The sequence below is a fragment of the Nycticebus coucang genome, chromosome 20, assembly GCF_027406575.1.
Source record: "Nycticebus coucang isolate mNycCou1 chromosome 20, mNycCou1.pri, whole genome shotgun sequence".
NCBI lineage: Eukaryota > Metazoa > Chordata > Mammalia > Primates > Lorisidae > Nycticebus > Nycticebus coucang.
In genome coordinates, this window is record NC_069799.1 from 60,490,840 (window position 1) to 60,562,189 (window position 71,350).

At 46.3% G+C, this 71,350-nt stretch overlaps 1 protein-coding gene and 1 long non-coding RNA gene across 2 annotated transcripts; both read right to left on the reverse strand.

Moving 5' to 3' along the window:
* Positions 1–731: 731 nt before the first annotated feature.
* Positions 732–27,655, reverse strand: PROSER2 (proline and serine rich 2). Its single transcript, XM_053573176.1, has 4 exons — positions 27,531–27,655; positions 17,841–18,058; positions 5,337–5,604; positions 732–3,857 (listed from the first exon to the last, which is right to left on the reverse strand). The coding sequence occupies exons 2-4, from the start codon at positions 17,976–17,978 to the stop codon at positions 2,848–2,850; spliced, it is 1,416 nt and encodes a 471-aa protein (XP_053429151.1). The 5' UTR covers positions 17,979–18,058; positions 27,531–27,655; the 3' UTR covers positions 732–2,847.
* A 484-nt stretch (positions 27,656–28,139) lies between these two features.
* LOC128573043 (uncharacterized) lies at positions 28,140–38,098 on the reverse strand. Its single transcript, XR_008376303.1, has 4 exons — positions 37,886–38,098; positions 31,809–31,899; positions 30,521–30,702; positions 28,140–28,331 (listed from the first exon to the last, which is right to left on the reverse strand). It is a non-coding gene; the product is annotated as an uncharacterized LOC128573043 (long non-coding RNA).
* Positions 38,099–71,350: the final 33,252 nt, after the last annotated feature.

Consider the following 71,350-nt stretch of genomic DNA (forward strand, 5'->3'; position numbering starts at 1 on the left):
AGACTGAGGCTCGGCACCTGTGGCTCAAGCGGCTAAGGCGCCACCCATATACACCTGAGCTGGGGGATTCGAATCCAGCCCGGGCCCACCAAACAATGATGGCTGCAACCAAAAAATAGCCGGGTGTTGTGGCAGGCGCCTGTAGTCCCAGCTACTTGGGAGGGTGAGGCAGGAGAATCACTTGAGCCCAGGAGTTGGAGGTTGCTGTGAGCTGTGATGCCACGGCACTCTTCCCAGGGCCACAGTTTGAGGCTCTGTCTCAAAAACACAAACAAAAAAAGAGACTCATTTACAAGTATCACTTGGAAGAAAAAAAAAAAAAAAACCTGGGCACTTAAGATATATTTTTTCCTTTTCGTTGCAATTTTGCTTTGAAGCCTGTATGGTCTTTCAAATTACTTTGAACCAGATGGCCTTTAAGAACATCTCACATAGTCTGGTAAGGAAACTCATGCTCTAGGGTCTTTGTTAATGGGATACCTATAAACACAGCTGAGTTCATTAGCAGCTAGAATTTGAACTTCATACAAAACTTATGGCTTTAGGTACTAGGTGCAGCGTGTAGGAAATGACTAGAGTTAACAGTCTAATTATGAATAAATTTGGAAATATAGAAAGGATATAACAATTTTAAAAAATTCTGAATACATAGAAAGGATAGACCAATGTAATGGAGAATATATAGTATGTAACACAAAACCAAAGTTGCTTATACAGAAGAGAAAACTAAATTTATTTTTCATAAATGTGATTATGAGAATTTATTAATAGGCAGTCAAGTTCACCCTGCTCACAATGAAATCACAGGATTAAGATAAAAAGAAACAATCCTTACAGATACAGAATATTTAAAACATTATTCATATCAAGATCTTCATTAAACACTGTCTGGCATTTCTCTTTATAAAAAGGAAAACACAGCCCTCATAAATCCTTTAAACAAGTTTAACATAAACAAGAGTAAAATTGAAAGGAACTACTTTTAAAAGTTGCAAAATGAAAGCACCTATTTAAATTAAGATCATCAAGAATCAACGAGATTCATACTATTTATTATTCACGAGAGCAAGAGCTGGGTGAGACACCAGCACAGTTCTGCGGGAAAAATGATAAGTCATTCATTTTATGTAACTTATAAGGCAAAATCAATACTATGAAAAACGCCCTTCACAGCACATTTCAAAGTCTGAATTTTAGTAATATTCAATGGGAAAGAAACAGACTCTGTTACGGTGCTGGCGGAAGCACAAACACAGGGGTGTGACTGCTCAGAGCTGCCCTTCCTGTCTATTTTTAGAGGTTTAAGACTCCAGCCTTAAATAGTTTTGATAATAATGCTTGTGGGTACAACTCAGCATGTAAGACATAGTCGAGGAGAAACCAGTTTTTTCCCTGCTGGGAAGCCTAACTCTTTGGGTTTTCTCTTTTAAATAAATCCTGAGATCTTATTCATGGGATGTCACCAATTAAGGATCTTTAAGAATCTTTTGTTTTCTGCTGTTTACCGCATACCTGGAACATGCAAAACTAAAATCAGATGATCAATTAAAGGAGATGAATTTGTTAAAATCGTCTTCCCTATAAAAGCAACTATCCTGCTCATTTGGAAGCTGGGAATATTACTTGAATTGGAAACAGGGGTATATGTTGTTGAGGAAAAAGCATTTTTGGTTCACCTAAGCTATGTTGGAGATGTGTCCTTAAGAGGCTTCCGTGCTGGAGAATAATGATTTCTTGTATCGTCATCACGTGGTGGACGGAGTGCTGGTGTTCTGTAGCTACTTAGGAGGGTTTTCAGAAGCTTGTTATTTATCATGAATGCACATGTGCACACACACTACCTGTGTACACGTTAACATACGTGAACTTACACACATTCCTGTGTACATTCAAACACACAACGCAGGCTCGTACATACGTCCCAGTAAAGCTGACCTTGTAGTCCAAAGAGATTCTCAAAATTACCACCCTTCCCAAACTCAGCCCTTCTATTTTACTTCCACAACTCAAAATTATAGAAAATCATACTCTGAAAGTTTCATTCCAATTTGCAGTATAAAAAAACTGAGCAAACAAATTATATCAAGAAACAGAAGTGTATCTAGGGCTAAAGTACCATCTTTGTACCCTTCAAAAAAAAAAGTGTATATTAAGGTATTATATAAATTTTACAAGCACTTCTTTTTTATATTCTTAGGAAAAAGGAAAGATCCTGAGTATAAAGGACCTAAACTTCCTGTGGTGTGTACTCAGGCTAAAAGGCAGATTAGAGAATGACAGAGCAGACCCAATCCCCACCTCCTCCCAAATCCAAAATCACACGGCATTTACAGATCAGGGAAACTGACAGATTGTTCTATTTTATTTTTTGTGAGACAGAGTCTCACTCTGTTGCTCAAGCTGGAGTGCCATGGTGTCATAGCTCACAGCAACCTCCAACTCCAGGGCTCAAGTGATCCTCCTGCCTCAACCTCCAGAGTAGCTAGGACTACAGGTGTGTGCTACTGTTCCTGGCAACGTTTTAAAGATTATTCTTTCTCTGAGTTCTTGGAAAAAGGAAGAAGACAAGACACAGGCCAGATTCTCTTTGGAGCGTTACCCTCTCCCCATCTGCTTGGCCTGACAGCCACTGAACCTGGTGCCTCTTGGCTCTGTCCTTAACGAGGCTCAGCAGAGGGACACAGATAACTAGTTGCCCCTTATGTCCATTTCCGGCCTCGCAGCTCCTGGTGTGCAGGATGAGACCAATCTGAGTTGATGCTCACACTTCTCGTTTCGCCCTCCCACGCCATCCTGCCGCCCGGCTGGCACAGCAGCCCCAGCAGCAGGTGTCCCCGTCACATCATGTCAGGAGTTCTCCTTGAGCAGCCCGAGCTTCCTCAGGGCCTCACGCCTTGCCTCCTCCGAGGAGCCCCGGCCAGAAAACTGCACGGTGATGCCCTGGGGCCGGAAGCCTGTGGCCCTAGGGAGGGAGCCTGACCACCTCTGGGCGTCCTGGCCACAGTGTGGCTGCTGGGGCTCATAGCAGCTCCTGCTGGCACCCTGGCGCACCAGCCTGCTGGGCAGGGCTGGGTCTGGGCGGAAGGTGACCGTCTTCCCGGCTGGCACGAAGGGACTGGGCTCGCTCGTGAGCACATCGTGGATGGTCCGGAAGCCGTTGGCCAGCGCCGGGAACTCAGTCTGCACGCCCCTGGACTGCTGACCCCCAGCCTGCCCCCCTGCCCGGAGGCCTTGTGCTTCCCTGGCCAGGCCCTGCTGGCCCAGGTCACCTGGTGCCTGCTCTGGGGAGGAGCCCCACCTCTGCTCAGGGACATCGCCCTTCAGTGACCGCTCCTCTGTGTCCCCCACCGTGAGGAATGAGATACCATTGATGTTGGCCAACACCTGTGCTTTCCGCTCCTGCACACTGACGGCAGCCTTGGAGATGGTCTTGTTGAACCCCTTCCCCGAGCTATTGGTCAGGCTGATGTTGCTGGGGAAGCGGGGGGCCTTGGGTGTAGGCTGGGCTGCGTGTCTGTGCCACTGGACGTGGTCCCCGTTCTGTGGGGCTGAAGAAGTCGGCGTCCTCCATTCCCCTGGCCTGCTGTCCTTGGAGGGGGACGTGGGCGAAAGGGCATCGTTCCCTCCCAACTTCTGGGCGATGACCAGAGGGGTAGGAACCGAGCGAGGCAGTTTGGGGTGCTCTGCAGGAGGAGGAGAGAGCAGGTCCCTCCCAGGCTGGCCCGGAGCTGGTGTGCCAGGTGGGGCTGGGGACACAGGAAGGGGCTCCAGCGTGGGGTCTGGCACTGCTGCTTCCTCAGCATCTAGGCCCCTGCACTCCAGGCCGGGAATGTCTTCCTTCCTAACAGGTCCGGCCCCTGCAGCAGGAAGGAGAGGTCTCATGAGCTGCCACCTCATGTAAAAACAAACCATGACGTCCCTGTTCCCCGAATTCAAGCCTCAGAGGGACATAAGGACACCAACTTCCACAGTGTCCCCTATACCCTCTATCCCTGTGTCCTGCACCAGGCAAAGAGAAAGCAGATTATTCTCCTGACCACAGGCTGAGAACGAACCCCTGATGGAGGAAGACCTGTAGATTCCATCAGCACCATCAGGCTCCCGTCACCCCAGGGCTCTGAGGCTCCTTCACCCCAGGCCAGTGACAGGAAGAGGCAACTGACTTACCAGGGGATTCTGTAAAGGGGGAATGAGGCTGGAAAGTGTGCGGCATTCACGGACTACTTCAGCAGCCTCAGTGAGGCACACGGAGCCAAGTCACTTTCCCCTGTGACACAGACGTAGACTCTAACAGGCCTGCCTTCAAGCCTCTCCTTTGTCACTAAAGTGACACCAGTCATAGACCACCCAACTCTTGGCTACACTTACACTCCACACCTGTCTCCCAGCCCAAAGCTGTGAGCTGCGTCTTTCCACCTTTGTATCTTCAAACTCCCACACAGGCCTGCGCTTAGCACTGGTAGGAAAAGATCATGGCAGGGAATTGACAGTTGGGGGCTTATTTTCAAAGAGTGTTCCCCTTGGCACCATGATGTAATTGACACTTTAAAAGGATTAGCTGGTTGAAATGACTTTTAGGAACTATACGTCAAAGCAGAAGCATAATAAACGTGGGAAATTCACAGTCATATTAGTTCTGTATTTACCCGGAATCCACAGTTCTGAATAATGAACAGCCCTGCTTAAAACGCATATACACACACACACATATTTTTAGAAGCTCTTAACCAATGGCAGTATTTTGTAGTTACTAGAACAAAAGTACTTTCACTTTTATTTCTTCCTCATCTTTTCCCATCTTATCCCCTTGGCTACATTTGTTTCTAGTATCCTTTCCAATCACAGAAAAAAAATGGGAAGGGATTTCTACCTCCTTCCATTTCCATCACAGGACTCAGGAGACAAAAGCACACCTGTCCTTTCATGCCAGAGTCCAGCAGAATGCACCCAAGTGGGCCTTTTCCTGTTCCCCAGAACGAGCTGACTTTTCAAAGACTCTCACCTTGCAAAGTCATGCTACAGAAATGGGCTTAGAATCTTGCACTAAAATACAAGTGCCTCACATATTTTCTGTGAAGAAAACAACTGTGACCTGGAAGTAACTTCCAGTTTTCCTTCTATACCTGCGTGTGTACACACATACAAACACAGAAAGTCTCCTTATGAGCCCGATTAGTCTCATCCTAATTCTGGTCCTTTGGCATTTCCCCTTCGCTGGACATTGAAACTGCCAAGAGGATGCCCTTCTCCTGTCAGACTAGGGAGCCCTCGGCAGCGTCTACACTGCAAACCCAGGAGAAGGGCCGGAGTGGCTGTGCGGTGGGGCTGCCCCTCACCTTGTACTTCCTCCTCACCAGCTGCGCGCGTCCCATCCGGAAGATGCTCGGCCTCCCCAGCAGCAGGGGCTGGAACCAAATCGATGACATCTTCAGGCTCGGAAGGACTGGACGTGCTCCCTTCCAGAGAGTGGGAGGAATGGTGACGTTCACCACTGTCACACAGGACGAACTCCTCAAAGTCGTCCTCCAGGGAATCAATAGTCTCTTCAAAAAACAGGATGACATCCTTCTCCTCGTGGGTGAGGTGCTTCAGGCTCTCGTCGTCCTGTAAGACAGGTGTGGAGATGCGGAACAGGCAAGATGGAACGGACGGCCATTTCACTGAAGAAAAAGAAAAGCCAGAGCCACCCAAAGTAGGGAGGAGGCCAGAGCCCATGGTGGAGTTCCCTGATTTCTAGAAGTCCCTGCCACTCAGGTCACCTGCCTGACAAATGTGCCGAGCATCCTTACCATTGTACCTGAAGGAAAAGAATTCCACCAAAAACGCGTAGTGAGTAATGGATCCTCAGACCTGTTCTGAGCTCTGCACTTGTAGTTCCTAGTGAGTCAATGGTGAAAAACCAACTGACCTGGGCGGTGCCTGTGGCTCAGCGCTGGCCCCATATACCAAGGGTGGCAGGTTCAAACCCGGCCCCGGCCAAACTGCAACAAAAAATAGCCGGGCGTTGTGGCGGGCGCCTGTAGTCCCAGCTGCTCGGGAGGCTGAGGCAAGAGAATCGCCTAAGCCCAGGAGTTGAAGGTTGCTGTGAGCTGTGCTGAGGGTGATAAAGTGAGACTCTGTCTCAAAAACAAACAAACAAAAAAACCCCAGCTGACCTTGGGGACAACCTCAGGAGAGCTGTATTCAGCCCACTGCTATCAGACACAGTGTTTCCATGATAATAAGAAACCTCTAGTTAAAGACGGTGGATGGAGCGGAAGGTGGATGGAGGTGGATGGAAGTCACGTAGTTATCTCCTCTCCTTCCAGAAACCCCACTGAAACAATAAAGGGATTTTCCCCCCAGAGGCCTAAATCACAAAGACAAAATGACAGGAAAAGAGACAATGGCAAGAAAAGGAGGGCAGTCAGGGGGCAGGACAGGTGCAAACTTTCTGGGAGACCAGGGGAAGCTGCATGCCCAGTCAGCAGCTGGGACAGCCGGCAGCCCACCTGCGGCGCCCTGCTGAGCGGCTCTGGGAGTGTGGGACAGAGACAGGGAAGAGAGTGGCATGCTCGCCCCAGCAGAAAACTGGACACTTATTCTGCAAGAAGGCCCAAGAGGAACTGAAGCAAAGCTGGTGGGAAGAACTGTATCAGAAACGTGGGCGGTGAAGCCACGGTGCCTCCCCCGCCGACAGGAGACTGCACCCGTCTGCCTCTGGAATGGGAAGGTTCCAAGGGCGGAATGAGGCAGCCGCGAGGGCTCCCCAGCCAGATCAGCCCACAGGTCAAGGCCCAGCACAGAACTGTTCAGCAGTTTCTTAATATCCGGCTCTAGAGTGTGCGTCGCTATTTAAGAATCATCAAGCATCTGAGGAAAAATGTTAACATGAAAGATACCATGAAGCAACAAAACGACCAAAAAGCACAGGAAAGCCACCCAGGTGGCCACCTGCAGTCACCATCGTACCTGACTGGGAATTCTCACCCTACTAAGCTATCATTCTCTTCCGCTTTTTCACACGTAAGTACTTAACGGTAAAAAATAATGGCACACGTCTCTGGCACACGCAGAAAGCTACACAGGGCAGCTACCGGGGGCTGAAGAATGTTTTTTCCCTTGGGGACACTGAATAAACTGTGTGCCTGTGTTTTCACCGTGACTTGTCACATAAAGCCAGGTGTGGAATTTTCCACTTGTGGTATCATGTCAATGCTCACAAAGTTTCAGATTCCGGGGCATTTCGGATTTAGGATCCTACATGGACACTCAGCCCGACTTGCCATCTGGAGCTCCTCTTAATAAAGTGTCTGTTTGAGTCTTTCCCCTATTTTTCTGTCAAATTGTCTTAAAAAATATATATAATGTGTAGGAGTTCTGCATATATTCTAGATACAAATGTTTTCCTGGATACAGTTATTGCAAATATCTTGTTTCACTCTTCTCTCTCTTTATGGAGTCTTTTGATGACTAACCCTTAATTTTAACGTAGTACAAACATCTTAGTCTTTTTCTTCCATAGAACTTTTCTTAGGCCCTATTTAGGGAACCACCAACAACTTCATGGTCCATGAAGGTCCTGATAATCACCTAGGTTTTATTCTAGAAGCATTATTGCTTTTGACCTTCTAGATTTAGTGCTACAATTGATCTGGAGTGAATCAGACATAGGAGGTAAGGTCATGATTTCGTGTCCCTAACCACGTACTTGCGTCTGGAGTTCACCACCTCATGAGGGCTGCAGATAGGAAAACTGGCAACAACTTGAGCCTGGGGAAATCTCCTAAGAAGGGGCCCAGGGGAGTTATGGAAACACACAGCCTGGCTCTCCATTCCCACTTTGGGAGAAGGAGATCTTGCAGGAGAAACTTCAGAAATGAAATATTAGCCAAAAACCTGAAAGAAGTGGCTGGGAGTTAAGCAAAAAGGAAGAAGGTATTTTAGAAAGACTGTGTTGGTTACAGTGCAGATAATCCTGCATGTGGAAAACCATTTAGACAGGAATTAAAGGACATCTAAACGAGAGCAGTGGTGATGGGAACAGGAGGGAAATGGATTTGAAAGAAATTTAAAAAGCAGAATCAATTCCTCATGTAAAATTATGTTTTTTACAATTTTTTCACCACTCCCAGACTTTCTTTACACTGAAGGAAAAGAGCTGTGTCTGATACCTCTCTGAACTGCCCACAGAGCTCAGAGGTCCTCTGTGTTCAGCAGTCATCACTGTCACCAGACTGTTGGCTGTCCACTCACCATGTGTGTGGTTTGACTCTCTGGTGACAAGAAAGGGGAACTCTCTTAGGAAGTCCTATGACACTAATCACCGGGTGATGTTTAGAACACTGAACACAGGTGGACAACCTCGCCAGTCCTGATGCATGGCCTAGAACATCCCTGCCTCATCTGTCCCCCTCACGGATCTCTGCTAGATTATCCAGCCCCCTCGCCCTCAGCAGCACAGCTCTCAGGCACCCTAGGACACCTCACATTTTTCTTCTTTCCCTGCAGAGCAGTTTAGCTCAGTGATCCAACATATGATCCTTAGGACCTCGGCATGACAAAGATCCCTCTGGTTAATGGTCATGACGCTGTGGGTGTTGCAGGCTGACAGGACAGTGATCACAGCCCTCAACAAAAGCCTTACCCACCACTATTTGTTGAATGAAAAGTCAAAGGAAATAAATGAATGCTCTTTCTTGATCTGTTTTTTCCTCTACTGTGAGTTTCCTCATTGAGTGCTTCAATCGGGTTATTCACAAGGTTTCCAGAGAATCTACTTTGGTTGGAATAGTCATTTTCCTTTGGTTGTAGAGACAGCAGAATTCATGGGGCACTGGACCCACATAGCCCTTCAGCTGCAGATCCACACCGATTCCCACACTAAGTGAGGGACCAAAGGAAGAATGGACGGGAAAACCCCACATCTAATCCAACCTCAGACACAGCAGGCAGTCCCAAGGGCGGGTCTCCTAGAAGATGAACATCGGAAGGACAGCTCCCACGCATCTGCTGTGTCCCACGTATTGCTGGACAATGCCACATGGCAGACCGATTAGTGCAGCCCGGACATTTGCACAGGTGGAAACTGCGGTCAGAGATACAGAATGACTTCCCAGGGGACAAACAACTACAAGCGCCAAACGATCCTTGCTGGGACGCCTACACAAGCGTCGCAGATCTATCCTGGAGTTCCCCAGCTCCTTTTTAACCCGTGCTCTTTCCTTCATTCTCCTGTGCGTTTATTATGTGCACAAACAAGGCCCAAATCCAGTTCAGCCAACTGGTCAGCGAGCAGATTCCCAGGTCCTGGGAGGAGCGGATTCTTGCATCCTCAACCTGCCCAAGGCCTCTCTCTAGGGCCAAGGGCTGGAGTGGGGCTGGGTGACCAGGCACCTTCTCCGTGGTCCACCTGGCCTTCAGCCCTGACCCAAGGCAGGGCCAACAGCGCTGTGGGCTTGCCCTGTCATCTAACTCCCAGGGTGTGCCGCTGCCTCTGCCGCACTGCAGTAGAAACAGAGGGAAACCTTGGGGCTGAGGGAAGGGAGCAGGGAACTTCAGGGCCTTAAAAGAGGCCCACAGCCCTTATCCTGGGGAGTTCCCATCTCCCCGTCATGCCATCCCAAGGAGACCCCAGACGTGGCCTGTCTTGGGCTAAGATGTCAGAGAGAGACATGCAGGTCCTGGGAAGGGGCAGGGCTCAGACAGGGAGGGACTGCCCATAGACACAGGATGTCTTTTCAGGTGACAAAAATGTTCTAAAGTTGACCTTGGTGATGGTTGCACAACTCTGTAAATATACTAAAACCCACCGATTGGTATACTTTCATGGCGAACCATAGATAGGGTGTGTGAATTGCATCTCAAAAAACTGGTTACATTAGAAAATAAAACAAAAGAATAGGCAGAAGCCTGCTTGCCCCATAGAGGGGCAGGAGGTCGCGGCCCACAGAGGTGGCCCTGTAGGGCTGGTGGTGCTTTCGGAAGTGGTATTTGCTAACTTAGTTCCCGAAGAACTAAGTAGAAAGGAAATGAGGATTAACAGAAATAGTGGCTTTTTCGGAAAAAAAGTGAGTTGGAGAAAACATAAGTTTGTCCCTATTGATTTGAAAGGCAGGAAGGCTGTTAGAAAAAAATCCATTCCTTTAAATTACGTTTTTAATGTAGCAATTTGGATTATGGAATAAACCGCAGCCCTTTAAAAGGCCACAAATTTCCATACACTAAAAGAACAATTGAGAACACCATTATCTCACCCCTTTTAGCCCACCATGCTGACTTCAAGGAATGTCAACAAGTCTGAGGGACAAACACTGTTTTGCTTCAAGAATGACAGAAATCTATTACCACCCTAACAGGATTTTGAAGAAATAATTTCTAAAGCATTCAAACCAGAAAATCTAAAATGTCAAATATACTCAGGTAATCAAAATGCACACTGAACAAGCCCCCCATGAAGAGAGTGAGCCCCTGGCCTCGCCCCTGTCTCCTCACTCCAGCACAAAGATGACAGCAAAATGGGTCTATGTGGCCCCACTCAGGCTCTGACAAGAACATCCAGATAAAAAGTCAATGACAAGCTTGTTAAACAAATGCTAGCAACAGTTATAGGAGGCGCCTGCCTGTAATCCCAGCACTCTGAGAGGCTGAGGCAGGAGGATGCCTTGAGCTCAGGAGTTCGAGACCAGCCTGAGCAAGAGCGAAACCCCATCTCTAAAAAATAGCCAGGCACTGTGCTGGGCCCTGCACTCTCAGTTACTCAGGAGGCTGAGGCAAGAGGATCACTTGAGCCCAAGAGTTTGAGGTTGTTGTGAGCTATGATGCCAGAACACTCTATCCAGGGTGACAAGAGTGAAACTGTGTCTTAAAAAAAAAAATAGTTACAGAAGTCAACAATTGGGTAGTGCCCTGTAGCTCAGTGGGGAGGGCGCCGGCCACATACACCGAGGCTGGTGGGTTCGAACCAGGCCCAGGCCAGCTAAAGCAACAATGACAACTGCAACAAAAAAAATAGCCGGGCGTTGTGGTGGGCACCTGTATTCCCAGCTACTCAGGAGGCTGAGGCAAAAGAATCACTTAAGCCCAAGGGTTTGAAGTTGCCGTGAGCTGTGACACCACAGGACTCTACCAAGGGTGACATAGTAAGACTCTGTCTCAAAAAAAAAACAAAACACAAAAGTCAACAATCTTAGATTTATCTATGTTGGTATAGATTTGGGACAGGAGTTTTGTTTTTAGGGAAAGAATAGAGAAGAAAATGTTTGTTTGACTAAAAAAGCTGAGACGACTTAACATACTCATACTAAAATAACCCCTACCTAAAACATGACTGAGTCTTGCTTTGATAATTAAGTTCTTAGGCTTTTTTCTTCTCTGCTTTTTCTTTTAAACAAAGAAATTTTGTCTTACTGCAGATTACAGATAATTGTGGCAACTCCCTGTGAGGGATTTAAAAAAAAAGAACAGCAGATCTCATCTTTATTCCAGACCCTGAAAGCCATTTAAAAAATTACTTTTCGGCTAAGAAAGTTCCTCTCCCCCCACCAGTCGCCCACGTGGGCAGGTGAGGGCATTCGTTCTGGCAGAGTGAGATTTGATGTTTCTATCTTCTTCTGAGGGACATCAAAATCGTATCCCCGAGACTTGAGCAGTGCCTCACTGGGATTTAATAATCTGAGTTGATGAAAGACACCCTGGGCCCAATGGAAACCGAACTGAACAGGGGCAGAGAGAACAAAACAGCTTTGACTGCCGCGTGTCCTTTTGCAAAGGGTCAGAAAAACCCTCAGAGCACGTGGCGCTTCCCCGCTTTCGGGATAAGGGTTTAATTATGGTTGTTTCTAACTAGACACTATTGTAATTTCACAGCAGGGCTAACTTAAACCTGTACTTCTGGCAGGAAAGAGGCACAAATAAACCAGTGAGGGATGAGAGATGTGTGCAGTTAGCTTAGGGAGGAGGAGGGTTTCAAGACAATTTGCTGAATACTACAGAGCTGTAGGGAAACGGCCCCAAAGGCTTGCACTGGGCCCCACTGCCTCACGCTGGTGACACGATCTGGATTGTGCCTGGGCCTCTCTTACAAAGAGATCTCGACATGATTGCAAGAGGGACTTTAACTAACAATTGCAATCAGTGTAACCTGGCTTATTGTACCCTTAATGAATCCCCAACAATAAAAAAAAAAAGAGATCTTGATTAAGGTGGGAGCACCGTGAGTGTGTGGCCTTGCAGGTGCCCCAAGGTCCTCCTAAGCCATGTCACCTTGTCCTAGTTCTGGGACAGGCTTGCCACTGCATCGTGAGTTTCTAAAAACAATAAAACAAGTTCTAGTCCGTCTTCTACCTGTTTTTGTACACAGCAGGCATATACTACATGTTTCCCGAGTTGGACCTTTGTAAGAGCTGTTTAGCCATGTCTTAAAATAGCTGCTTGGCCAGCTTCACTTCCATCTGGGTGAGACAGTGGAAGAAAGGGATGAGAGGGTTCCTCACTGACAAGTCGGCCTCTCCCTGCTCATCCTTAGTCCTGTTCCCCTCCCTGAGATAACAGAACAAACTGCGAGTCACATCCCTGGGGTCCTCCACCCTTTCTGTCTGACCTACCCACGAGGAAGGCCTCCCGCTGCTGGCTTTACCATCTTAATGGGGGGGGAGGCATCAAATGCTTTGCAGAGGGAGGGGGCAGCTCAGGCCCAGGCTGATCACAGACTCCCTGGGGCCTGGGGGGCCACAGCATTTGTTAGTTTAGGGAGAAGGGACGTTTTAAGAGTTTGTTGAATACTATATCTGCCCAAGTCAGTAAAGACGAACAGAAGTACACTCAGATATCCCCAAACCACCCTTCAGGAAGGAGACACAGTATTAGAGTTAAGGCTGGTTCCATTTTCTAGAGGAAACTCCAGGAGGTCTGAAGGGCAGAAAAGACCTCAGGCTCATGCTCAGAGTGAGGACAGATGGCGGCACCTCCTCCTGGCAATGCACCGGGATGCTCTGTGAGGTGGCGTGAGCACAGGAGATACAGGCTTAAAAAGTCAAGAATGAGGCGGCGCCTGTGGCTCAGTGAGTAGGGCGCCGGCCCCATATACCGAGGGTGGTGGGCTCGAGCCCAGCCCTGGCCAAAAACTGCAAAAAAAAAAAAAAAAAAAAGAATGGCAGTAACCTAACGTCCAAGGCTTCCCTCGGCAGCCTTAAGGAGCCTCACGTATGCACAGCTCTCCGTCCTCCTTGAACCTTTTAGTTTGAGTCTATGTCACCTCTCGGGGTAGTTACCAACTTGGCAAAGAAGGGCTGCCTCGCATTTATATGAAAGCTGCCTCTCTTAAATGAAAGGGGTGCTCTTTAGCCAGTTATTGTAGGATTTGGCCAATTAATTCTAGTTTTATCTGTAACGTCCATTAGAAAATGTGTGGAGGCAGAATTCCTCACCAAGCACACAAACACATATATGTATATATATATCTATCTATCTCAGTTTGTCCCTGGATCTAAAAAAAAAAAAAAAAAACACAAAAGCAAAAACAAACTTATGCAAACACAACTGCCTCTGAGATATAAAGACTTCATGCTCAGTCATGATGGTGAGCACATGTACCAGTATAATAATGCTACTTACGGGGGCGGCGCCCATGGCTCAATGAGTAGAGTGCTGGCTCCATATACCAAGGGTGGCAGGTTCAAGCCCGGCCCCGGCCAAACTGCAACAAAAAAATAGCCGGGCGTTGTGGCGGGCGCCTGTAGTCCCAGCTACTCGGGAGGCTGAGGCAGGAGAATCGCCTAAGCCCAGGAGTTGGAGGTTGCTGTGAGCTGTGTGAAACCACAGCACTCTATGGAGGGTGATAAAGTGAAACTCTGTCTCTATTAAAAAAACAAAAACAAAACAATGCTACTTAAGTAGCTATTTTAATTTTTAACTTGTACTGGCTCAGGAGAAAAGTTTCTAAAGAACAATGATCTGGGGCGGGTCCTGTGGCTCAGTGAGCAGGGCGCCGGCCCCATATACCGAGGGTGGCGGGTTCAAACCCAGCCCCGGCCAAACTGCAGCAAAAAAACAGCTGGGCGTTGTGGCGGGCGCCTGTAGTCCCAGCTACTCGGGAGCCTGAGGCAGGAGAATCGCCTAAGCCCAGGAGTTGGAGGTTGCTGTGAGCTGTGTGACGCCACGGCACTCTACCAAGGGCAATAAACTGAAACTCTGTCTCTACAAAAAAAAAAAAAAAAAAGAACAATGATCTGTTACATCCCAGGTGACACTTCAACAAGTATTTTAAAACTTTAGTATACTCTTGTTTAATATCAAGCATGCATCTTTTATGTTCTTTGAAAAATAACCTTTGCTTGAAAACATACTTCTGACTGGTCACAGTGGCTCAGGCCTGTAATCCCAGCACTCTGGGAGGCCAAGATGGGAGGATGACTTGAAGCCAGGAGTTTGAGACCATCCTGAGCAAGACTAAGACCCCCTTCTCTACAAAAAATAGAAAAATCAGCTGGACATAGTGGTGTGCACCTGTAGTCCCAGCTGCTGGAGAGGCTGAGGCAAGGCAGATGGCTTGAGCCCTGGAGCTGGGGGTTGTTGTGAGCTAGGCTGATGCACCTATACTCCAGTCTGGGTGCCAGCATGAGATTCTGTCTCAAAGACAAAACAAGACAAACCTCATGCTTCTGTAAATCACAACTAGTTTGGTTGTGTATTTAAGAGTCTCTCAGAGGGCATTTACATGCCACACAGTCTGGAGACCCAGACACACTGGGCACTGACTCATCCCTCATGACATCAGGGGTTAAAGGGCAGCAAGTGAAGGAACCACTCTGATTGACTCCCCTTCTAAAGAGAAAAGTCACATTAAAAGAAAAGACCTGAGGCGACGCCTGTGGCTCAAAGGAGTAGGGCGCCGGCCCCATATGCCGGAGGTGGTGGGTTCAAACTCAGCCCCAGCCCCCCCCCAAAAAAAATAATTTAAAAAAACTAAATAAATAAATAAAAAGAAAGAAAAAACCTGATGAGTTAGAATAAAAGAAAAGCAAATCTCCAAACTTAGACTTCCAAGAAGTGGAGTGTGACATTTAAAGATGCTATGATGCTGTGATGGGGACCACCTGCTACAAAGGCTGCCCTATGAAGATCACGTGTCGTTTGATCCTTTAAAACACTTTAGTTGCCATTTAAAGTCGAATGTCAAAGTCCCTCTATTGGCTAGTTCTAAGGACAGTGCACAAGTGTGAAACAGGAATGGACAACAATCACACTCCACTCAGTAATTGTCCACGAAGGAAAAGGCCTGACACACGTTTAACAAGCCTAAAAGAAAGACGATGAGACACATGGGCATATTCCTCCGACATCCCGGGGAAAACAGGCAGTGACGGGGGATGTGCAGAATGGCACGAGTGGGCACCCCCCCCACGCACACGTAACTTCACGCACGCTTCATCAAAGTGGGACATGAAACACTGTTTCCACCATCTTTATTATTACCCACGCCGCTGGGCCCCACGGGCACGCACAGAGAAATCGACCTCGTCACGTTAGTACTGCTGTAAGAGTCTACCAGATAAAAAAGAACTGGGGGGGGGAGGGGGTATGCTCTAAATCCATGGCTGTGCCCCAAAACAGGACCGGCAGAATTAAGAAACTTGTGAGATCCCAGGGAGGAGGGAACATTTTACCACCTCACTTTTAGTGATCCATGAAAAAGAGAAAGACAGAAAGAAATGCAAGGATCCAACCGAGACGCCGGGGGTGGGATAAGCCATTTCTCTTTGTGACTCGACAGGCCTCCTTTACACAAGAGCTCTTACCCCTGAAGATACATTCCTGCGTATGACATCCTAACAAACAGCCAACACGCTGTGTGCTCTCCGAATCTGCCAGATGACAGGGTTGGCTATTCCACGTGCCTGTATCATCTGTGAACAGTTGACTGGGAAACTCCCTGAGTTCATACCACAGACCCACTGCTTCCGGTTAAAGTATCTTGCAGGTGCTCTGAGTACTGAGAGGCTTCTTTTCATTTTCTCCTAAGCCTTCCACAGTTGCTACCCCGAGGCACCACCAGTCGGGAACGGAGGACTCTTCCCCCATCTGGGGTGAGTGTGGCTGAAGACTGCCCTGAGCTGTCGGCGTTTCTCTGGGGATTGTCTTGGCTGAAAGAAACAGATTGTCACAGCCACACTTCTCTCTCTGCCTGATCTTGCTTCCTCCTCCTGGCACTGATACTGATTCTGGGACACTTCCACCAGGGAACCTGTTTCACTCTAACCTCCAACTCAGAATGTGCTGCCTGGGGATATGGATCTGCAACAATGGGTGACACTCAGCACGGCATCCTAGATCCCTGCAAGAGCACTTCAATATTAGAGTGAATATATAAACCACACAGGAGCCGGGCACAGTGGCTCACGCCTATAATCCTAGCAGTTTGGGAGGCCGGGGCAGGTGGACTGCTTGAGCTCAGGAGTTCAAGACCAGCCTGAATGAGCACGAGAGACCCTGTCTCTAAAAATAGCTGGGCATTGTAGCAGGCACCTGTAGTCCCAGCTACTTAGGAGGTTGAGGCACTAGAATCACTTGAGCCCAAGAGTTTGAGACTGCTGTGAGCTATGACGTCATGGCACTCTACCAAGGGTGACAAAATGAGACTCCGTCTTAAAACACACACACACACAAAGACAGAAGGTTAACAGAATAGTCAGTTAACTCTATTCCTCAAAATGGGCAGGTGTGCAGAGGCCAGTAAAGCCCAGTTTATCTCTGCAGAGAATAGCAGGATTTGTTGTGAGAGGCATTAGTTGCTTAAAATGAAGAATGGACCCATTGTAATCAGAATGGTGATATCAAAGCAGTAATTTTTTTTCCTCCAAATTCAAAATGTTTGACAAGCTTGGTATCACAGTCTCTCCCTGGAGAAGAATGGCAGGTATTCTATCAGCTCTCCATCAAAAGAGGCCATGGTACAAAGAGTGTGAAGAGTTGTTCCTCAAGTTCTACAGCAAAATGAACAAGAAAGGCAAAAAATAATTCAAGTATCTCAACGTCTAAATCATTGTACCCATTTGCTTAGATGTTCATCTGATGAACATTCTCAATTTAACACCATCACCTCATGGACAGGGTACCTTTTAGACTATTCCCAAAGTTAGCCACGCCGAGTTTTAGAAATGCCCTTCTAAGGCCAGGTGTTGTGAGAGCACAACAATCTCAGTGCTCTGGGAGGTCCAGGCGGGAGGATTGCTTGAGGCCAGGAGATTGAGACCAGCCTGGGCAACACAGTGAGACTTGGTCTCTTAAAAAAAAAAAAATCAGCCAGGCGTGGTAGCACATGCCTGTAGTCCCAACTACTTGGGAGGCTCACTTAGGCCCAGGAGTCTGAGGCTGCAGTGAGCTGTGATCAGGCCACTGTGCTGCAGCCTGGGTGACAGAGACCCTATCTTTTTTAGAGAAAGAAGAGAGGAGAGGGGAGGGGAGAAAAAAGAAAAGAAAAATGAAAAGAAATACCTTTCTTTAGCAGAGCAAGACTGTGTCCAGACTCCAGGACACTAATGATTGGAATATTAATGTGTATGTCTTTTCTATATATTCTCTTTTCTTTATTGTTTTAATTAAAAAGTTAGTTTCAGACTCTCCATTCTTAAGTATCTGTAGGCTCTCAGATATTCAGAGTGTAATTTGTTATATATTTTTCTTCTGGCAAAGCAATCAAATGATACATGTATGTGGGTCATTATGAAAGTTTTGAGATATGCAAAAAATCAGAAATGTAAAATCTGCATGGAGGAGATTTTGTAGGATATTTCCTAAAGGTCAGAAGGGGCAAAGTCAATCAACTAGGGCTCCCAAAAGTTCCCAAGGAAGCCGCCACTCACCAGTGTGAAACTTCTGGACCGAGACCCGCTGCTCCGACTCTCCAAACTCCCACCTCTGCTCAGGTCCCCGAGCCCGCAGTGGGGGGACATGTTGGAGTCCATCTCCGAGGAGTCTGACTTCTGGTGGCTCACAGGCATCCCCACAGAAACCCGCTACCGGCGTGACCACAGGAAGTGCAGAAGGGGTCAGCGTCCCATTCTGAGGGAGCAGATCACTTCTGCAGAAATCAAACAGAGACACTGGTTGGTGGGCCTGGACGGTAAAATGCTCAATCTCTCAGGAATGAAAGGTTCTGCACAAGTTAAATTTGTCTCAGTTCAGAGGCTCAACCCCGTAAATTCATTTAGTAGGCCTGGTCTGAGTCCCAAAGAGTTTCTGATACATTGCCTGGTTTAAGAATCAGTGTGCAGAATGGAATTTCTCTCTGGAAGGGCTGACGCACGCATCTGTCTTTTTTAGTACCTAGACCAGTGGTTCTCAACCTTCCTAATGCCACGGCCCTGTCGTGACCCACAGGTTGAGAACTGCTGCACTAGCTTTTGTTCAATGTGCAGTAGGAAAAATGGAAGGATATTCTCAGGCTCGATAGGAAGGCTGGGGTAGGTTGAAGCAGGTGTTGACTGATAGGATGAAACCTTGATTCTAAAGCTTGTTGGAGGTAGGTTAGGATAGACTGCTGGTGACCATGACCCCAGCACTCTGGGACGCCAAGGTGGACTCTGAGGTGGGAGGCTCACTTGATGCAGGAGTTGGAGACCAGCCGTGGCAATACAGCAAGAGCACTCTACAAAGAATAAAAAAATTAGCTGGTATGATAGTGTATGCCTATCTGTGGTCTCAGCTACTCAGGAGGCTGAGGCAGGAGGATCCGCTTGAGCCCAGGAGTCTGAGGTTGTAGTGAGCCAGGATGACCCCACGGCACTTTAGGCAAGGCAGCAGAGTAAGACTCCGCTTCCAAAAAAGGAATAAAATGTTGATTGCTTTTAGGAGAGTGGTGATACACAAGTGTGTTTCAAGATTAATCTAGCAGAAGAGTTGGGCAGAAGCACAGAGAGTGAGAGAGGCAGGAGAGCAGCAGGTGGCAGCTTATAAATTTATGGGCCAAGCTCTTTTAAAAAAAAATATAGCCCCAACATTTTAGATAACACTCATTACAAAAGATAATCAAGATTCATTACTTAGGGTGGCACCTGTGGCTCAAAGGTAGGGCACCTGCCCCATATGCTGGAGGTGGCGGGTTCAAACCCAGCCCCGGCCAAAAACTGCAAAAAAAAAACAAAAAACATTCAGGGCGGCACCTGTGGCTCAGTGAGTAGAATGCCAGCCCCATATACCGAGGGTGGCAGGTTCAAACCCGGGCCCTGGCCAAACTGCAACAAAAAATAGCCAGGTGACATGGTGGGTGCCTGTAGTCCCAGCTACTCGGGAGGCTGAGGCAAGGGAATCGCCGAAGCCCAGGAGTTTGAGGTTGCTGTGAGCTGTGATGCTACGGCACTCCACCAAGGGTGACAAAGTGAGACTGTCTCAAAAAAAAAAAAAAAAAAAAAATTACTTAACCAAAATTCCCATTTTAAAACTCTAAAAACATCTTATGTAGGAAAAAGAAATTAGGGTATCCTAAAAATAGAGCTTTGATCTAAAAGAAAAGCTTACATAAATACTTAGGAGCAGTTTCAAACATGTCAATGTTGTTGTAACCATTTCTTTTCCCTTTATCATACTTACAGATCAAATCCTTCAAATTTGAAAGAGATTAATCTCATGCAATGTATGGATTTCAATCAAGGGCAAATGGGGATGGCTACACACAGCTATAGAAGAGAGGCTTAACTCGGCTTCACTAACAGGGATATACCAGAAGGCCAGTACCAGTCAATATGAACACCCTAACCCAGTAACAATTCCCAATATTGGCACGTAATAAATGTCAGTATGCAGTCCAGGACTGATTTAGCTCAGAAACAGGCCTGCACACAAATAAACAGGTTGAAATGAAATAAATATGTAGCTGGGCGCGGTGGCTCATGCCTGTAATCCTAGTACTTCGGGAGGCCACGGCAGGTAGACTGCTTGGGCTCAGGAGTTCGAGACCAGCCTGAACTAGAGTGAGACCCTGTCTCTAAAAGTAGCCATTGTGGTGGGCACCTGTCGTCCCAGCTACTGAGGCAAGAGGATCGCTTGAGCCCAAGAGTTTGAGGTTTCTGTGAGCTATGATGATGACATGGCACTCAACCAAGGGCGACAAACTAAGACTCTGTCTCAAAAAAGAGAGAGAAATAAATATGTAGGAACTACTCTCTAGTTTGGGCTGTTTCTCAATTTCAAGAAAAAAAGCCTTGAAAATAAAAGGATGTTTCCAAAAATATTCACTAAGCAAGCAGGACTATGTCCCAGGGCTGAGATCAAAGAAAAATCCCCCTCAGCTGGAAGCTGGTTTTGTCTGGGAGTGTGGTGAAGAGTTAGTTTTGCTCTGGAGTATTAAAAATGTCCCTGGTGTAGCATCCTTTCCCTATGATTTTGCTCTTCCTCTGCGTTGGGTTTCTCCTTACTTCTGAAATGTCTTATGTAAGAACTGATGACCTTAAACTCTATTTGGCACTCAAGGGTATTGAGTACAAGTAAAAATTGAAAAAGGCCGGTAATTTTACTTCGTGGAAGAACGATCATGCTTTCACTCTTTCAGGTTTTGAAAAGCTCTTTTGAACAATGTAGAAAAACAACTTTAATTTCAAGCTGTCTCTATTGTACATAGTTTCAACTACTAGGAAGAGATAATTTGCTTAGGGCCCAGCAAAGCAGGAAAGTCGCTGATTCGCCCACAGTTAAGCAAACAAGTTCCCCAGGTCGCCTCTACCCAGGCAGGCCCAGTTCAAAGGCCCTGAGGGAAGACATTTCCGACTACCAGATTCCTCACTGAATGAGAGATGAAAACCCGATTTTCCTAAAGTAAAATCTCACCTGAGATTGGTTGTCGGGATGTCTCCTGGGTTTCTGGTTAACAAAGAGAAACAACCCACAAGGAAGCAGAGAATTACCAACAAAAACAAAATCTAGCTGGGAGAACAGTTCTATCTGATGACAAGTTTGCAAAGACAGACGCTGCAAATTCTTACTAACTCATTATCCAAAAATGACAGTCAATATGCCTCTAGCGTTTCTGAATTCTTGAGAAAATGAAAAAACAAGAATCTTTCAGTGCACGCTGTTCTTCTTTTTGTGAAACAAGTTCAGGTGCTTTGTCTTCATTTATTTAGCCGTTATTCTCCTTGTCCAGCCCGATATGTGCTAAGCTGGTGAGACAAAATGCAGTACTTCCTACTTGGAAGTAACAGCCATACCTTCTTATTGTACAGCACCTTTTTTTCCCTTTGAGAAGCTCAAAATTCTTGGCTGCATTTTTCATTCATCCTTACAAGGAAAATCCAGCTGACCGGGAGCCTGGCCATTTTGCAATGGTATTTATAACACCTGGTTAGACGGGCAGGCCAGATCTGATTTACATATCTTATCTCAAGTTGAACAGATTTCAGTCCAAACCAGAGAGGAGCAAAGCTCACACCAGATCTCCTGCTGGGTCAACCTACAGTGTCAAACTTTTTCTTTTTTTAAAGACAGTCTCACTCTGTTGCCACAGGCTAGAGTGCCGTGGCTCACAGCAACCTCAATCTCCTGGCCTCACTCAATCCTCCTGCCTCAGACTCCTGAGTAGGTGGGACTATAGGGGCCCCCAGCCATGCCCTAGCTTTTCTATTTTTGGCAGAGACACAACAGGGTCTCACTCTTGCTCAGGCTGGTCTCAAACTCCTGAGCTCAAGAGATCCTCCTGCCTAAACCTCCCAGAGTGCTAGGATTACTGGTGTGAGGCCACCACACCAGGCCAAACGAGGGGTTTTTAGCACTTTTTCAAGAAATTAGGACAACCAAATATTTGCTGGAAAGAAAAAAACTAGATGACTCCAATTGACAGTTAAGATGTTATTACTTTCAGACTCTCAAGGATTGCCAAGAGTAGAGTTTGACAATGACTACAGGAAGGAATGAAAAGGGTCTGAGACAGTCAGGCTTGTAAGCCTCAGCACCTGGGAAAACACAAACAAAACTCACCTCCAGATGAAAGGAGAATCTGTGAAGAAACACAATATTTAAACATACTGTCATTTTCTGTGTATTTTCAAGTTCACTGACATGAAATGCTTACAATGGTTGAAAAGGGAAGGGCCTACCGACTGAGCTGAGTCCTAGGAAGGTTATCATTTGTGTGGGGCATCGTTGAATATTGGTAATTTCATATGGTAAACCTAATAATATTCTGATGACTGATAATTACCATTGTAAAAAAAAAAAAAAAGCAAAGTGTTTTCTGAAATAAAATTTTAGGTGCCGTTTTATTACACGTGGATACTAAAATGTTTTTCCTCAGAAGGTATCACTGAAATCGAAATAGGAGTCAACAGGGAAAAGAAATTACACAGCGGGGCGGTGCCTGTGGCTCAAAGGAGTAGAGCACTGGCCCCATATGCTGGAGATGGCGGGTTCAAACCCAGCCCCGGACAAAAACTGCAAAAAAAAAAGAAATTACACAGTGTACTCACTTCACCATTGATTTTAAAGACGCCTGATTCAGAAAGTGAATTTGCCTGTACTAGCAGGAGCTCACCCCAGGATACAGAGGACAGTATCTTTAGCATACCAGGAAAGTGAGGTGCAAAGCCTCTGAGTCTAAGTGGTGAGTCCTAGGGGCTTGCTGCTAGCACTCTAGTGTAATCACTTTTTTGGACCAGGAATTCTATTTGCTAGTTGACATTTTCGGGTTTCTCCCATGTTTATACCATCTTTTATCTTTGTGTTTTCATCCTTCCTTTCTCAATCCTGAACATCCTGTTCAAGTTACTCCCTGCGGCTATAAACGTCTATATGCCTATGGCGCAGTGGAGCCCGCAGCTGAGATCTGCAGTCACAATCTTACTCTCACGAACCTACAAAGGTTAATGGCTCCAAATTAGAGGCCAAAGTCTCGGATGATAGGATGATGATGAAATCCACACGTCTACCATGTTAGCCTAATTTTCCACTTGCAGCTCTTGTTGGCCCAGCTCAAATGTTACATTCTCCTGGTGTTCTGACATTTCTGACAGAAAGAATATCTCTGTCCTCTGTCCCCCAAGGATGTGTGGAATTGTTATCAGTTCATATTTGTCATTTATCTTATCTCCTCTACGAGGCCATAAGTTTCTTGAGAGTAAGGACCCTGGCCTTATTCACCTCTCTATTCCCAATTTTTCCAAATATTCTTTTATGTTTGGAATTTCAACGTTCATGAAAACTCCTTAAACTCTATTTTTTTTCGAGACAGTGTCTCACTCTGTCACTAAGGTTCTAGAGTGCAGTGGTATCATCATAGCTCATGGAAGCCCCTAACTCCTGGGCTCAAGAGATCTTCCTGCCTCAGCCTCCTGAGTAGCTAGAACTACAGGTGCACGCCACCACACCCAGCTAATTTGTTTTTATTTTTATTTTTTTGCAGTTTTTGGCCAGGGCCTGGTTTGAACCCGCCACCTCCAGGATATGGGGCTGGTGCCCTACTCTTTTGAGCCACAGGCGCCACCCTTTGTTTTTATTTTTGGTTGTACAGATGGGGTCTTGCTGTGTTGTCTAGACTGTTCTTAAAATCCTGATCTCAAGCAACCTTCCTACCTGGGCCTCCCAAAATGCTGGGATTACAAGTATGAGCCACCATGCCCAGTGTGGTTCTTTTATCAAATACACCATCTGGGGAGGCAGCAATTGTTACCTTCTTAGGGTCTGATATAAAAGAATACAGGTGTTTTTTCCACCCACACAGATCATTCCTTTAATTTGTACAAAATAGAGTATTTTAAATACTGTCAGATTTGGGTTTGTAAAGGAAAACTGTGGTGAATTAGTAATTCAGAATCTCTAGTTTCAGGATCTCAGAAGGGCCTAAGATGTCCTTCGGTCCTACCCCAAATTTTAGAGACCAGAAAATCAAGTTCCAGGAGGGTGAAGTGCAGTACTGTTCTTTTTCCCTAAGTGCCATTAACTTGTCTTTAAAAATAAAACATAAATTGTGTACATCAAAAAGAGGAGTATACGGGGACTGGTGTGTTGGTATGTCCAGTGCCCTGCTTAGGGCTCAGAGAACCGTAGGTCATCGTCAAACAGGCACCAATCACTGCATTGCTGAGTGAGCTGATGAACGCTGCAGCCTTGGGTTCAATAACGAAAACAGGCAGGTATTAAATATTTCACAGCACTTAGTCAGAAAACTGGCTTCTTAGGAGGAGAAGCCCAAAAGAGAAATCCGGGGGAGGGCGGCGCCTGTGGCTCAAGGGGTAGGGCGCTGGTCCCATATGCCGGAGGTGGTGGGTTCGAACCCAGCCCCAGACAAAAACAAACAAACAAACAAAAAAGAAATCAGGGGGAAAAGTATCCACAACAGAAGGAAGGTCTGAGAAGGAATATACAAACCAAGCTCTACAAAACAACTGCCCTTCCATCTACATGCAAGCTCTGGAGATAGGAAAGCTAATACCAGAGAAACAGACATTTCCCTAAAGAAGATTTGTCAGTGGCTAACAAGCACGTGGAGAGATGTTCAACATTACTGGTCACTAGGGAAACAAAACTATTAGAGATAGCACTTCATGTCCATGAGGATGGCCGTAACTTAGAAAAAGAAAATAGTGAGTGTTGGCAAGGATGTGGAGAAACCAGAACCCTCGCACACTGCTGGTGGGAATGCGGAATGTTGCAGTCTGGGAAGACAGTTCAGCAGCCCTCAGCATATGACTCAGGAAGCCCACTCTCAGGTACAGACCCAGAAGAACCGAAAAAGGTGTTCAAACAAAAATTTGCACACGACTGACTATTCACAGTAGTCCGTTCACAGCAGCTCAAAGGTAGAAACAACCGGTGTGCATTCACTGACAAATGGGGAAATAAAATGGGGTAGAGCTACAAAACAGAATATTATTCAACCCTAAAACGTCCTGAAGAACAGACCCAGGCTACACTAGGGAGAGATCTTGGAAACATTAAGCTAAAGGAAAGAAGCCAGATTCAAAAGGCCACAAACTGTAAGATTTCATTTATAGGAAACGTTCAGGATAGGAAAATCCAGAGACAGAAAGAGATTACCCCAGGGGCTGGGGTCGCAGGGGAAAAGGGACTGTCTGTTTAATGGGTACACGTTTCTTTTAGGGGTGATGACAAAGTTCTGGAACGTGATAGGATGATGGTTGCATAACACTGTGAAAGGAATGTACTTAGTGCCACTGATTTGCACACTCAAAAGTGGCAAATTTCATGTTACATGTATTTTACTTCAATAAAAAAATAAAAGGGAATCAAGTCTTCCCAGGGCTGGAGTCTGTGGACATACACAGTCTGAAGATAGTCGTTCACAAACAGCCAAGAAGGCAGAATGTTCTGCCCCACACGTCCCTTCCTTTCTACCAATCCTGACCGTGCAGATTATAAACACAGCACAGGTTTCCTTCAAATACTCTTAAGTTTCCAGATGAATGTGGTGAGTCTGAAAGGGGACAACAGCCTTAGTGAGAGGTGTAGGTCTGCTGTGGCTTTCCACGGAGGCTGTTATCAGAGGCCAACCTCTCAGAGTAGACAGGAGATGGCCCCAAGTCCATCACGAACAGAGCTGCCAAGGACAGCTTAGAGCGCATGGGCAGCTACAAAGCGACCACATTGCCAACAAAAGTGCAATGGAAACTGAAAAGGAATGCCACCCTTCACTGTCAGAAAAAAGAGCTCGTGTAGTGGGATGCTCCTAGGATTCCCCTGGCACCTTCCTGGCCTCTCGGCCGTTTGGCGGCTGACCCACAACAATGTAGGTAAGATGCACTTAGAACTTTTTGTTTCCAGAGGATTCCCTGCTCTCAACTGTGCTCGACCCAGTTGAAGGCTCCAGGCTGCCTCCTGCAGTTATCTGAGATGATCTTTATGATAACCATACTGTGCCAACTATAGGCTCCTTAGGTGTCTGAGAACTTGGCAGCGGGAGCAGGTATCTCTTCAGCTCCTGATGAAGGCTTACTTGATCTGATTTTAATCAGTTTGAACCATATGGCTGCTACCTGGAAATGATTGTATGCCCAACGACCAGTCAGGGCTCAGCACACTGTAGGTGGTCAGTCTACAGATATTGCTGAATGAATTAACCAGTGTGCCAGGCCTGCATTTAACACACGCAATCCCCCCTCTCAACAGAGGAGCCAAACATACTCAAATTTTCTTAAAAGCATCACTCTTCTTTCCAGCTTTCTCTCAATTATCACTCTAATTTTGGATTTCTTATTTCTAGTAATGGAGAAAATGTGTTACTTTTAAATCATCAGCACCCCCAATTTTCAAAGAGAAGCTCATTTGAAGTGCTGTTACCAAGAAATATACCCAGTTAGTTAAAAATGGCTATTACTAGTCTGGGCAAGAAAACACACAAGATTCCATACATACGCTGTCAATTTTGGCAAGAAAGAGTTTAGACAACTTCCATCCTTCCCACCCAATCCCAAGTAAATAGGACATTTGTTTGTATTTCCACATTGGCTTCAGGAATGAAAATACCTCCTCCACCTAGAAAAACAATCAGTAACATTCAGACATGGAACTTTCAGGGCAAACCTCTCCCTAATGCAGGAGCCCTACAGAGTGCTTTTGAAAAAAATCAAGTAGAAAAGTATTTTTAATAAAGTTTTCTCTTGGGAGCATTTCCCTCAAGTTCACTCTTACACCTGGTTTGGTGTTTCTATACCTTTCAGTAATACAGATTAAAAAAAAAAAAAAAGTTCTCCATTAAAATTGGAGCCAGAAGGAATCTTCTACCTTCTCCAGCAACAGACCTGAATGTTTTACTCTGTTGAGGAGGAAAAAGAGACATAAAATCTTTTCTTGTACCCTTGGGTTTTCTGCTCTGCACCAACTAGGTTCTGGGAAAGAGTTAAAAAGTTTTCTGAGGTTAGTTCCTGCGGTTAAGGGGGGGCTAGAATGCTTAAATTTAGACTCTGTAAAACAATACTGGGAAACTTTCAAAGCCTTGAAGAAATACTGGAGTTTATTTTATTGGCTTTTGTGAAATTTCATCACATCAGCCTCATTTTCTTTTCTTTTTTTTAATCCCTCCCACCCGTTCACTGGGCAGATCCGACACGTTCCCGCGTGATTCATTTACCTGCCCGGGGGGCGGGGGGCGCAGGACAGAAACCTACTGACCACTTTGCCAAAGCCCCCAGGTCAGGTCCACAGGTGGCTCCGGCCACCCACCCCTGCCCAAGGTCGGACCCACAGAGGTCCCCGGTGAAAAGTGTGGCTCCGTGTCCCCAGCAGGACTCCGGGCACGGGGCGTCAGGGACAGCGTGGACACTCCAAGTCCAAAGCTAGAAAACCGCCACCCACCGGTGGCCACCCGCCCCTGGAAGACCCAAACTGCGCGCCTCTGCCCAGCTTCCCGAGCCCCGGAGTTCTCAGGAGCGCAGTGACGACCTGGTGGCCTCGCCCTCGGCGACCCTGGTGTCCCAGGTGCAGAGCCGGGAAGGGGCGTGGGGACAGCGCGCAGCCGGGCCGGGGAGAGGGCGCACACCGCCCGCCGCGCCTCGACTCTCTTCCAGACCCGGCGCCGCCGCTCCAGCCCTGCCTGGGGTCAGCGCACTCACCCGGGGCCGGCCCGCGCGGGGACCGCAGCTGCCCACGCCGATCGCCGATCGCCGCCCGCAGCCCTCGCGCCGCCGCCCGCGCGCGCCTCGCCCCGTGTGCGCGCTCCCCGGTCGCCGCGGCCCGGCTCCCCGGACACGCACTGCGCGCGCCCGCGGCACTTAAAGGGACAGGCGCGGTGTCCAGGCGGCCGTCCGGGGGGCGGGGGCGGGTCCTCCGCCCGCGAAGGAAGTCTGGATAAGCGCACGACCAGCGCGCAAATCCCCAGTCCGCATCCCTGCGCTACCCACGCAGAGAAAAGCAGTAGGGATGTGCGTTTGAACTTGAACGAGACACAACTTTATTATGATTTTTCACTATCGCTAGCTTTGAGAGGTTATTTTATATTTGAGGATAATAGCACCAACTGCCATTGATTGAATTCTTATACCCTCGGGCATGGCATTACCCACATTATTACATTTAACCCTTAAAATGATCCTGTGGTTTCTTATCCCCATTTTCTTTTTTTGTGTGTGTGTGGTTTTTGGCCAGGGCTGGGTTTGAACCCGCCACCTCCGGCATATGGGACCGGCGCCCTACTCCTTGAGCCACAGGCACCGCCCCTTATCCCCATTTTACAGAGAGGAAAACTGAGGTTCCGGGAGCTGAAGAGTCCATCCGAGACTTCTAGCCCCATTGCGTGTTGCCGGTTTCTCCTTTATCCCTGTGGAAATATCTACTGAGGTTAACAGCTAGTTGTGGAAGGCCTTTGTAGGTGGGTGGAAGTGAATGTTGCCAGCGTTTCCACGGGTGGAACAACTCTGTAGGGAGAGAGAAAACATCAGTAATGGGGTTTTATTAATTGCAGCGTGTTGTATGCTCAAATGGCAAACATCATAACAACTTGCATTCCAAAAATGTTTGTGTTTATCCTCATTTTACAGAAAATGAAGGAAGGAAGTGGTTGGTTACACGGAATGACTGAATCACCCTGGCTGCCGTAGGGACTGAGCCCCAATTCCTGAGTCCTTACATCATTTCTTTGTCCTCTCCAGGAAGAGGTACTTGATTAAAGGGAAGAAAACTTTTTCTCTAATAACACACTGGCCTCACCTAACTCTCTGCATCTTTAATTAATGTTTACAAAGCACTTTAATCTACCAACATGCTAGGTAATTAGACAAGTATTATCATCTCCCTCTTTCTGAACCAAATCCAGAAGACAATCAATTCTGACAGCCCTTAATCTTTGATGAATAATAAACCTAAGCGTTCTGGTGATGTTCTTGTTTCTTTCTAAACTTCTTAAATTTTTGTCATTTGTGTTAAATGTAAATGCATTTACCATACTGTGACTTAATAAAATAAAATAATAGGTGTTTACTATTAAAAACCTATGGGTGACAGGCAATTTAGGCAACTCCTATCTTTTCGGAACTCAGATCAAGAAGAAATATATTTGGATAAATGCTTGCCAGAATGATTTTTCTTTTTATTGTTGTTCGTTTTGCTTGGTTAAGCTTTCGTTGTGAATCTTTTCTTGTACGTTAAGAAGAAAAAAGAAGGAAGAAATGAAAGGATGATGGCATTAGGAATAAAGAGGGGGGAAAGAATGAGGCTGACAAAGTTCCAGCTCAGAGCCAGTGGGGGAAATAAGGCCAGCCCCGGCTAGCATGTACCAGATCTTTGTGGGAATTATGGTCAGCTGGCCATCCTGTGGGCCAGTGCAGACCTAGCCAGGGATCCGCTTAACTGCTGAGCACAGCCCGGCTCTCTGTCCTCAATGAGCCCCCTCGTCCAGGCACCTTTGTCCAGGTTCTGCCAAACCACACACATAAAGGGACTAAAAGTTAAGAAAGGACACCAAGTGAGGGTTAAAAAAGAAATGGTCTGGGGGAGGGGGGGAGGGCGGGCTTTGTATGTGGTATTGTTTTTGTATTATTGTTTTGTTTTGTTTTTGAGAAGTCTCACTCTGTTGCCCAGGCTAGAGCTCAGTGGCATCAGCCTAGCTCACAGTAACCTCCAACTCCTGGGTTCAAGTGATCCTCCTGTCTCAGCCTCTGGAGTAGCTGGGACTACAGGCACCTGTAGAGTTTAAAAATGTTTATATATTTTGACCCTATAATTTCATATCCAGGGCTTCTGTGGAAATAATCAGAAATAATCATAAAGATTTATGCATAAAGATAAACACTGGTGGCTCAGCGCCTGTAGATCAGTGGCTATGGCACCAGCCACATACACTGGAGCTGGTGGGTTCGAACCCAGCAGGGCCTGCCCAACAACAGTGACAACTACAACCAAAAAGTAGCCGGGTATTGTGGCAGGCGTCTGTAGTCCCAGCTATTCAGGAGGCTGAAGCAAGAGAATCACTTAAACCCAAGAGTTGGAGGTTGCTGTGAGCTGTGATGCCATAGTACTCTAACAAGGGTGACATAGTAAGACTGTGTCTCTAAAAAATAAAAAAATAAACACTGGCTCCTTTTTCATACCATCAGAAAATTAGTAACAACCAAAATTAAGGAGAAGTTTAAATAAACTATTATGCAGTGGCTCAGTGCCTATGGCTCAAGTGGCTAAGGCACCAGCCACATATACCTGAGCTGGCGGTTCGAATTCAGCCCAGGCCTGCCAAACAACAATGATGGCTGTGTTGTGCCCAGATCTCGAAATCCCCCACAAAGACCACCAGGGAGCTGAGTCTGATGCAAAAGCAAAAGGGCCTTTTATTGCAAGTTCGAACTTGGGCTCCTGGGGACTCCGTTTCAACAGATCTGAGCCAGGAGCCCTGAGCTCTGGAGCAGGGGCTTCTTATGGTCCCGCGCAGCTGGTGGGCGTGCACAGCTTGAAACAAAGGGGGCCCTTCTGGATTGGTTAGGTGGGGGTCCCTGATTGGTGGGCGGTTGTCTCATGATTTCAGGGAATTACCTGGGCTTGCCTGGGCTTGTCTGGTAAGTAAAACTTACTGAGTGAAATACGGGGGGTGGGGGTGGGGGGAGCAAAACTTAACTCTTAAGATGACGCTGGTCTGGTTCTTTCAGTGGCAACAAAAAATAGCTGGGCGTTGTGGTGGGCCCCCATAGTCCCAGCTACTTGGGAGGTGGAGGCAGGAGAATCACTTGAGCCAAGGAGTTGGAGGTTGCTGTGAGCTGTGATGCCACAGTACTCTACCCAGGGCGACAGCTTGAGGCTCTGTTTCAAAAAAAAAAGAACTATTATGCAGCTATTAAAAATGAGAAATTGTTATGAGTACAAGAAAATACCAAAATATATTGTTAAGAGGAAAAAAAGAACATTGTAAACTTATATGTAAAGTTCTTATTTTAGCTATGGAAAATGCATGATTTATGGAAAAACTAGAAGGATATATCAAAAAGATAACAGCTTTTTTTTTTTTAATTTTTGAGATAGAGTCTTTGTTGCCCTGGTTAGAGTACCATGGCATCATCATAGCTCACAGCACCCTCAAATTCCTGTGCTCAAGTGATCCTCTTGCTTCAGCCTCCCAAGTAGCTGGGACTACTTGCGCCCACCACAATGCCTGACTGGTTTTTAACATTTTTTAGTAGGATCTTGCTCTTGCTCAGGCTGGTCTCGAACTCCTGAGCGCAAGCAGTCCACCCATCTGTCCTCCCAGAGTGCTAGGATCACAAGCGTGAGCCACCACGCCCAGCCTTATAACCCTTATTTATAGGACTGTATGCGTTCCAAATTGTTTGTTGTGACTATATGATTTTTATAATGAACAAAAACTAATATGTTTTATTTTTTTAGAAGAGACAATAAATACCAATGTGTATAGCACAGAATCTGCTTTATATCTAACATTTAATAAATATTTGGTAGATGGATGAAAGGAAGAGAAGGAGATTGATGGATTTCAAGGGTAACTTGTTTGTGAGGTTTCCTGATTTAAAAAAAAGAGAAAAATAGTTATTTTGTTTCTGAAGAGGAGGAAATTATGACCTGGAGGGTTTGGGTGACAAGTTTAGAGAAAAGCTATACAGGCAAAACGAATGGTTTCACACAGCCAGACGGTGACTGCTGGGCTACCTTGTCCGTTTTCCCAGGTCGTACTTTGAAGGAGAAACTTATGTCTTGTTTTGTTTGATTGTGGAAGAAAACGGTAAGTGATATCTAAGTTTAGTGATAAGAGTTCTAAAAGAGAAGAAAAACTCTAGAAGGTCCCCGGTGAAAAACAAGTGCTGCTCGTGCAAAATTTAGGAACTGCTAAGTGACTGAGGTCCAAACAGGGCAGAGAGTATGGGATGCCCATTCATTCTTCCTTCAAAAATTACCTGTTGTTGGTGATGAGCCAGCTGTTACTGGGGGTAAGGTCTAGAACAGGGTGGGGGAATCCGTTCATGTTGGAAGGCCTCATTAATTTAGCTGTAATCAAATAAAGCCACATTCAAGAAACTGCAATTAGATATACTAAAAAATGTACATTATTTTGTAAAACTTTTTTTTTTTTTGGTAGAGACAGAGTCTCACTGTACCACCCTCAGGTAGAGTGCCGTGGCGTCGCACGGCTCACAGCAACCTCTAACTCTTGGGCTTAGGCGATTCTCTTGCCTCAGCCTCCCGAGCAGCTGGGACTACAGGCGCCCGCCATAACGCCCAGCTTACTTTTTTGTTGCAGTTTGGCCGGGGCTGGGTTTGAACCCGCCACCCTCAGCATATGGGGCTGGCGCCCTACTCACTGAGCCACAGGCGCCGCCCTATTTTGTAAAACTCTTAACTACTACGTAATTTAATAATTTCAAAAATTATGCCTGTAGCCCCAGCTATTAAGGAGGCTGAGGCAAGAGACTTGCCTAAGCTCAAGAGCTGGAGGTTGCTGTGAGCTGTGACATCATGGCACTCTATGGAGGGTGACAAAGTGAGACTCTGTATCTATAAAAAACAAACAAAAAATTTAAAAATTTTGTTAATTTTTATTTTCTATTTTTTTTAATTTTTTATTTATTTATTTTTTAATTTTTATTTTCTAGACAGTCTTGCTTCATTGCTCTTGGTAGAGTGCTGTAGTATCATAGCTCACAGCAACCTCAAACACCTGTGCTCAAGCGACCGTCTTGCCTCAGCCTCCCAAGTAGCTGGAACTACAAGCACCTTCCACAGCTCACTATTTTTATTTTTATTTTTATTTATTTATTATTATTATTATTATTTTTTTTTTTTTTATAGAGACAGATTCTCACTTTATCCCCTTTGGTAGAGTGCCATGGCGTCACACAGCTCACAGCAACCTATAACTCCTAGGCTTAGACGATTCTCTTGCCTCAGCCTCCCGAGTAGCTGGGACTACAGGCGCCCACCACAACGCCCGGCTATTTTTTTGTTGCAGTATGGCTGAGGCTGGGTTTGAACCTGCCACCCTCGGTATATGGGGCCAGTGCCCTGCTCACTGAGCCACAGGCGCTGCTCCACAGCTCACTATTTTTAGAGACAAGATCTCACTCTTGCTGGGGCTGGTCTGAAACTCCTGAGCTTCACTCACCTCAGCCTCCCAGAGTGCTAGGTTTACAAGCATGAGCCAACACAAGCAGCCTAAAACTTTGTTAATTTTAACTTGGTTAATTTTAAAGTTAAATTACTTTGTAATGGCTTTGTCATGTCTGCTTTTTGTCAGAAAGCATTTGAATATTTGGTTGCAGCATGGAGGTCTGAAGTTTCAGTTGATCCTGTGGATGGGTGTCGGTCATATGTGTCCTTAGGGTGTCTTGAGTTGGGTTAGGTAGGAGAATATAGATTTGCAGCATAAGTTGTTGAAAAGCAAGAAAGCTTTTGGGGCATGTTGTGAAAGGTATGGGTATTCTATTGCACTTTTTCATATTTCATTTGGCAATTTCTTTCTTTTTCCTTTTTGAGACAGAGTCTCACTATGTTGCCCTCAGTAATGTGCCATGTCATCACGGCTCATAGCAACCTCCAGCTCTTGGGCCATAAGCGATTCTCTTGCCTCAGCTTCCCAAGTAGCTGGGACTATAGGCACTGGCCACAATGCCCAGCTATTTTTTTGTTGCAGTTATCATTGTTGTTTAGCAGGCCTGGGCTGGATTCAAACCTGCCAGCCTTGGTGCTTGTGGCTGGCACCATAACCACTGTGGCCCAGGTGCTGAGCCCCATCTGTTTTTCTTTAGCTGCCTCAGTGATACCAACTAGGTGAGGCTGAAATGCGAATTTGAGTATGATGTCAGGATTCTCAAAGTCAGAGAATCTTTTTTTTTTTTTTTTGTAGAGACAGAGTCTCACTTTATGGCCCTTGGTAGAGTGCCGTGGCCTCACACAGCTCACAGCAACCTCCAGCTCCTGGGCTTAAGCGATTCTCTTGCCTCAGCCTCCCGAGTAGCTGGGACTACAGGTGCCCGCCACAGCACCCGGCTATTTTTTTGTTGCAGTTTAGCTGGGGCTGGGTTTGAACCTGCCACCCTCGGCATATGGGGCCAGCGCCCTACTCACTGAGCCACAGGCGCCACCCAAAGTCAGAGAATCTTTTATTGTATTCTCCAACTAATAGGTCTATAACAGCTGCGTATTCTTCAAACCATTTACATACACCATCCTGCTCATCAATGACCTCTGCTAACTGGAGAAAATGGTCATGTGAAATTTTCTTTTGAAGAAGTATTTTGAAAAAAAGATAGCTTTTTCCAAAATACTTAGATTTTTTGCCACATTATCATATACATATACAGACTTTACCCCTCAAAGAAATATTCGCGGTGTTTTGATTTGACATTATATCAGACAGAAAGGCTGCATTCCTATAGTGATTGTTTTTCAATAATTTACATTGTTGATTCTGCTCATCATAAAATTTAACTACCTGTTTTTGGACAGATAAAATTTTCCCTAACACCTGTTCCTGGGATAGCCAACACACTTAAGCATGACACACTTAATGTTGGGAAATCCACATGGAATATCTCATTGTTCAATGATGGTGTGTTACAAAACTGATAATGCCAAAGTCGCATTTGGGTGACTATAGTTACTCATACTTACAACTTGTTGCAAAGTGTCACTTGAAATAGTAGCTTTAGCACAGAGATTTTGCTATGCAAGGTGCTATGAAAAGAAAGAACATCTGGATCTTTTAATACTTTTTTTGTCTGTGCAATAAATCCTTCATGATTTCCTATCACAGAAGGTGCATCGTCTGTACATATACTCACTACATTTACCAAATTTGGTTCACATTCGTGACATTTGTCTTGAAATTTGCCTAAGGTATCTATTCCCTGTATTGTTTGCAAGAGTGCCCAAAGTGAGTAATTCTTTGTAGCAAAGTCTTCTGTTATGACCTGAACAAAGTTTAAAACCTGCCCTGAGGTATCAGTTGATTCATTCAAAGCAATTGAATAGCACCCGTTTTCCTTCTGAAGTATTGCATGAAGTCGTTCTGTTAAAGTTGGAGGCTAATTCATGCTGCTGGAGTAGTTATGGTTCTCATGAGAGGCACTTGCTTGTACTTTGCAATGTGATTGATATCTAAGCACCCTACAACTTTGATAACTTACCCTGTTACATTTCTACACCACTAAATGGCTTCCCTATTTTTCCCAAGTCAATAAGCTACTTTGGAAGTTGCCTCAGTGGTGTTATTTCCAGGTCTTATTGCTGCTCGAAAGAATTGTCTTTGCGTTTGCATTCCATCTTTTCATTTCTGCAATACAATGTTCATGCCTTTCCCTCTACTTGAAAATACTTGTGGTCCCGGGTGGCGCCTGTGGCTCAGTGGGTAGGGTGTTGGCCCCATATACTGAGGGTGGTGGGTTTGAACCCGGCCCTGGCCAAACTGCAACAAAAAATAGCCGGGCGTTGTGGCGGATGCCTGTAGTCCCAGCTACTTGGGAGGCTGAGGCAAGAAAATTGCCTAAGCCCAGGAGTTGGAGGTTGCTGTGAGTTGGGATGCTACAGCACTCTACTGAGGACGATAAAGTGAGACTCTGTATCAAAAAAAAAAAAAAAAAAATCCAGGGTGGTTCCTGTGGCTCAGTGAGTAAGGCACTGGCCCCATATACCGAGGGTGGTGGGTTCAATCCCGGCCCCAGCCAAACTGCAACAAAAAGTAGCCGGGCGTTGTGGTGGGCACTTGTAGTCCCTGCTGCTCGGAAGGCTGAGGCAAGCGAATCGCCTAAACCCAGGAGTTGGAAGTTGCTGTGAACAGTGACGCCATAGCACTCTACCAAGGGCGATAGAGTGAGACTCTTATCTCTAAAAAAAAATAATAATAATACTTGTGGTCCCAATGAGTGTTATGCTGATGAGCACTGAGCTTCCTGAAGGTTGATACTGCAGTATCACAAAGCGAGCAAGTCATCTGATCTTTAGCAGAAATAAGATCATGTTGCAATTCCTAATCCTCATTAAAAAAATCTGTTTTCTTCCTTCAGTCTCCGTTTGGCCCTCTTTGACATGACGGGCTGTTAAGCAGACAGAATTATAAAATATTGTCTAGCTGGGTAACTATTCACAAATTCTACTTCAGACAGAAACAAAGTGCATCATAGTCAAAAACTGATGACAGACCATTGGCCCCATAAACTCTCCCCAACCAGCCTTCTGTGGTAGTGACAATATTCAGGCCCTGGGGGAAGTTAGACCTAAATCATGAGCATAGCAGGGTTAGTTTAGCCCTTGTGGTTTCCCAGTGTTCTAAGAGTGCCCCTCAATGGGGAGGATTATTTCATTGAAACTTATTTTATTCTTTGGTATTTTAAGTATGCTCACTATAAAAATAAAATTAAAAGATAAACAAAAGGGTATTGATAAAAATAAAAGGATTTGTTCTGTAAAATTGGATTCAATCAACAGGCCGCACTTAAGGACCTAGAAGGCCAGAGGTTCCCCACCCTGGTCTGGGAGCTACAACCATAGACGGTGGAGATAAGGGTCCTGTCTGGAACTTACAGCTAAGAGGGGATTGCGAGGAAACACAGGCAAGAATCACACGATAAACCTGTTAATCACTGACAATCTATTAATCCACAGGTAGAATATAAGTGATTCTGTAAATGCAGGGACAAGTAGGATGAACTGCATTCCCCAGACATAAGCCTCAGGGGCAATGGGCGGTTACCACTTGGCTTGAGGACAATGCATTTTGCTTCTGCTGATCTGTGTGACTGGCTTTTGGTTTACAGATTGGGGGGAGCCTAATGCAGCCACACACAAACCTTTCCCCTTCTCCTCTCCTCCTAAGACAAGGATACAAAGGATGTGGCTAACCCACCCCCTGAGAAGTTCTAGCCAAAAGTTCCTACACTGACAGGCAAGCCCACCCTCTATAACCCTATATAAAAGGGGGTTCTAACTGTGCCATCTTTGCACTGCCCAGCCAGGTCACCCTCCCCTTTCAATAAACCTGGCCTGAACATCTCTTCTATGGCCTGGTCTCTGGGCACCACCATTTAAACCTTTCACAGATAAAGTATGCAAAGCTTGCACGATTTTGAAAATGGCCTGGGACCCTGTGGTGTCTGGGGAGACTGGGCAGCTGCTCTTAGGAGGCCTAGGCATTTAACCATTTCCAGCTTCTGCCTGCCTTCTGTAAACCCTATTCCCCACCCCCACACCCCATGTGCTTTGGGAGTGAAACTTGTTTCCAGGAGATTTGCATATGGGTTGAAACTTACCAGGTGAGTGCTAGGTAAGAGCAGGGACCCAACGGCTCAGTCCTGTTTGGGATATAGACATACGCAGTGCCTCTTAGGAAAGGGAAGATGAGCTCAGTGAGCCAAGGAAGGGACATCTGTGGTCTGTGCTACTGTTCTGTGAGGTTGAATTGGTGTCAACTCATTTCTGTTAAAACATTTTATTATACCAGATATCCAGGTGTGAAGGCCGATATTTTTTCGTATAACTCAATTCTGACTCAAGACATAATTTCCTCTCTGATCTGACCCTGAACTTAAGTGTGTTCATTTCCTGAATTGTGAGTCAGCTCTTCTCCCCAGACCAGAGTCAGGACCGAAGAATCCTGGCCAGATCGCTGACCATTTAGCATGACAGCGACACCCAGATAAGCCCTTCAGCTTCGCAGACCAGCACCCAGGTCCCTGAAGGGCCTATAGGAGTAACAAGGCTTCTGGGCGCTGGTCGCCATTGTATTTCCAAGTTGCAATATAGGTTGAAGGGGAGGATGGAGGACTCTTATTGACAATTCTTGGAGAATTTTCACATTTTATTTCAATTTCTAAATTGATATATAGAATTTTTAAAAGATGACAACTTTTCCTAGAGAGAGTCCCAATGTGAAAAGAAGGGGGAACTCACCCCCCAGGCTTATGATTCACCATCAGTGATACAATGGTAAGTGGAATGTTTCTTGTCCTAAAAAGCAAACCTAAGAGCCCAAGGTACTTACCATGGTGTACATTTCACATTCAAGAAGTCACCGGGCACCAACCACATCTTCTCAGGCCTTCCTGACAGCCAGCAAGTCTGAACTGGCCCTTCCCCAACTATACCCCCAACCCCACTCCCTTTTCCATTGGAGGGTCAACGTAGTCAGCATTCACCTTCAAAGTCCAGTAGGGGAAGGGAGGAGGATGTATTCCTTGCCTGGCCACCAGGACAAGCTCCCTTCTGATTGTTTCAAAGTCACCTGGTTAGGACTTCAATCTGCATTTTTCCTTTTGATATTTCATGACCTGTATTCACAGGTTCCGCCCACTCTCAAGGAAGAGGATTATGCAAGGGTGAGGCACAGGCTGCCAGTCTTGGGATTCCACCTATCACAAAGGAAAAGGGATTCCTTTAATCCTTGAGCTAAGTAAGCAGAAGAGTCCTAAAACAATCTCTCATCCAGATTGGGGTTCAGCAAGTTGGGGATACTGGCATCACTTTCCCCAGCTGGACTCCTGGTAAGGTACAAATTCCACAGATACCCTGGAGCCAAATGGAGCTGAACTGGGTAAGAGAGATCACAGGGAATATTCTGGGAGCCAAGGAGGGTGGCACCATATCTGGTCCAGTTTCCTCCTCACTGAGGTATGGGGGCAGCCATGTAAGACTTGTAAGGGGCAGATGTCACAGGTGTCATGGGGGTCTGAAGGGCTGGAATCACAGTAAGCCTAGGAAGAAGGTGGGGCAGCTCCACCCACCCACTTTTCCAAGTCCCAGGGACTGGCAGGGGGCCTTCAGTCTCCAGGACAACACCTGGAGCAGCCCAGAAAGTTACATGGGGACAGGGTGGGAGGGGGCTAAGGGGCTGGGCAACTGAGTTCAAGATGGAAGTTTTCAAATGCCTAGTACTAAATCTGTAAAACAAATGTTTTGTGTTGTAAAATACATATAACATAGAATTTATTGGGTTTTGGTTTGTTTGTTTGTGTTTTTTTTTTTGAGACAGAGTTTCACTATGTCACCCTAGGTAGAGTGCCGACATTTCACAACTCACAGCAACCTCCAACTCTTTGGCTTAAGCAATTCTCTTGCCTCAGCCTCCCAAGTATCTGGGACTATGGGCGCCCGCCACAACACCGGGCTATTTTTTGTTGCAGTTGTCATTGTTGATTAGTTGGCCTGGGCTGGGTTTAAACCCGTTAGCCTCAGTGCATGTGGCTGGTACCATAACCACTGAGCTACTGGAGGTAAGCCTTGTTTTGTTTTTTGAGACAGAGTCTCATACTGTTGCCCCAGAATAGAGTACTGTGGTGTCATCACAGCTCACAGCCACCCCAAACTCCTGGACTCAAGAGATCGTCCTGCCTTCGTCTCCCGAGTAGCTGGGACTATAGGCGTGTACCATCATGCCTGCTTAGTTTTTCTATTTTTAGTAGAGATGAGGTCTTGCCCTTGCTCAGGTCTAGAGTTCCTGATCTCAAGCATTGCTCCTGCTTCAGCCTTCCAGAGTGCTACAATTACAGGTATGAGCCACTGCACATGGCCTAAAATTTACTATTTTCACCACATTTAAGTACATAATTCAGTGCATTAAATTCCTTTATAATGTTGTACATGCATTACCACTGTCCATCTCCAGGACTTTTCTACCATCCCAAACCCCTCTCTCCAGCCCTTGATAATTATTCTACTTTCTATCTCTATGACTTTACCTGTTTTATTTGTATGAGTAGACTCATAATTAGAGTCTTAAAATAATTAGGGCCAGGTGCCATGGCTCACACCTATAATCACAGCACTTTGGGAGGCCAAGATGGGAAGATCGCTTGAGGTTAGGATTTTGAGACCAGCCTGGACGACATAGCAAGACCCTCCTCATCTCTAAAAAATAAAAACAGAAAAATTGGCCGGGAGTAGTGGTGTGGGCCCGTTGACCCAGCTTCTTGGGAGGCTGAGGCAGGACGATTGCTGAGTCCAGGAGCTTGAGCTTTCAGTGAGCTGTGAGGATGACACTGCACTCTAGACCTGGCAATAGAGCTAGACCTGTCTCAAAATAAATAAATAAATAAACAAACAAATAAGAATGAATCTTAAACACAAAAATGGGAGTGGTTGAATAATAAAAAAATGCTGGGGAAGGGACGGCGCCTGTGGCTCAAGGAGTAGGGCGCCGGTCCCATATGCCAGAGGTGGTAGGTTCAAACGTAGCCCCAGCCAAAAACCAAAAAAAAAAAAAAAAAAAAATGCTGGGGAAATCATTAAATCTGGCCAATCTGATAGCTACTGCATTGCCACACTATAGGAAGTGAGAATTCAGCAGAGAATTGTTGGGAGCAGATATTAACAGCAATAAAATCATTTCATGTCTAAAACCCCGCTAAGCTGAGAATCCTGAGCAAACCAGTGATAGGCATGGAGTAATAAGGAAAAGGCAACTTTTCCCCGCGGCTTTTTCTTAAAATGCTTACAAACTTTCACAATCAAATGCACGGGCCACATGTATTTATTACCTTTACCATTTCATCTCTCATTTATTTTCTAAACTCTTGCCATCTGGGTTTTTTGTTTTGTTTTTTTTTTTGAGACAGCGTCTCAAGCCGTTGCCCTGGTAGAGTGCAGTGGCATCATAGCTCACAGCAACCTCCAATTCTTAGGTTCAAGCAATCCTCTTGCCTCAGTTTTTCTATTTTTAGTAGAGACGGGGGTCTCACTTTTTGCTCAGGCTGGTCTCAAACTCCTGGGCTCAAGCAATCCACCCACCTCGGCCTCCCAGAGTGCTGGGATTACAGGTGAAAGCCACGGCACCCAGCCATCCCACAACTTCTCTGAAGCGGTATTCTCTTACCCCAATATTCAGTCATCTGTCCATTTGGATCATCCATTCAACTTAAAGTATTTTTCCTAAAGTCGAGTCTTTGGCACAGAGTTCAGCTGGCCTCAAATATTACCTCCGTGATAATGACCTGAAAAATCTCCACCGCTGGGCATTCTTTGTTTCACTTAACAAGCTGAGTGCCTCCTCTGCTTCCTCTTGGGAACCTCGTTTTCCGTTTTCCGCTTCTGCTGAGTACTCATTAGATTCATTAGATTCATTCCTTCGTCCATCACCCCCCATTTGATTGTGAAAGGCAAGGTTCTCCCGTCTCTGAGACGGGAAAAGAATAAACAAAAAAGAAGTTCAATCTTTCTGACTGGTGTAGAAACAGGAGCAGATCCATGGGCATCTCAGAGAGGGATTTGGAAGAAGGAAACAGAAGGAAAGGTGTTTTTCAGCTTTTGTATCTCATGGCACACTTGAACATATAGTTAACTTCTGTGGCACTTAAATTATGTTGATCAAAGAGTTAAAAAAAATATATATATATATATATATACTTAACTGTGCTTTGAACTTCTTTCGAAAATAATTTAATTCATGATCTGTAAAAAGTTTCACAGCACACCTAAGATCATTTCACAGGACACGGGTTGAAAATCACTGGTCCAGATGGAAGAGAGGCAGGGAGGCCTGGTGGGCATTGTAAAGGGGATCAGGACCCGTGTGTGGAAGACACGAAAAGGAAGTGTCCCCTACATGAGACATGCTCCAGACTTTAATGCGAAGTGCTTGCAAATTGTGTGGTTATTCCTGCTGCTATTCCCAAAGTTTTGGTGACACCACCCTGGCATTAGCCGCTCTCCCGTAGTAATGGGTCCTATCCCATCATTTCTAGGAAAGCCAGCACAGGCTAACACAGAGCTGGGACTGGTGGTTTGGAGGACAGCAGAGACACGTCAGTGACAGTGTGGAGAAGGCAAACGCTTTGGCTCTTGGATATGTTTGAGAAATAGGGGAGGGTGATCTAGATGCTGCTATTGTGATTCCTTAAGTCGTTTTATTCTGATATTAAATAAAACAAGTTGGAGGCCACAGGGCTACTTGAATTATATGATATTCACATACAGGACATCGACCTCTGACATCTGGTGCCTGTTCTTCACAGATGTGAGAGCCCTCCAGGGGCTGCTGCGGGTGTTCATGGTACTTACTGTGGAGTCTCCACCTTGCTTTCCGGCTCAGAGTCTCCCATCTCAGACTCCCGACCTCCTTTCTTAAGCTCTTTAAATGATGACGTGGAGATCCTCTTTCTCATATGTCAGGGGTTTAATAAAAATAACACTGGGCTTGGCGCCTGTGGCTCAAGCGGCTAAGGCGCCAGCCACATACACCTGAGCTGGCAGGTTCAAACCCAGCTCGGGCCCGCCAAACAACAACGACGGCTGCAACCAAAAAATAGCTGGGCATTGTGGCAGGCGCCTGTAGTCCCGCTACTTGGGAGGTGGAAGCAGGAGAATTGGTGGAGCCCAAGAGTTTGAGGTTGCTGTGATCTGTGATGCCACAGCACTCTACCCAAGGCGACAGCTTGAGGCTCTGTCTCAAAAAATAAAAAAAAAAACCAAACACTATATATCTTTATAGCATTTCATAGTCAACAAAACTCATTCACACACATTTAATTCTCACAACAGTCTTGGAAGGTTTTTTTTTGCAGTTTTTGGCTGGGGCTGGGTTTGAACCCACCACCTCTGGCATATGGGGCAGCTCCCTACTCCTTTGAGCCACAGGCACCTAGAAGGTATTTTTTTTTCATTTTTTTTTTTTTATTGTTGGGGATTCATTGAGGGTACAATGAGCCAGGTTACACTATTGCATTTGTTAGGTAAAGTCCCTCTTGCAATCATGTCTTGCCCCCAGAAGGTGTGGCACGCACCAAGGCCCCGCCCCTCTCCCTCCTTCCCTCTCCGGAAGGTATTTTTTTAAACATTTATGTCACGTGCCCAAAGAAAGGTATCGTTATTCCCACTGCACAGATGAGGAAATTGTAGCATGAAAGGGTACAAGGATTGTCCAGACTCACTCATGTAGTATTTTTTTCTTTTGGTTTAAGATAGAGCCTGTGGCTCAGTCGGTAGGGCGCCGGCCCCATATACCGAGGGTGGCAGGTTCAAACCCCGCCCCTGCTGAACTGCAACCAAAAAATAGCAGGTTCAAACCCGGCCCCGGCTGAACTGCAACCAAAAAATAGCTGGGCGTTGTGGCGGGTGCCTGTAGTCCCAGCTACTCCGGGGCTGAGGCAAGAGAATCACTTAAGCCCAGGAGTTGGAGGTTGCTGTGAGCTGTGTGATGCCATGGCACTCTACCGAGGGCCATAAAGTGAAACTCTGTCTCTACAAAAAAAAAAAAAGAGTATCACTTTGTCACCCAGGTGAGAGTGAAGTGGGTCACAGCTCACAGCAACCTCAAACTCTTGAGCTCCAGCAATCCTCTTGCCTTAGCCTCCTGAGTAGCTGGGACCACAGGTGCCTGCCACAGCACCTGACCACTGTTTCTATTTTTAGTAGAGATTGGGTCCACTCTTGCTAAGGATAGTCTCAAACTCCTAAGCTCAAGCAATCCACCTGCCTTGGCCTCCCAGAGTGCTGGGATTACAAAGAGGGAGCCCCTGTGCCCGGCCCTCATATGCTATGAGACAGAGGGATCATTGTAAGCCCACTGCTCTCTGCTTCTCACCAGAGCCTATCTTGCACAAGTGGTTGCTTGGCATAGCAATATGTTTTTTATGCATTTGATCTCTATAAAGCTAATTAAGGGATTTGTGCTCATATTGTTGACTATTTTTGAGGTTATTAAATTAGTATTGGGAAAAAGCACAACCTTTATGAGAGTTTAAGGAATAGTAATAAACATTAGAAATGTGGAAATCTCATTAGAAATGCGGAAATCTCATTAGAAATGTGGAGATCTCACCTTATTAAATATTCATGTAAGTCAAGACAGCTGAGGAGATATGTTGAGGGAGAACAACAGGGATAATAAAAATAAAATAAAATAGAAGCTATGTCTCTTAGCAAAAGGTTGAGAACTACATAAAAAACCATTAAGAGTTTGATGGGAAGCATTAAAATTTTTCTCAAGTGTTCTGTAAAGAATTATTACATACCAAATACAAAGTATTGTGATATACTTATGGAAAGATTCTGTGCTGCCATATATCAAATAAATACCAGACAATTTCATGAGCATAGTCAGTGTAGGTAAAGCATAATTTTTTTTTTTTTTTTTTTTTTGAGACAGAGTCTTACTCTGTCACCTTGGGTAGAATGCCATGGTGTCATTGCTCACAACGATTTCAAATTCCTGGGCTCAAGCAATCCTCTTGCTTCAGCCTTCCGAGTAGCTGGCACTACAGGCACCTGCCACAGCGCCCTGCTAGTTTTTTCTATTTTTAGTAGAGATGGGGTCTTGCTCTTGCTCAGGCTGGTCTCGGACTCATGAGCTCAAGTGATCTACCTGCTTTGGCCTCCCAGAGTGCTAGGATTAAACGAGTGAGCCACCATGCTGGCCGTAAAGCTTTATTTCTCCCCAAGACAGACTAAAGCTCTATATTCAAGCAAAAGCACGGAAGCAGTAAAGAGATTGTGCTACAAGATTCATACTAGGCAGACATCATCATTTGGCATGTCATCAAAATCATTTTGTACATCCTCCACTTTTCTTTGGAAGCCCTTACGTGTCAGAAGTGACAAAAAAGAGTCAAGGTCATTCAGGTGAGAGGCAGAGGTGGTTATATGCTGCTTCTCTCTCTGACTCCCAGGCAAGGGAGATGGACCATCCTGTTAACCATGCATTATAGCCAGGGCATCATTATTCTCAACAGGGGATTCATCTAGGCCCATTTCCAAGTGACTATTTGAGGACAGCAGGGATAACTGATGTACGAATATATCTTCATGGGCAATGCCTGTGGCTCAAAGGAGTAGGGTGCTGGCCTCATATACTGGAGGTGGCGGGTTCAAACCCAACCCTGGCCAAAAACAAAAACAAACAAACAAAAAAAAAAAACAGAGAAAAACAAATATATCTTCATAATAAGTTTGAACTTTTTGTCTTTCATCAGTCTATTTCCTAAGTTTACTAAAAGTAACAAAATTAATTCATTTAATTTTCATTGACTTTCTTTCCTCCTTCCTCTCCTGGGAAGAAGTGCTTATGAGCTTCAAAGAGAAACATGCCTGGTTAGATTTATAAATTGAAGAAGTTAAAACAATTAAGATCTGACTCCAGAGAAGAGAATGTACCAGGGAGAAGTCATCTAAGAGGGATGACAAAGACCACATCCTCCTACCTTACATTGTGTTAAAAATTAAGAAAACCAGAGACAGCGTCTCTCTCTGTCACTCTTGGTAGAGTGCCATAGTATTATCACAGCTCATAGCAACCTCAAACTTTTGGGTACAAGTGGTCCTCTTGCCTCAGCCTCTCAAGTAGCTGGGACTACAGGTGTCCGCTGCAGCATTTGACTTTTTATATATATATATATTTTTTTTTTTTTTTTCTTTTTTTAATAGAGACAGAGTCTTACTCTTGCTTAGGCTGGACATGAACTCCTGAGCTCAGCTGATCCACCCACCTTGGCCTCCCAGAGTGCTAGAATTACAGGTATGAGCCACCATGCCCAGCCTCTTTGAAATACTTCTAAGAGGGCAAAATAGTTTTCCATTTCACAAATGCCTTCACTAAAAGTGAATTCACTATTAAATAGCAAGCTCCTTTGGTGTATTGAGAAAATTAAGGTTACACACAGTTTGAGGGGATATTTCTTTCTGTTGTTTAAGATTAACTCTATCTATAGCTCTGAACCAAGAGTACTTTTCCTGCTTGGGTTTCTACATATTTTTTAGACCTTAATTAATCAACTAGACAACATTATATCTCTCATTTTCAGAAGGAGAAACCAAGGACCCCAAAGAACCTGGAGAAAGTCATGATTTCTAACCCAAGTTTTCTTCAATAAAAGATCTTTGTACAGGCTTGGTGCCTGTAGCTCAGCAGCTAGGGCACCAGACACATATATGGAAGGTGGCAGGTTCAAGCCCAGGCCGGGCCCACCAAACACAATGACAACTACAACCAAAAAATAGCCAGGCATTGTGGTGGGCACCTGTAGTCCCAGCTACTTGGGAGACTGAGGCAAGAGAATCACTTAAGCCCAAGAGTTGGAGGTTGCTGTGAACTATGACACCACAGCACTTTACCCAGGGTAACATAGTGAGACTCTGTCTCAAAAAAAAAAAAAGATCTTTGTACATTTAGCAACACTGGCTGACAGGTGGGATTGCCATGAAAACGGTGTGTTATTAAAACAAGACAGCGATACAACACACTATGATTTCTTTTTATTTTTTCAGCAGAATAGTTTTCATTTCATTGAAACAAGCCATACCCATTGCATTAGGGGGAAATAATGTTTAAATCTATTTTTTTTCTTTTTTCACTCACATCATTTTTATTTTTTATTATTTTTTTATTAACTCATAGCTGTGTACAATGATGCAATCATGAGGTACAATGTGCTGGTTTTATATATAGTTTGAAATATTTTCATCGAACTGGTTAACATAGCCTTCATGGCATTTTCTTAATTATTGTTTTCAGGTGAAATTTACTAAATGTAGAATATAAAAGTCTGAACACAATATTTAAATCAATTTTTTTAAGTACATAAGGCTCTGTCTTCTCGCTCAGCAAAGACACGCCACTGGGTGGCTTGGCTGGATGTCTTTAAATGAGTGAAAAAGTATCTCGTAACTGAAACAGGAGGATCAGAGCATGCCAAGGCAGTGTGACATTTCAGCCCCGGCCTGTGTCTGGCCACCTTTTCTGGGTCTGATCACTATCCGCTGACAGCATTGTTTGCTATCTGAGGGCCTTTTGCCTCCCAGGAGAAGCAAGTGCTGTGCTCTGGGGAAGAAGCCGCCTTGGCAGCCACTTCCTGATGGTTCCTTGATGACCCAGTTCTTGCAAAAGTCAAACTGGGAGAGAACTGGGGATGAGAACTTGAGGCAAGATGTCCCAGGCTCCCTAAAGACAGCTGGAGGCTGGAGGAGCTCCTGCCCTTCAGGGAGGGGACAGAAATGACCGGACCTTCAACACAAGGCTGGCTTGCGTGTGCATCCAAAGAGGCTGTTTCCTTCTTTATCCACGGGAGGCTCAGCATAGAACCTTCTGACCCTGCTCGGATGAAGATTCCATAGTCAATTACTGATGAGCGAGGCCATTGAATTACGACTTTCTTTTCTTCATCAGTGGAAAAAGACGACAGGCTTGGCATCAGAGGATTCCGGGCTGTATTGCTGCTGTCACAGTGACTCAGTTCCTTTGTTAGTAATAAGCGGAAACGTTGGAACTGAGCCCCCGTGTGGGGGGTGTTACTGCTGCCTGTAAACCCCTCAGACTCAAGGGAACCCCTCAGAAGCACTCAGTGGCTCCCCAAATTCCACCTCTCTAGCTCTGCGATCCTCTCTCTGGCCCCCACGTTCCCGCTTTGCTCTTGTGCTCTGCTTCCCTTACTCCGTCACTTGTCACTCTGTTGCGCTCTGAACACTTCCCATGCTCCCCGCCTCCAGGCTGGCCCAGGCTGCTCTCATTCGGCTTCACTAGAAACGTCGCTGGTCCTCTGAGGCTCAGCTTAAAGTCACCTCCATGCTGAGGGTTTCAGCATGTCCCCGCCTCTGCCTCTGCCGCCGCCTCCTCTGTCTTCTTACAGCATTTGCAGTGTCCTGCCTGGTGGGCGGTTCTTTCTACCGAAGCCCACTCAGCACCCACAGGCCGTCCACAATCTTTGATCCCTTTGAAGCAGGGGTCAGGTGCTCATTCCCCTTAGCACTGGGAACAGTCACCGTTTAATTGGCGAAATAAAATCTCATTGGTATAGATAAAATTGGTATAGAAATAAATCCTCATTGATATGGATGGAAACTAGATTGAGGCGAGTGGAGAAGAGACTAAGGGGTTACTGATGGGGCTCAGGACATGCTACCCCCAAATATGGCGATCGTATACCTAGGACACCTATTCTTTGAGCTTCTCTCTCTTCTCCCTGTAGACCCTCAGGTGACGAGTGTCCGATCCTGTTCCTAGAGGGAAGGAATGTCACACAGGGGTGCCAAGAACTCGATCAAACAAGCCTTGGTGGGTTCTCCCAGTTTATTACCATTACATCATACCCTCTGTCCTCCAATTCTAGTGTTCATAAAATGGCACAGATTTATCTGTTTCTGTGGGTCTTTATTTCTGAAGGCTCCGCGTCACATAAAGCTTATGTTGAATAAGTTTGGTTCTTCTCTTGTGAGAAGTCACTTGGTCTTTTGTTGCAGGCATCTCAGCCATAAACCTGGTGGTGGGGAGGAAAAAAAATCTCTTCTCTTCTAGAGGAATTCAGAAGGGAAGGTGGAGAATTGGTGGCAAAAGGCAAGGAGTGATGCAGGTGGCTGTTAAGAGGAGTTGCAGGTTGGAGTGAAGACGGTTTTTCATCAGGTAGGAAAGCTGGAGATGAGATCACAGGGCAGGGACACAACGGGAGATTCTGGAGAGAGAAACGCTAAGTTCTGAGTCACTGACGTACCGAGATGATGCTTCTTCCGAGGGCCCGCGGGAACTCAAGGGAACCCTTGGCCTACAACACTCACATCTCCAAGGGGACAACATAATAAATGGGTGCTCCCCCCAGAGCACATGGTCCCTATTCCCAGAACAGCTCAGTCATAGTTTTAGCCAGATGCTGACAAAGTAAAGCACCAACGTGTCCAAGGCAGATGAGACTAGAGGACATGGTTCCCAGTCAGTTCTGGGGACTCCCTGTTGAGATGATCAGTGCTGCTCCGGCCACCCATCCAGAGACCAAGGGGACCAGACGACAGCACACACCTAAGGAGACGTTTCTCTGGGGAGTCCCACATTCTCTAGCTCAAATAGATGAGCCTTTCGTGTATTTTAGGGGTTTCTAGAGAAGGAGATGGCATCCCTGTCCTTCTGAGGAGTGGGAAAGGTAAGGATGTATTCATGAAATATGGTGGCTGGCTGGACACGGTTTTGGGGGGGCCCTGAAGAGAGGACAGCCCTCAGTCCCGCTTCTGCAGGCATGGACAGTGAAGGGACACTCCAGTTTCCTGCAGCCACTGAGAAGAGGTGATAATAATATGTAGAACATATCTTGTACTTTCCGGACTCTGAGAAGAGCCCAGTGTCAAGGGTGCCTAGGGTGTGTGTGGGGGGAAGGACCTCCTTTTATATGGGGGTGGGGGATGAGCTCTGTGGTTTCCAGAATCCAGGTGTAGATCACACAGCTAGGGTGGGGGAGGGCAGGGCTGAAAGACCTTGTGTTGCTCCTCCGAGTGGCGTCCCAGGGTGACACAACTCCATGAATACCTGCAGTGTGTGGGAGCGGAGAGCCGTGAGTAACTCAGCGCACACCGGACTAAAGGCCATTCTTTTGGAAAGGGACACGACCCAGGTGATGAAAGCCATAAGGGAGCGTGAAGGATGGCTGCCACCCCCTGGCTCCTGTAATCCCCAGGATCAGCCAGGAGAGGAAATGAGGGCTACGGTGTTGATTTCCATGGTAGGGGTGTCATTTTCCCCCCTTTAATTCTGCAATGCTATAATTGACAGCCTTGCACAGGTTGGTGGCTCTTCACCTGGGTCTTGTGCTGCCCAGGAAGTCCCAGAATCCACATCACCAAAGCAGCCCAATCTGGACTCTGGTTTCCGAGGTGCAGCTCAAGGTTGCCCACACAGAATGCAGTTCTAATTCTGATAAATGAACCTACTCTGGAGTTGCCTGAGGGGTGGGCCTCCATTTAAATCCTGCCTGCATCCTGCCTGCTGTTTTTCAGGAGGACTTTGAACTAGAAAGTTCTGCCTCAGGCAAACCTGACTTTGAATTAGGTAAGTGAGAAATGTATTTAGGGACCATGTGTCAGGACAGGCGTTAAGGACTTCAGAGGAGGCTCTGTCTAGCCAGGTAGCATTATGAGCTGACTTGTGCCCACGCCAAATTCATATGTGGTGTCCTAACGCCCAGTGACCCGAAGCGTGGCTGTCCTTGCAGAGAGGATCTTTCAGGAGGTAACTTAAAATAAGGGTATGAGGGTGGCCCTGATCCAATCTGACTGGTGGCCTTATCAGAGGAGACGGGGACACAGACAGGCACTGGGGGGCGGGGGGCACCCATGTGAAGACATAAGGGGAAGGTGGCCATCTGTAAGCCAAACAGGGAGGCCTCAGAAGAAACCAACCCTGTGGACACCTTGACCTTGACTTCTAGCTTCCAGAACTATAAGAAAATAGATTTCTGTTGCTTAAGCCACTGAGTTTGTGGTACCTTGTAACAGCAGCCCGAGCATTTTAACACAGTAGAGATGTGTGGAGGCGCACCTGTCGGGGTCCTGGGACCGGTAGTACAGGGGTGTGTAGGCGCACCTGTCGGGGTCCTGGGACCGGTAGTACAGGGGTGTGGAGGCGCACCTGTCGGGGTCCTGGGACCGGTAGTACAGGGGTGTGGAGGCGCACCTGTCGGGGTCCTGGGACCGGTAGTACAGGGTTGTGGAGGCGCACCTGTCGGGGTCCTGGGACCGGTAGTACAGGGGTGTGGAGGCGCACCTGTCGGGGTCCTGGGACCGGTAGTACAGGGGTGTGGAGGCGCACCTGCCGGGGTCCTGGGACCGGGAGTACAGGTGTGTGGAGGTGCACCTGTCGGGGTCCTGGGACCGGGAGTATAGGGGTGTGGAGGTGCACCTGTTGGGGTCCTGGGGTCCAGAGTACAGGTGTGTAGAGGTGCACCTGTCAGGGTCCTGGGACCAGGAGTACAGATGAGTGAAGACGCACCTGTCGGGGTCCTGGGTCCAGGAGTACAGATGAGTGAAGGCGCATCTGTCGGGGTCCTGGGACCGGGAGTACAGGGGTGTGGAGGAGCACCTGTCAGGTTCCTGAAACTGGGACAAGGGTGCTGTGACTGGGGATGCCCTGAACCAGCAGGGGCATAAGCAGGCTGTTCCTGATGAGGGAAAGGGCTCAGTGGGTGGGGAATTAAAGGTGATTGTAAGGAAGACCTGACTCAGGTGCTGTCCCCAGCCAGCCTGACTCTGCTCCCTCCACCTTATCTTCTACCCTGCTTGGCCGTCCCTATCTTTTCATCGCTGCCCAACTTTGGCTTTGACCACACAGGATCTTAGGTCTCTCAGGAACACAGGTGACTTATCAGGGCACCCTGTAGGTGGACACATACCTGTCCTCCCTCTCCCATAGTCCACCAATGGAGTTTCATAATGGTGGTGGCAGAGAAAGGATGTCAGGTAAAGGCCTTCCCTAAGTAGCCTTCAGATTATATCACATTGGGGACTGCCTGCTCTGTCTACTCTTTTAGTGGCCTTGAAGAGGTAAAAGATTTAAAAGGCAAAAATAAATAAATAAATATATATATGCCTGTAGTCCCAGCTACTCGGGAGGCTGAGGCAAGAGAATCGCTTAAGCCCAGGAGTTGGAGGTTGCTGTGAGCTGTGTGAGGCCACCGCACTCTACCGAGGGCCATGAAGTGAGACCCTGTCTCTACAAAAATAAAAAAATAAAAAAAATAAATATATATATGCAACACTGGGTTTACAAACTGAACGAGATCCCCCCATAGCACTCATATGTCAGGCTCAGATCTCAATTCTTCTTTCTGATTCTGGAACCTTGAAACAATTAACAGCCCAATCTCATTTAAAGGTGGGCTACCACCTGAAGTTCTGCTGCTGCGGGGACTCTGTGTTCCTGTAAGTGATATTTTTCTACTTTGTGTCTTGATTTCTCCAGGTGCAAAACCATCCTTATTCTATTCATTGCTTCTGTGCTCAAAATGCTGTCAGGCGTTCAAGCTAAAAAAGGTCCCGGTTCTCAGTAAGTACTGGATGCATAGTTAGAGCCTACACATGTCTTCTTGTTAGTGGGAAATACAATGACCTGAGACTTACATACTTTTTTTTTTCTTTTGCAGGCTTTTGGCTGGGGCAGGGTTTGAACCCGCCACCTCCGGCGTATGGGGCCGGTGCCCTATTCCTTTGAGCCACAGGCACCGCCCCTTACATACTTTTATTAGAGGGATTTCTAATTGCTTTTTTTTTTTTTTTGGTAGAGACAGAGTCTCACCTTATCGCCCTTGGTAGAGTGCTTATGGCATCACACAGCTCACAGCAACCTCCAACTCCTGGGCTTAGGCGATTCTCCTACCTCAGCCTCCCAAGTAGCTGGGACTACAGGCGCCCACCACAACGTCCGGCTATTTTTTTGTTGCAGTTTTGGCTGGGGCCGGGTTTGAACTCGCCACCCTCAGTATATGGGTCCGGCGCCCTACCTGTTGAGCCACAGGTGCCACCTGATTTCTAATTGCTTTTTATGAAAAAACACTCACTTTGCTTATTAAATTGTTATGATTTTTTTCTTTTTTACTTTTTATGTTTTATACTTTTCTTTTAGTAATAGGCCTTTAATAGGTAGATATTCCCTGAAACCTTGGAAAGGATGGCTTCCCATTTCACTATAATTTTAATTATTATAGCTAAAAACAGCTCCATTATTATTAGCAGCTCCATATAATAGCTAAAAGTGGGTACCATTAGGGAGAACTGATACTTATCTCTCTTTTTTTAATTTTTAATTTTAATTGTTATGTATATGTAACAGTTGTGTATCTTTTTTTTGTTTTGTTTTTTTGTTTTTTTATTAAATTATAGCTGTGTACATTGATATGATCAGGGGGCATCATTCACTAGCTTTACAGACCATTTACCAAGTTTCACATATACCCTTGTAAGATGCACCACTGGTGTAATCCCACCAATCCCCTTCCCTCTACCCACCTCCCCCCTCTCTCCCCAACAGTTGTATATCTTTATATAGTAGATGTGATTTTCTTTCTTTCTTTTTTTTTGCAGTTTTTGGCTGGGGGCTGGGTTTGAACCCACCACCTCCAGCATATGCAGCCGGCGCCCTACTCCTTTGAGCCACAGGCACTGCCCTTTTTTCTTTTTTTGAGACAGAGTCTCGCTACGTCGCCTGGGGTAGAGTGCTGTGGCATCACAGCTCACAGCAACCTCCAACTCTTGGGCTTAAGTGATTCTCTTGCCTCCCAAGTAGCTGGGACTATAGGCACCTGCCACAACGCCCGGCTATTTTTTGGTTGCAGTTGTCATTGTTGTTTAGCAGGCCCATACCAGGCTGGAACCCACCAGCCTCAGTGTATGTGGCCGGCGCCCTACTCACTGAGCTACGGGTGCTGAGCCGATTTTCTTTCTTTTTGAGACAAAGTCTCACTCTTGCTCAGGCTGGGCTTCAACTCCTGGTCTCAAGCCATCCTCCTGCCACAGCCTCTTTCCTGTCTGGGACTACAGGCATGCACCACCATGCCTAACTTTGAGCAGTGAAGAATACCTCCTGAATAATAAGCAGCTCTATAGTCAGTGATGCGTCTTCTTCAGGGTTGCAGAGAAGGAAATCTTCAAGTAACAAAACGTTACAGACACAAGAGAAGGCATCTGTACTTAGGTACCCAATATTCTCCTGGAAAATACTAATAACGGGCGGCGCCGGTCCCATATACCAGAGGTGGCGGGTTCAAACCCAGCCCCGGCCAAAAACCACAAAAAAAAAAAGAAAATACTAATAACCTCATGGATGCTGCGATTGTCTACATGGAAAAAGGAAAAATGGCCTCAGAGAGAATTACTGGAATATGTCAGATAGTTCGCAAGTTTTCTGGATGTAGGATCAATATACAACATCAGTGTCATTTCTTTTTTTTTTTTTTTTTAGATTTTTTTTTTGTTTGTTTATTTATTTATTTAACATCAGTGTCATTTCTCCACACCAGCAATAAACAGAAGGTGAAAAAAGACAGGATTAAAAAAGCAATCACAGGGCGGCGCCTGTGGCTCAGTGAGTGGGGCGCCGGCCCCATATGCCGAGGGTGGAGGGTTCAAACCCAGCCCCGGCCAAACTGCAACAAAAAATAGCCGGGCGTTGTGGCGGGCGCCTGTAGTCCCGGCTGCTCGGGAGGCTGAGGCAAGAGAATCACTTAAGCCCAAGAGTTAGAGGTTGCTGTGAGCCGTGTGACGCCACGGCACTCTACCCGAGGGCAGTACAGTGAGACTCTGTCTCTACAAAAAAAAAACAAAAAAGCAATCACAATGACAAAAAATAAAACACTGAAGAACACCTAGGTGAAAGACCTTTATGGATACAAGTATAAAACTCCTCGAAAGACATTAAAGAAAGCTTGAAGAAAGAGATACTGTGTTTATCAAAGGAAAGACTCAATATCACAAAGATGTCAGTTTTATCGAACTGACCTATAGATTTCACGTAATTTGTTTGAAGTTTCGGCAGATTTTTCTCTCAAATTGGACAAGATAAATCATGAATTTCAAATAAAAGGGAAACGTGCCAAGAATAGACTAGATGTCTCCTTCCCCAAAGGAGAATTAGGCAGGAGGGCAGCACCAGAGAACAAGACCCATCACACAGCTGTAGTCCAGTAAGAGTGTGTGGTATCTGCTGGACTCCATAGCCCAGTGTTTAGAGCACTGGCCTTGTAAACCAGGGGTTGTAAGTTCAGTCCTCGTCTGGGTCTGATTTACAAAAAAAACCTGTGTGGAAGTAGGCCACACACCAAGGCTCACATCTGTAATCTCAGCACTGCGGTAAGAGGATTGCTTGAGTTCAGGAGTTCAAGACCAGCCTGAGTAAGAGCAAGACCCCATCTCTAATAAAAATAGAAAAACTGTCAGGGCATTATGGGTGGGTGCCTGTAGTCCCAGCTACTCAGGAAACTGAGGCAAGAGGATTGCTCAAGCCCAAGAAATTGAGGTGAGGCTTGGTGCCCATAGCTCAGTGGCTAGGGTGCCGGCCATGTACACCAGGGCTGGCAGGTTCAAACCCAGCCCCAACCTTCTAAACAACAATGACAACTACAACCAAAAAATAGCTGGGCGTTGTGGCGGGTACCTGTTGTCCCAGCTACTTGGGAGGCTGAGGCAAGAGAATCGCTTAAGCCCAAGAGTTGGAGGTTACTGTGAGCTGTGATGCTACAGCACTCTACCGAGGGCAATTAAGTAAGACTCTGTCTCAAAAAAAAAAATTTGAGGTGAGTTATGATGCTGCAGCACTCTACCCAGGGTGATAGAGTAAGACTCTGTCTCAAAAAATGAATAAATAAATAAGACTACATGGAATTGGCCTGAGGTGTAAACTCAGCAGTGTAGCAGGATGGAGGGCCCTGGAGCAGCACGAGTGAGAGGAAAGCTGGTAGACAACACCACCAGCCCTTTGGGAAACCGAGGGGGGAAAGATCACTTGTACCAGCCTGGGCAGCACAGGAATTCAAGACCAGCCTGGGCAGCACAGTGAGACTCTATCTCTACAAAAAGTTTTCTTTTGGCCGGGGCTGGGTTTGAACCCGCCACCTCCAGCATATGGGACCGGCACCCTACTCCTTGAGCCACAGGCGCCGCCCTCTACAAAAAGTTTTTAAAACATTATTTGGATATAGTGACACATGCCTGTAGTCCCAGCTATTTAGGAAACTGAGGCAGGAGGATTGATTGAGCCCAGGAGTTTGAGATTACAGTGAGCTGTGATCACGCCACTGCACTCCAGCCTGGGAGACAGAATGAGACCCCCTCTATAAAAATAAAAAAATAAGTAAGGCCGGGTGTGGGGGATCACACCTGTAATCCCAGCACTCTGGGAGGCTGAGGTAGGGGGATTGCTTGAGCTCAGGAATTCAAGACCAGCCTGAGCAAGAGCAAGACCTGGTTTTTAAAAATAGCCAAGTGTTGTGTGTATGTGTGTGGCACCTGTAGTCCCAGCTACTTGGGAGGCTGAGGCAAGAGGATCACTTAAGCCCAAGAGTTTGAGGTTGCTGTGAGCTATGATACCGCAGCACTCTACCGAGGATGACAGAGTGAGTCTCTCAAAAAATAAAATAAATAAATAAATGTTGAATGTCTATTACAAGACAGACACATTCTAGGTTCTTGGGACATAATGGGGAACTAGCACAAAAATCCTTACCCAAAAGATACATTAAAAAAAAAAAGACTAATAACGTCAGGTGATGTGCTATGAAGAAAATTAAAGAGGGTTAAGGAAAAAAAGAGGTGTTGTTATTTTAGGCAGCATGGCTGGGAAGCCCTCTCTGCTGAGGTGACATCTGATCAGGGACCTGAAGGAAGTGGGCCCAGGCCTTGCAGATAGCAGGGATTCTGGGAGAGCTCCCCAGGCAGGGGGAACAGGGCGTGCAAAGGGCCTGGGGTGGGCACCAGCTTGCTGTGCTCAAGAAGTAGCACAAAGAGTGGAGGCTGGACAGCATGAGTGTGGAGAGACTCATACCCCATGGCGGGGGTTTTGGGTGAACTTCCGACAGAGGTGGGAAATGCCTGGAGGACTGTGAGCAAGGAGAGCCAGGACCTGCCTCAGTGTTCAAAGCACTGCTGTTGCCCTGCGGAGGCTCCTGCATAGAGAGTAAGGGTGGACACATAGCAGTCAGGAGACTCTTTCGTTCTAAGTGGGCCAGGATGAGGGTGTGGCCAGGGGCGGGGAGATGGGGTCAGAGTTGGATTTGTGATCATGGATCAGATGTAGCATGTGACACAGTGTCGGAATCCGGGATGCTCCCAGACTTTCCCCTTGTTAACACCTGGGGGGGTTCTGGAAGGGGGTCAAGAGTTGGGCTGTTGGTGATGCCTGATTCGACGTTGCCTATACGACGTGGCGTTCGGGGAACACAGGGCAGTACTTGGAGCAGGTCTGGTTGGCCTTACCACTGATTATCCTGCGAGCACCTGCTGGAAAAGAAACAATACATACAGAAGCTGAAACCGTTACGGGCGCTGGGGGGCTTTCTACACTGTCTGAAGCCTGGAGGCTGTACTACTTCAGAAGGAGCTGCCCAACTTGGCTGGCTTCCTGTATTGCATCAGGAAACTGTGCCCTCAGGGGATGGAAAATGGTGCAGTGAGGCTCTGGGAAGCATCTGGTGTCACCTGAGTCAACCCCGGCTCCACCCTGCAGGCTTCAGCAACCTGGTCCACAGCATGAAGCCCAGACCTGGGTACCAGGGTCACTGTGTCTGTCCTGCCCTTTGTGTCTGAGGGAACCTTCTCCTCACTGAGGGACTTGGGAGCTCATGAACACACTAGCAGCGTGGGGAGCAGGCGAGCGCAGCCTCCCTGTGACTGTGGGTCAGAGTCCTGCCCTGGGTGCTCAGCGATCTGGGCCTTTCCATCCTCTTGCTCTGGGCATTGTGAGCAGCACTAAGGGTGAGCCTGCCAGCCCAGCTGGTCGCTGGGTCCTGCCTCCCTAACTCCAGGCACCCGTGCCTGTCAGACACATGTTTGCTCCATTATGCTGCTTCTCTCATAAAATGCTCCGATCAATTTCAAAATAAACACCACACACAAACGTCCTAGGAGTTCAAATAAAAATGCTCTCTTCTCCTGCCCAAATTCCTTCTCCACTTTCCAAAAGGGGCCCGAAGAGAGACCATCTCTGAGGATGCTTCTCATTGAGGGATTAAGGGTTCCCTTGAGGCAGCGAATGTCCCCCCAGAGTTTGCACTCAAATTAACTAATGAGTCGAGCCTGCTGGTTCAGCTTCCTGTCTTTGGTTATAACTGCTGTCTCAGGCTTGCTAATCATTTCCTGCGTTTTTCCTGCCTTGGCTGTGATAAATATCAATGCCTGAAATTTGCCATTTCTCCTTTGGGCCTGGATTCCGTCGAAAGTGAGGTTTTCATGTTCCCTGGTTTGCCTTTCTTAGCGATGAACTGTCTTAATTTTCTATAGCAGAATTTTCTAGGTCCAGTTTTTAATTCAAACCTTTTCTTCTTTTTTTCTTTTTAAGACAGAGTCTCACTATGTCACCCTCAGTACAGTGTGACGGCGTCACAGCTCACAGCAACCTCCAATTCTTGGGCTTAAGTGATTCTCTTGCCTCAGCCTCCCAGGTAGCTGGGACTACAGGAACCCGCCACAACACCTGGCTATTTTTTTTTGTTGCAGTTGTCATTGTTTGGCAGGCCTGGGCTGTGTTTGAACCCACCAGCTTGGGTGTATGTGGCCAGTGCCCTACCCACTGAGCTACCGGCGCCGCCCTGCTTCTCTCTCTCTCTTTTTTTTATTTTTTGGACCGTTCTAAAAAGAATAGGAAGCCTTGGAGCGGTGTCTGTGGCTCAGTGAGTAGGGCTCCAGCCCTATATACTGAGGGTGGTGGGTTCAAAGTGGGCCCTGGCCAAACTGTAACAACAACAAAAATAGGAAGCCTATAGCCAGAGTCAAACCCTAGAATCTGAAGTGTCCTGTGGTCTCTTTTTCATTGTTTTCTCTTGAGAACCTTCACCTGGGGTTTTGAGTGGGATGTCAGTTCCCTGAGGTGACCTGTAATATTTTTTCCCTATGGGAGTATGTTCCTTGTTTTCCCCAGGTAAAAATGTCACAACTTTCATTGGGTTTTCAAAACATTATACTATAATAAATTTAAAAACATTAAGGGGCCTTGCTTAACCATTCTGGGTCAGTTGTTTGGGGCCACTCTGGGTGACCAAGCTTCCCCAGATGTGGTAAGTTCAAGAGATGAAAGATCATCACGGCTTCTAGAGACTGCAGGTAGGAGAAAGGACACCTTCCTCTCCCAAAGAACCACAGAACATTTGAGCCAAAAGTGACTTCCCCTTTCCCCACCTCTTCCTTATTCTATCGATGCAGAAATTGATTACTCAGAGAGGTAAATGCGCTGCCCTGGTCGCACAGCTGCAAGGTCGCAGGGTAGGCATGGAGCCCGTGTCTCTTCCTGCAGACTCAGCATCCTCCTCAGTATCCACCTTCCACCAGCAGCAAGGTGACATCTAGCATTCCAGCCCACGCAGCACCCCAGATTCTCTCCTTTCGGGGGCGCACCAGTGTATTTATTCTAACTGAAGCAATTTCATTCCAAGTATCTAAGTGAAAGTGCCTGACTTTTAGGCACTTTCAACATGTGGTAGTTGCAAAGTGTCTGCGTGTCCTCCACTTGAGATACCATCTCTTCCCTTCCCCGCCAGCTCCAGCTTTTTAAAAAGGGTCTTGTCCTCTGTTCTTTCCTATCAGAGAAGATCTAGTGTGGAGGCCTTAGGGTAGGGCAAATATTTGAGGAAGGATTAGTACTGTGTACAAATTCCATTGCACTTTCAGGACAATGTCCCAGCGCCACCCCTGTGGACCCCATAAACTGGAAAGCCTTCCGGGTGGGCAGGTAAAGCAGGTGACGGAAGCAGGCCAGGTCAAGGCCCACGGGTGGGGGGGAGTTTAAAAAATTTTAAATCCCTTAGTTATTCTGTTAAGACATTTATATTCTACATTTAGGAAGTTTCACATGTACCCTTATAAGATGCACCGTAGGTGTGGTCCCACCAATCACCCTCCTTCCCACAAGTGTGATGAAAATATGTCAAATGGTCTATAAAACCAGTGTATGGTGCCCCGATTGAATTAATGTACACAGCTATGATTTAATAATAAATAAATTTTTAAAAATGTATAATAGACATACTCTTATTTGATAATGTGAATGTTACTTTCTTTGCATTATTAATATTATTGCTTAATATTTCAATGCAGCAATTCTCTGATTTCTTTTCTGAATATATTTATGTTCGTTCATTCTTTACGAGGTTTTGGTTTCCAGTCCTTATATTAAATATTGTTATTGTTATTAAATTTTAAGCCTCTTTAATTTTGTGAAGGCAAAAAATGGAAACTTAATAAACACATGTATATGTAAAAATAAAAAATAAAATTTTTTTTAATCCCTTGAAGAGACCAAACTTCCAGCTACGGTGGTACGAACCCATCAGCAAGTCCTTCCCCCACAAAAACTCTGAAAAAATGGTCAAAAACAATCCCTCTGGGGCTCTGGAAAGTACCCAAAGGCAGACAAGAGTGAGAAGCCTTTTCTCAGGAAAGACAGCAAGAGCTTCTGGCTGCCCAGTCTGTCCTGTCCGTCCCCACCCCTTCCTCCAGCCATGTGTCTTTAGCCAGGGGCTGGCCAGAAAATACGGCCAAAGGGGACAGACTGATTCTGGATGAAAACCCACAGTGTTGACAGTGAAACAGAGAAACAAATGGGGGAAAGCCATGGGCTGCCAGTCTGAGGGTGTGGCCCTACTGGGTCCCCACTGTCGACTTAATGGAAACTTCTGGAAGGAGGGAGCCACTGCAGGGCCAAAGTGCTCTGTGTAGTGAAATCTCACTTAAACCTCCCAACCACTTGATATGAAAATCATTCTGATAGTCTCTTTTTTGGTATTGTTGTCATCCTTTCCTCTTTGGGGTTTTTTAATTTTATTCTGACAGTGGTAGTGAAGTTTGCTAAAGGACCTCAATTCCAAATGTCCAAGCTAGTTTTGAAGTTCCGGTTTTCTCTTCAGTCCCTTGAGCCATGGTAGAAATGTATTTGGGCCCATCAGCTGGGCACCAAGTCGTTTCCCTGAAATGTGATGAAACACCCTTTGGCATCTCTGAATTCATGGCCTGGTGCCACTATTCAGCGTCAATGAACTTGAGTTGGGTGTGATCTGTGGTGCGTGGGAAGCGTGGTATGTCCCTGTATATGAGCAGGGATGTGGGGGGAGGGAGAGAGGGGATTCTCTGCCCAGTTTTAACTTAATGAACAGATTGGATATCTGCCTCTAGAGCTGAGAGACCAGCATTTTGCTATCTTCTGAACGCTCAGTGCTACGAAAATGCAGTGATGATTTACCCACAGGACAGGCTATATAATCTGTGGGGCCCAGTGTGAAATGAAATGCAGGGCCTTTTGTTTAGAAATGATTACATTGAGGACGGCCCCAGCAGCCCAGAAAAGCAAGCTCAGGGCCCTGGCAGCTCTCTGGGCCACATGCCCGCATAGCTGGCCTTCTGAACCTGCTGGTGTCCATCCTGAGATCCCGAGATTAGACTGGAGAGGATGCCTCTTATTCATCATCCCCCTCCCAGAACAGTCTTCCTGTGTTTTATCTCCCACCCTTCATCTCTCGTTTCCACCAAGCCTTTTTCCAGCTGGTGTTGTCAGGAGCCATCAGGGAGAGGGGACTGAAGCTCCCATGATTATCCTTGGGAGTCTAGTGCCTCGAGGTGCAGGCACGGAGGGCATCCAGAGCTAACACCCAGTCACTTCTGCCCCCTGGCGCCCCCTCTCTGAGACTGACAGCCTTCCTGACCCCTGCTGGTGGTCGTATCTTAGAAAAGTGGAAACACCTTTGCAATTTTCTTTTTTTTTTTTTTTGTAGAGACAGAGTCTCACTTTATGGCCCTCGGGTAGAGTGCCGTGGCATCACACGGCTCACAGCAACCTCCTGCTCTTGGGCTTATGTGATTCTCTTGCCTCAGCCTCCCGAGCAACTGGGACTACAGGCGCCCGCCACAACGCCCAGCTATTTTTTTTGTTGTTGTTGTTGCAGTTTGGCCGGGGCTGGGTTTGAACCCGCCACCCTCGGCATATGGGGCCGCGTCCTACTCACTGAGCCACAGGCGCCGCCCACCTTTGCAATTTTCCATCCCTGCAAAGGCGGGAGGGAGAATAGCCCCGGGCAAGCCCAGGAAGGCCGTGGGAATTCCTGGCATGTTTCTCCTATAGTCCATCCTTCCTGGCTTAGTGGGCCCTGAAGGACAGTCGGGGTCACTGAGCTGCCACCTGGTGCTGGGCACGCGTTCCTTCTCCATTGCTGTGAGCACTGGCCTGTCTACGCACCACTGGCCCAGCTCACCCCTACTTCCCCTCTGGCTTCAGATCAACATGGGCCAAGGGCTTGTGCACCAGCCCTCAGGGCATGCTCAGGGCCTCGTGGCCACTGGGGTGCTTCATCCCACCACAGCCAGATTCCCAAGAGGGGCCGCAGGAGGTGAGCAGTCTATCCCTAACCCTGCCTAGTGAGTCACCAAAACGCTTCCTGACCCTACGGGGCACCCCTTTCCTTCTGAGGATTAGGTACCATGGGGATGATGTTGGGGGCATATAAGTGTGCATACAGTGGTGAACCACTGCTTCCAGAGGAAGTCATCCAAGGACTCCCAAGAGGACAGATGGGTGGTGATGACCTGAGAGCCTGAGGAGACACCTGGGGTGGAAGTTAATGGACCTGGGTTCTGGTCCTGTGTGGCCAGAGGCAGAATAGGGTGGCCCAAAGAGGTCTGAATCCTAATTCCTGGAACCTGTGAATCTCCTACCTCACGTGGCAAAAGGAACTCTGCACACGTGATTGAGGCTCGTGTGCTAATGAGACAGTCCCGGGTCATCCAGGTGGGTCCAATACGATCCCACGTCTTTAGATGAGGGAGGCAAGTGAGTTGGAGAATGAGACTTGAAGGAAGCAGAGGTCAGAGGGACCCGATTGCTTCCAGGGTCACAGAAGGGACTCAGAAACATGCAGGTGACCTTCAGAAGCTGGGAGAGGCGAGGGGAGAGATTCTGCCCTAAAGGTTCCAGAGAGAATGCAGCCTTGCCAACGCCTTGATTTTAGCCCTGGACACCCATTTTGGACTCCTGACCTCTAAAACCGTAATGTAACAAATTTGAGTCGTCCTAAGCCACTACGTTTGTGGCACTTGGTTGTGATAGCAATGGGAAGCTAATACGTCTGTCACAAGGGAGCTGTTTGACCCTCTGGTGGGTCATGCTTCTTGGACTAAGATACTTAATCTTTACTGTGTGGAATGTTGGTACTTAGGCTTTCACATGCTTGCAAGTATCCTGCCCTTTAAACTTTCTTTTATCAGGGGAAACCACTGGGGAAGCTTTGTGTGAGACAGGTGAGAATGGGCAGCTCTAGTGAAGTTGGGGTACGCTGGCTGAGCAAACAGGCGGCGGAGGTGGTGCTGGCAGGGCAGGGGTCCCATGGTCATGGCTTACTGTCCCCCTTAGGGGGTAAGCAGGTGCTCTGTATTTGGTTGGCAACTTCTGGCTCAAAGCTCATTGGAACTGAGTAGAATTGAAAACTGCTGTTTTACAGGTGTATTTTGTCTTGGGCGCTCAGACAACTCACAAGAATAGACGTCATCTTTGAGATACTTGTATTTCTTCCAAGATTCTCATTTCAAATCTTTCTCTCTGGGAACTTAAGCAGGGATGTCACGTTCCTCCTCCTCATAGGAAGAGCCATGTAATACCCCTAAAGGGCAGAATAGGGTGGCCCAGAGAGGTCTGAATCCTAATTCCTGGAACCTGTGAATCTTCTACCTCACATGGCAAAAGGAACTCTGCACACGTGATTGAGGCTCGTGTGCTAATGAGACAGTCCCTAAATAACATTAGGCTGCCCCTAAAGTTGTCAGAGGGTAAATAGGAAATTATAGCTAACTGTACTTTTTTTTTTTTGAGACAGTCTTACTGTGTCACCCTCGGTAGAGTGCCATGACATCACAGCTTACAGCAATCTCAAACTCTATTGCCTCAGCCTCCCAAGTAGATGGGACAACAGGTGCCCGACACAATGCCCGGCTATTTTTTGTTGCAGTTGTCAGTATTGTTTAGCTGGCCTGGGCTGGTTTTGAACCTGCCAGCCTTGGTGTATATGGCTGGCGCCATAACCCCTATGCTATGGGCACCCCACCAGCTAACTGTACCTTTATGCCCATAATATTCATTACAAAATTTTATAGAGAGAGGGCAGTGCCTGTGGCTCAACAAAGTAGGGTGCCAGCCCCATATGCCAGAGTTGGTGGGTTCAAACCCAGCCCCGGCCAAAAAAAAAAGAAAAAGAAAAATTTTACGGAGAGATAGCCAACACATAGAGAATATTGTGTAAATGTTTTGTAAAATTTTGTAACGAATATTCTGGAGGTGTACATTTAACTACAATGCTGTATTTTCCCTATGTCTGGTGGCTTTAGCCCTGCATTTTTAACATCTAGAAAAATCCAGATATTCTTGAAATAGACTTTTGTGGCCTCCTGCAGTCCTTAACGTGTCTTTGGAAAGGTCTTCTTTCCATGGCAGTTTCTTTCTGATTTTCTTTTGCTCTTGAAGTCTAGCCAGAGTCCCCACTCACGGGTTTCTACACAGCTCTGAGTTTTAGGCGTGTGAAGTTGGGGACATCCTAGGACGCCATGCTCCCATCAGCCCAGGGTAGAGACAGGAGGGCGGCAGATGCCCACAGTTTCTTGCTGGCCCTAAAATTCTCTGGGAGGATGCCAAGGGCAACATAAACCCAGCCTGCGTGTGAAATCTAAGCTTCCCCTGGAAAACAAACGTGCTTAATGGGTGAGGATCACTCACTGCTCTGTCATTAAGAACAATTTAGCACACACAGCTGGAGGATTATGGGACTCGGTGCCGCACAGGGAAATGTTTACTTGCCCTCTACACAGAGCAAAACGGAAACAGAGACGTAGATACATAGACATTGCCCCTTTTGTGTTGATGTAACAAGTATTACTGGAGAAGCTTGTTAAAAATGCAAATTCCTGCATTCCTCCAAACCCGGAGATCCCCCTGCAGTGGGTCTGGTGGGAGACAGGCCAGGTGAGTCTAACGTGAATGGTCCCAGAGGGAAACTTTGATAAGCACCAAGGACTGTCTCCGACCTGCCAAAGTGAAGACAGGAGGGCCTTAAGCCCAGGGGCTTCAATCCACTCTTGGAAACCTTAATGACAAGGACCCTCCCACATACTTTTTACTTTCTGCGAATCTTTGTCTACACAATTCTATTTAGTGAATACACACTATTTAGTGAATACCCAATCGTTCCCTAATTGACAGTAATTATTGTTGGTGTGTTGTATAGCTTCTTGTAGCATTGGCTCTCAACACGTTGTAATCTGATCACATCATGGCTGATTCTTTCTGCGATGACCAAGTTTTCTATTTTCTCTACCCATTTACCAACACTTGAGGAGGCACACGCCCCTCGTATACCAGAATGTGGGGGTTTAAAGAGGCCGGGAGAACAGGTGAGTTTCTTCACTGGTCTTTTGTCTCTCGTGGGGACTTAATCCATCATTTCCACTTCTGTCCCTGCCCTGGTCCTAAAGGCCCATAGCATGTGTAAAGACAGCCAATAAAATGTCATCCATAATCCTGAACTCCTGACCTTGAATGACCTTCACATCTAGACCACTGCCCAGTAGCACCTGAGGTCCCATCATCTCCTGGACCCTCTACTCCACCTGAGAAATTCAGACCAACATCATTCAGCTCTGTGGTCTCACAGTTCTTCATCCAAGCTGTCCTGGGGTCAGTGAATTAAAATAATATGTGTGGGGCAGCCAAATGACTTTAGGTGACTAGGCAGAGGCTGTTCCAAATGAAATACCTGGGCTCTGAATGCCAAGAAATCATTCATCCTAACCTCAGAAGTGGAGGGACACCGAGGCAGGAGGGGATACATGCTCAGGGGATATAAATTTCAGGCCAGACCAAACTGCACACAATTAGCAGTATAATTTTGTGCCCCCATCAAATAAATTCTTGAAAAACCATATTTCTGTCATATCTCCATTAAAGTGGATGATTCAAAGTCAGGGTCAGCTATGCAGAAATACAGCTGAGCAGCGACAACAGCTGAGAGATTTCAGGCTGCTGAAGGAAAATGTCAGTTCAGACTGAATTTATTTCATAGACAATTAACTTGCCACCTCACTTGGGCAGAAATCCTTTCTCTGGATAAGAAAGGAGGGGAAAAACCCAAAGACCTGAGCCAAACCCAAACTCTCCACCATACCTCACGCAGAAAAACCCTCCTCGCCACCTACTCTGGCCGTAAGAGGAGAGTGCCACCAGGCTGCTAGGTCAGTGCACACTGTATTCACCCAAGGAAGAGATCAGCCAGGAGATGAGGCTTTGAAAAATTACTCAGGGAGCTCCACCCTTCCTCTTGGATGGTTTAGATCAGCCCTGCAGTTAAAGACTAAAAATACACCAGCTAGGAATTGTTTGACCAACCCACCTGCTATTGTGCCCCCCACCAAATTCATATGCTAACGCTGTCACCGCCCTCGTGAAATGGAGCCCTTAAGGAAGTGATTATGGTTAAATTCAGTTGTAAGAGTAGAGCCCTGATCTGTCAGAACTGGAGTCATTGGAAGAGGAGGAGGAGGAGACACCTGAGGGAGGACTCTCTCCAGTGTGTGAGGACTCCTGCAAAAGGCTGCTGTCCACAAGTCAGGAAGAGAGCCCTCCCTCCTCAGAACCTGGTCGGGATCTTGGACTCCCAATGTCCAGAACTGTGAGAAAATAACTTCTGTTGTCTAAGTCACCCAGTCTATGGTATTCTGTTATGATAGCCTGAGCTAAGATGTCACCCTACCTCTGTTTGGCACAGAAAGGGCTCAGGAAAATGAGTCAAGGAACTTAAATTCCTCCACTCTCCTGCCCCCCTTCTAGGGTTGGAAAAGTAGCTCATGAGGTTGGGATGGCTCAAGGTCTTAATGTAGAATTTAAAGGGGAAAAAAAACCACATCATTTTCATGACTCGGAATTAATGTAGTGTTTAAACCAGCAGTTCAACAATATATTTAAAAATGTTAATTTTCATTTTTCAGGCCATTTGAAATGTTTGAATAAATGAATGTATGAAAATGAATCCATTGACCCCATAATACTTAAGACCTTTAATTTTACATCTTTTCACCCTGGCTTTCCCCTAGTATTGAGGTTAGCTTTATGTTTAACCAACCAAGACTGGGCCTTTATCAAGTGGGTGTGTGTGAGTTAATTTGTCTCTAAAAAGATAGGAGCTGACTGCTTATCAATCATTAGGGCTGACTTTAGTGGGCCCTCAGAACTTTCAGGGCTTATTCCTTCATGAAAAATAATATGAATCGTATTTTTTGGCCAGGCATGATGGCTCACTCCTGTAATCCCAGCACTCTGGGAGGCCAAGGCAGGAGAATTGCTTGAGCTCAGGAGTTTGAGACCAGCCTGAGCAAGAGGGAGACCTTGTCTCCACTAAAAACAGAAAAATTAGCAGGGTGTTGTGGTGGATGCCAACAGTCCCAGCTACTTGGAAGGATGAGGTAAGAGATTGCTTGAGCCCAGGATTTGGAAGTTGCAATGTGCTATGATGATGCCATGGCACTCTAGCCAGTGCTGCAGAGCACAGCTCTGTGTGCATTTAGAAAAAAATCATTTTTAGGGCCGTGCCTGTGGCTCAGTGAGTAGGGCGCTGGCCCCGTATACCGAGGGTAGTGGGTTTGAACCCGGCCCCGGCCAAACTGCAACAAAAAATAGCCAGGCATGGGTGGTGCCTGTGGCTCAGTGAGAAGGGTGTCAGCCCCATATATCGAGGGTGGCTGGTTGAAACCCAGCCCTGGCCAAAACTGCAACAGAAAAATAGCTGGGTGTTGTGGCAGGCGCCTGTAGTCTGAGCTACTCAGGAGGCTGAGGCAAGAGAATTGCCCAGGAGTTGGAGGTTGCTGTGAACTGTGACACAATGGCACGCTACTGAGGGCGACAAAATAAAAAAGAAAAGCAAACAATTATGTTTATGAGCTGCTTCCTCTCCACTGCCTCAGTTGAAATGACATGTAGCAGACTTCATTATGGAGTCTGCTAAATGATTTAATTTCAGGACTGAAAAGCAAAGGCAAATTTCCAAAGGGACCAACAAGCGGAGTGGCTGCGGTCTCTATCCAGAGGGGAATGCCCACTGCCCTCTGCTGGAAAATTTTTATAACTGCAGCACTAAGTGCTGAGAAAAGAAATACCAGGAGCTGATTTGAGCGTCTGGGGCTGCTGACTTCTTCGGTGGGGTATGTGATTGCGGACAAGAGTGGGGAGTGTGTTGGTTTATATGAACAGTTTCTTTCTTATGTAGTACCCTAAAAGACATTATTTGGTAATGATTAAATTCCTGTTCCTTCTCCACAAGCACAGAATTAATCCATGAAACAAGATCAAAGGTTAATGATAACAAACAACGGAAGCAGATCCTGGGAGGCTCTTTTTAGATTTTTGATTACTTAAAAATGATAGGAAATTCAAAAAAAACAAAAACAAAATGGAAAAGCAAAAGGAAGAAGAAAAATTATGAGCAGTCTCACTTTCAGAAAAAAATGACTTAACATTCTGGAATCTTTTTCTATATTTTCTATGGAAACATTAAAATAAAAATGCTATGAAAATAGTTCTTATTATTTTTATTTTTCTTTCGTACAATTGGCATAGGTAAACATGATTGACTTTTTTTCTTTTTTTTTGACTTTTTTTATAAATGTTAGTCATTTCCCCATGCTATCATGAGCATTTTTTGTTACTGTTCGGGACACACAGATGTCTTACTCAGAGAAGGACTTGTGGGACCAGCTGCTGCCTTAGCTGCCGCCCCTCAGGAGCTGTCTCAGCTCCAGGGAACCACCTGGGCCAGGTTGATAATCTCACCAGCACAGCCCTCATCTGTGTTTGGAGGTGGGGAGGTGATGTCCCTGCCATTTTGGGTGGTATTTTGGGCCATTTCAGCTTTGCACTCAACTGGCGGCCACTGGACTTCTGTCCCTCTGTCATCCTCTATAGACTGTGCATAAACTAATGTAGGTGCTGTGATAGTTTTTTGTATGTGTTAACTTGACTGCCGAGGGGTGCCCAGATAGCTGGTTAAACATTATTTCTGGGTATGTCTGAGAGGGTATTTCTGGAAGAGGTTACAATGGGATCCATAGACTGAGTAACTTAGATTGCCCTCCCCAGTGTGGATGGGTGTCAAAAAGGCAGATGAGGGCAGTGCCTGTGGCTTAGTGAGTAGGGCACTGGCCCCATATACCGAGGGTGGCAGGTTTGAACCTGGCCCCAGCCAAACTGCAACAACAACAACAAAAAAAACAGCTGGGCGTTGTGGCAGATGCCTGTAGTCCCAGCTTCTTGGGAGGCTGAGGCAAGAGAATTGCCTAAGCCCAAGAGCTGCATGTTGCTGTGAGCTGTGATGCCATGGCACTCTACTGAGGGCGACAAAGTGAGACTCTGTCTCTTAAAAAAAAAAAAAAGGCAGATGAAAGAGGAATTCACTGTCTTACTCCTTAAGCTGGAACATCCATCTAATGCCTTTGGTGTTCCTGGTTCTCAGAACTTCAAACTTGGACCAGGCACCACCAGCGTCCCTAGGTCTCCAGTTTGCAGATGGCCAATCATAGAACTGCAAGCAGGCAGTTTATTCTGGAAGGGATCCCAGGGACAGGAGCGAGAGGGGAAACGAGGAGGGAAAGGTGTGTTGACTTGGCCACCACTGTGGGCACCTGGGGCTCCATCCTGACGGCGCCTCTCGGGGAGCTCAGTAGAAAATGCACCTGAATTCTCTGAGATCACAGGACAATCTCTCATCCACCGGCTCCCATTCCCTCATGGCTAAGGCTTTCCTTGAGGGGCTGTAAGTCCCTTGCACTCCCAGGATGAGCATGTATGGGCGGACTTTCACAAACACCCCCACTCGGTGCTGTGAAATCACACCTGTGAAGGGTAGTGGGCCAAGTACAAGGTGGCACAGCAAGACAGGGTGTCTTGGACAGACGGGCTTTCTGCTCTGTCTTCTATGTCCTCTTCGGGCTTTTGCTTTTGTTTTGGTAGAGCTCTTTTCTAGTAGTTTTATCAGGTTCACAAGATGGCACAAAGGCAGAAGGCCTAGAGACAGCAGTATGTCATACCGGGTACACAGCCCTCTGCACCCACTGTGTCCTTGCCTTCCTCCTCCTCACCACCCTCCTCTGTCCTGTGCGTCCTGACTGGGCTTGACACCTACTTTCTCTCCCCTTTCTGTTCTTTTGGGTTTACCCTGTCTTGGGCGACATCCTCCACTAGCTTCCTGAAAATGGTATGTTGGAGGTAATTGTCTTTAGAACTTGCATGCCTGGAAATGTTCTTATTCTAGTCTCAGTTTATGGAAAGGTTGGGAATCCCATTCTTTTGCAGTTTTGGAAGGTGTTACTTGATTTCTTAAATCTAGTGTTGTCAAGAAGTTCAAAGCTAAAATTCTGATTGTTGAGTTTTGAAGTGAACTGTTTTTTTCTTGTTTGTTGGTTTTGTTTTTTTTTTTTTCTCCCATCCCTGCAACCCAAGTGTGTTCTCTCTTCCTGGTGTGGTGGAATTTCACAGTGATGTGACTTCAGGGTCAGGTGCTAGATGTTCATGAGCCCTTCATATCTGGAAACACCTATCTTTCGGGTCTGAGAAACTTGCTTAAATTATTTTTTCCCTTCTCTCTTTTCTCTTCTTTTGGAAATTCCTATTATTCAGTTGTCGGCTCTTGAACTGGTCCTTTAAAATACTTTCTGTTATCTGTGTTTCTGCTCTATTTCCTAAGAGAGTTTTCTGAATTTTAATCTAATTCCTTTACTAAGTTTATGCTCTAAAAGCTTTTTATTCTGTCTTTTCTCTCCTTCCTCTCTCCTCCAACAGAATCTCGCTTTGGCAGAGTGTCATGGTGTCAGAGCTCACAGCAACCTCAAACCCTTGGGCTCAAGTGATTGATTCTCTTGCCTCAGCCTTCCAAGTAGCTGGGACTACAGGTGCCCACAACAAGGCCTGGCTATTTTATAGGCACAGGGTCTCAATCTTGCTCAGGCTGCCTTGTACTACTGAGCTCAGACAATCCATCAGCCTCGCCTCCCGGAGTGCTGGGATTGTAGGTGTGAGCCACTGCACCTGGCCCCTCTCAAGCCTCTTTCATATATATGCAGTAATATACAATATGAAATATTTCTGATATGAGATATACAATCCTGTAACATATGCATGCATGCACGTTATCAACTTGTTCTTATCTCATGAATATAATTTCCTACATCTCTGAGAATATTCCCATGACTGTTATAGTATTTTTTCCCTGTGTAGTTTGTTGTTTGTTTCTCACATCACAAGTTGCTTTGTTTTGATACCATTGTCTACGTTAGAGGCTTTTTTCAATACCGGGTCATTCTTGGTCAACGGGAATGCTCTAAGTCCTCAAGAAAGCAAGCAAAGTACCATGTAATACCGTGTGATGTATATTAAAAGAACACATGACTGTAGTTGAAGACAATGAAGGGCTCAGACCCTGGTACCTATATGTAAAATCCCTGTGAATGGGGCAACTACAAACACAGGCTGGTTAGATGTTTTAGGTGAAACAAGCTTTAGCAGGCCGGGCGTGGTGTCTCACGCCTATAGTCCCAGCGCTGTGGGAGGCCGAGGTGGGTGGATTGCCTGAGCTCAGAGGTTCCAGACCTGTGTGTAACAGCAGTGAGCCAGAGTAAGACCCCGTCTCTACTAACATAAAAACTAGCCAGATGTGGTGGTGGGCGTCTGTAATCCCCGCTACTGGGAGGCAAGGGGACAGAGCATCGCCAGAGAAAGAACATCTAAAAAAAAAAAAGAAGAAAGAAAATGAACAACAACAACAAAAAAGTACTTCATTTATTCATTTTTTTCTTTTGTGTATAACAAAATAGTATTGAGAGCTTAGTATTAGGGAGTAGAGATAATTTTTATGGTGTCATTTTTTTCTTCTCTGTATTTGTGAATAATTCTGGATTCACAGGAAGTTAGGAAAATAGTACAAAGAGGTCCTGTGTGTCCTCTGACTCAGTTCCTCCAGCAGTCACCCCAATAGTAAATAATTATGGGACATCTGTA

What these genes read in the sequence shown, in the direction of transcription:
- PROSER2 (XM_053573176.1), bottom strand. Translation starts at nt 17,978, where the DNA reads ATGCCTGTGAGCCACCAGAAGTCAGACTCCTCGGAGATGGACTCCAAC. An exon ending in GGTCCAGAAGTTTCACACTG is followed by an intron (nt 5,605 to 17,840) that starts GTGAGTGGCGGC and finishes CCTGTCTTACAG; the next exon opens with GACGACGAGAGCCTGAAGCA. An exon ending in TGGTGAGGAGGAAGTACAAG is followed by an intron (nt 3,858 to 5,336) that starts GTGAGGGGCAGC and finishes TTCCTGCTGCAG; the next exon opens with GGGCCGGACCTGTTAGGAAG.